Source organism: Microtus pennsylvanicus, chromosome 5 (assembly GCF_037038515.1).
Source record: "Microtus pennsylvanicus isolate mMicPen1 chromosome 5, mMicPen1.hap1, whole genome shotgun sequence".
Lineage (NCBI taxonomy): Eukaryota > Metazoa > Chordata > Mammalia > Rodentia > Cricetidae > Microtus > Microtus pennsylvanicus.
This window is the reverse complement of record NC_134583.1, coordinates 134,378,903-134,440,413: the sequence shown is the minus strand read 5'-3', so window position 1 is coordinate 134,440,413 and position 61,511 is coordinate 134,378,903. Positions and strand designations below refer to the sequence as shown.

Sequence of the window (61,511 nt, the reverse complement as noted above, 5' to 3'; positions counted from 1 at the left end):
GAATTCTATGCAAAATTAAAGGAATATATATTCTAGTCGTGCCTGGGCTGTAATTCCCTACAAAGGGAATGCTGAGCCAGTGACAAACAGGAAATGCCAAATGTCTTGATAATTCAGCTTTTACATATAATAAGCGAATCCAACAGCTTCTACTTTCTCTAGACCAATTGTCACCGTCCCAGAATATCTGTTGTCCCTACAAAATGGGTACTGATGTCTGTGTCCTGGACAACCTGATGGACCTTGCTCATTACTTTTGATGTAAAGATGTTTTCTTCTGCCACCACACCCCTTAGGTACCTGGACTCTTTGCAGATCTGGGTTCCATCTGGATGGCTCTTCTTACCTGTCATAGGAAAGGTGAGACAACAGTTAGCCTCCAGATGTGGCCGCAGTGACTAACTCCATCCGGAGTCAAGACAGGCCCCACCAACTCTGGCTTCTGTCTTTTCTGTCTGCAGTCTATGTATGGAGTCCTGAGGTCAACCTCAGGTGACATCTTGTTTTTGAGACAGGGTCTCTCATTGGCCTGGAGTTCACCTGACTGGCCAGTAGGCCGCAGGAATCTTCCTGTGTCTGCCTCACCCACTGATATGACAAACATGCGCTGTCATATCTACTTTTCAGTGTGGAGTGAAGTCAGGTCCTCATGCTTAAACAGCAAAGCCCTTACTGACTGAGCCAGTCTCTCCAACACCATCTCCCCAGCTCCTCCAATTCTTTGTTAACGTGTTCCCCCATTGTATCCAAAGGTGATGGTAGCCACAGAGCCTGTGCTTATCCAATTGGTGATCTACGAAGAAGCTGTGAAAAAGAATACAAGGGCAGTCCTCCCTGTGAGAGACTACAAGGGCAGTCCTCCCTGTGAGAAAGACTGCAAGAGCAGTCCTCCCTGTGAGAGACTACAAGGGCAGTCCTCCCTGTGAGAGATTACAAGGGCAGTCCTCCCTGTGAGAGATTACAAGGACAGTCCTCCCTGTGAGAGATTACAAGGACAGTCCTCCCTGTGAGAGACTACAAGGGCAGTCCTCCCTGTGAGAGACTACAAGGGCAGTCCTCCCTGTGAGAGACTACAAGGGCAGTCCTCCCTGTGAGAGACTACAAGGGCAGTCCTCCCTGTGAGAGATTACAAGGGCAGTCCTCCCTGTGAGAAAGACTACAAAGGAAGTCCTCCCTGTGAGAGACTACAAGGGCAGTCCTCCCTGTGAGAGACTACAAGGGCAGTCCTCCCTGTGAGAGACTACAAGGGCAGTCCTCCCTGTGAGAGACTACAAGGGCAGTCCTCCCTGTGAGAAAGACTACAAGGGAAGTCCTCTCTGTGAGAAAGACTGCAAGAGCAGTCCTCCCTGTGAGAGACTACAAGGGCAGTCCTCCCTGTGAGAGACTACAAGGGCAGTCCTCCCTGTGAGAGACTACAAGGGCAGTCCTCCCTGTGAGAGACTACAAGGGCAGTCCTCCCTGTGAGAGACTACAAGGGTAGTCCTCCCTGTGAGAGACTACAAGGGCAGTCCTCCCTTGAGAGATTACAAGGGCAGTCCTCCCTGTGAGGAAGACTACAAGGGAAGTCCTCCCTGTGAGAGACTACAAGGGCAGTCCTCCCTGTGAGAGACTACAAGGGCAGTCCTCCCTGTGAGAGACTACAAGGGCAGTCCTCCCTGTGAGAGACTACAAGGGCAGTCCTCCCTGTGAGAGACTACAAGGGCAGTCCTCCCTGTGAGATTCTACAAGGGCAGTCCTCCCTGTGAGAGACTACAAGGGCAGTCCTCCCTGTGAGAGATTACAAGGACAGTCCTCCCTGTGAGAGATTACAAGGGCAGTCCTCCCTGTGAGAGATTACAAGGACAGTCCTCCCTGTCCCCACCACATGTGACTGTAGAAGGAGAGCCCCAGGGAGGCAGATTAGAGACACCAGAGCAGCACAGAGGCAGCGGATCCTGGGTCAGATAGCACTGAGAGGCAGTGTGGGTTGAGAAGCCGCCATGATAAGCCTTCTTCACATCTCAGGGTTGCTTTCTTCAAAGAGAACCTCATGATCAAGGCCCAGAGACCCCTCTTCTTCAAGTGCCTCTGCTAACCGTGCAGCCATTCCCAAGATTTCCTGATGCTGAGGCCCAGGACTGACCCACGGAAGCTGACTCTAACCAGATTTGTCTATCATCCATGACCATCTAGTGCAGTGGTCCTCAACCTGTGGGTCATGACCCCTTTTAGGGAGTTGCTTATCAGATATCCTGCACATTGGGTATTTCTATTGCAATTCATAACAGTAGCAAGATTACAGTTATGAAGCGGCAACAAAAATAATTTTATGGTTGGTGGTCACCACAATGTGAGGAACTGCATAGAGGGTCGCAGCACTAGGAAAGCTGAGGACCACTGGTTAGGGGACCGAGAGGTCGAAGGGACGTCCACAGGGTGAGGGCTGTCTGTGACCTACCTCTACCTTGAATTAGTAACACCTCAAAATGGGAGGCTCTGAAAAAGGAGGCACCAGGCAATCTGGGGCCGCAGGGAAGAAGGCTGAGGACTATTTGCACATCTGTCCTGGTGTGACCGTGTGACCACTCCTTTCCTGACCTTTGCCCTTGGTTATATCATCAGCCACTCAAGTCAGAGCCATTGAAGACCACCGTGCGTTTCTGGACTCTTCTATCCCCCCCCCCTGCTGCCCGGGGAAAGGGTTTCCCTTCTGGAGGGGTCCTGAGCAAAAGCAGAGGTGATTCTCTTACTGCCTCTCTGGGGCATCTCCTTGGATACACTGGAGAACCGGCAGCCTTTGCCCTCACCTGGTGTGATGGACGAATTCCACTGGATGGAATACCAAGCAGGAGAGGCCAAAGGCCTTTGTTCCCTTGAAGAACAGCTCTTTACAAGAACTCAAAGATACTTTGCCCTTCATTCCAAAGGCACAAATAATTAAAAATTAAAATATGCATTTTCAAATTGCCCTTGAGAATTTTATGCCCAACGCATGAATTTCTGGCCACATTTGTAATCCCAGCACTTGAAAAATAGAGGCAGGAAGATCATAAGCTCAAGATAGCCTCGGCTACAGGATGAGTTTTAGGTTGGCCAAGGCTAATTTGAAATCCTATTTAAAAACAAAACAAAACAAAAACCTCCCTGGGCTTCTTTTCAATGTCAGAGTGCCGTTGCCAGAAGTGATTAGGAATAAGCTCTTACAGGACACCCTTTCCTCCGGCCTCCATGCGTGTGGGACACAGACATCCACGCATGCAGCGTTTGCAGCGTTTAGCCCAGTGAGAAATGGTGCACAGAACCTGGATCCTGGAGCTTTGCAGAGGAGGTCAGTTGTGAGCAACATATTTTAAAGCTCAAAAGTGTTTGGAAGTTGTTCTTCGGGGGAAAAAAAGTTTTGTTTTTCCTGACAAAATACGTAATTGTTTTTAAAGGCCTTATAGTCTGCAAAGGGGAGGGATAAAATCTTCCCAATAGCGTTAGTAAGAACATCTTGTTACTTTACACTTTGTACAGGATCCATGCTTAATCCTTCCCCAGCACCAGACCTCCAAGTGGAGTCAGGAAGAGTGGCAGCGGCGCCCTGGGCACTGAGCACAGAAGGTACCTACGCATTTGCATATTTTATGATTTAGGGTCTCAGAACTAGCCTGCTCTAGAGGGGGTATTTCATTAATGGAAACCTCCCTTTGAGAGAGGAAGCCTGAGGTGAAGTGCATCTCGTTCCCCAGGGCGGAAAAGACAAGCCCACTCCGGCCCCTACGCATGTCTCTTCAATTTAGCACTTTGATCTCCTTCAGGAAGATCTCCCATTTGTTCCCCAACCTGTTTACTGTCATGTCGGTTGGGATTTCATAAGTGTGATGCCAAGAGGTCCCCTTTTCCTCAGGATCTGCTACCTAAGAAGACTATAAAGAAAAACCCTAAAATATCAAGACCGCTCAACTGGAAAATGTCCAATTTTCCAATTTGTAGTTGCTCAGTTGTGAAAAAACTCCCAGATCACCAGATCTTGAGACTCTAAACTCACAGTTCAGCAAGCAGTACTCACCAGGCTGGGGCAGTTCTCAGTTCCGCTCTGAACTCCTCCGGTTTACTCTGAGCCTGGCCCGAGGGCGAGGATTAAGTACCGGCTCTGTTAGAAGCAGCAGGAAGTTCTCAAGCCTTGGGGAGATCTTACTTTTGTCCCAAGCAGGAATGGAAGCTGGTGCTTGGGGAAGTCTTGGCCTTTCGTTCTTCTTGTGGCTTGGAACAGAATCGCAGCTGATGTTACAGGTATCTGGGGGCGGGGGAAGCAAACAAATTTGAAAAATTCCTGCAAGACTTTGGACCATAGTAACAATGACTCAATGCCAACCTAGCCTTGACCTTCTGCAGTGTCTACTGCTTCCCACCCTGCCGTATCTCAGAGACACATCTTCCTTAGGAAGGAATGCTTTGTCCCCAACGAGGAAACAAAAGCTTGGCTTCTCTAATACAGCTGTTCCTTCACGGGCTCTCCAGGAAGACTGGCTCGTTCATGCTTGATGGAGCAGTTTCATTGATGCAGTGAGGGGCTAGGCATGGTGGCCAGCACGCGGCCTCTTCCAAGCAAGAAGCTGACACAAACGGTTGCCATTTGACAAGGGCAGAGGTATTGGCCAGCTGAGGGGCTTGTGTGTATTTTAATTCATAGTTCAGAAAGTGAGAGGTGGCGGAGTGTGAACAAGTTATCTTGTTACACCTTTAGAGATGAAAGTACAGTCTTGGATCTTTGGCACCCTCACAGAGGTAGATCAGTTCCTGCCCACTTTGGCACGTATTCACGTTGTAGTCTTTCAGACTTCAGACTTTGTTCTTCATTGGAAAAAATACGATGGATAATCCTTTCGTTTTCCCTTTGAGACAAGGTCTCATTGTTTCTGAGGCCAGCTTGGAACTCACTAGGTAGTCAAGGCTGGAGTCTGATCCAAGCCTTCTGAGATGGGGATTGTAGGAATATGTACAACCATGCCCAGCTTTGGGATAGGTAATTCTGGCTTCACAGATTCTTTCCTAAGAAAATAAGACTTCAGATCTAAAAACCAGCACAGTGCTGCGTAGCCTCCAGCCAAAGTTCTTTGTTGTTTAACTTCTGCACCCATGAAGGGTGTGGCTCCCCCTGGTTCCTTATTTGGCCGCTCTTCTGGGCTCCAGGCACACAGAAGCATTCAATTTGTGCACCTGCTGCACAGAACTCGCTTTGCTTGTTTTAGGAGAAACCATTTCTTGAAATGTATTTCCTGATAGAAAGTCAGCCTTGAACCTGCACACCCTCTGTGGCACCACAGCAGGTCTTTGTCCAGTCCTGCTAGTTAGTGCCCTAAGCAGTTCCTCTCTGGTCTCCACTGGGAAGCACAGAGCTTCTGAGAGTCTGTCACCCAAGCAAGACCTAACCAAAGGGAAAGAGGAAATTGCTTTACGGTATGTACTCCTTCACCACAATAAATTAGACAGCAGGCCCATAAACTTTCCATCTTCTGTGTTCCAATCTTTGTCCCTAATTCTCCAAAAACCTGACACAATTTTTCAGGGAAGGGGCTTAGCATATCCAACAGGTGCCTGAGAAAGCTACTTATACTGTAGATACAACCTATGAACCGAAATGATATCTGCTCTGGCATCAAATACTAACCTTGTGAGGCGTCCGTACACATGCCATGAGACACAGCATGCTTTTCCTTATTAATCATCGCCAACAGCACGGGCAAGGCTGTCAGCCAAATATCTTCGCAAGCAAACAATTTCTCTAAAATTTCAGACAACCAATTTGCTAATTTCATGATGGGCCTCTGTCATGAGATCACTCTTCAATTTCCTGTTCCTCCTTCACCAAAACAGCTCTGGAGGGTGCACTATATGACAACACCTAGTGTTTATTGGGGATTTTTTAGCTCACTTAAAATATCATTCAATCACAACAATTTTGTAGGGTAGGAATGATGACCCCATAATTTAAAAAAGAGGAAACTATAATTGAGGAATGAAATATCTTGCTAAAGGGCGTACAGCCAGGGACAGAAATGAAGCTCTTGTCTATGCTGACCCTGTGGCTGGTATGTCCTCCTTTGTACTCTGTAATCCATGAGACCTAAATTGGGACCGGCTGCTCTGGGCTCTCAGCTTGCTCTGATGCCGACCGGCAAGAGTAACTGGACTGGTTGCCAGCTCCATGGTTCTCATGATCTCATTCCTGTTCTTGTTCAAAGCAAGGGCTCATCAGTGTACAGGCTGGCCATCCACATGGTGTAAGCCCATTGTCTGTGTGGACAGGACATCCATGTCGATGCCACCAGGAAGTGGTGACATCAGTCACACTGCAGGCAATCTTTACCGTGTCTCTTTTTGGGGACAAATAATTAAAAGAAGCAAGAAAAGTCTCTACACACAAAACAGTAATAATGAGGGCGTCCTACAGGCTTTGTAGAAAATGACACCAGGGCAGAAATTCATCTCCTGCCCCATCTGATGTCCAATTCACCCTGTCTCTGTGAAGACAAAGAACTTGGTAATCTGAAGCATTTTTATGATTTTAGTGAGTTCCAGCACTGGACTGATGGATGGGCAATGTGGATCATCCATCATCATCATCATTATTATTACTATTATTATTATTGCAGCAGTAGAAATCACAGTGGCCTCTTATTTGTCAGGCATCATGAAGGATGTCTGGGTGAAGGGGTCCAAAGCCAGTCTGATGACTTGGTGATATTCTAACACTGGCTTTGTGGCTCTGATTGTTTCAGACATGGTTGTTTGCCATACTTACCACATTCTCACAAGAAAGCATCCAAGCCCCAGGGAAGAGATGTAGGGGGACAAGAATCCCTGGTAAGTCCTTTCTAATCAGGAAGGGACAGTTTTACTACAATGCCTCAGGAAGATTCCCCATTGCATTTGATTGGACTGGTCACGGCACCTCACGGCCAGTCTCAGAACCAAGAGGAGATGGAGTCTCTTTGGCTTGGACTGGTTATGGTTCTTTCCACTGTCACGGGAATGAAGTCAGGGCTCAGCCAGGCAGGCAGGGATGGCAGCTGTGCACCAGCCTGGCCTCCTCTCTGGGAAGGACTGCCGAAGAGAAGCCTGTCCCTTGATCTCCATGCACTGGCCTTCCTGGTCTTCCATGCTGTCCCCACCCTCTAGCTTACTCTCCCTAAACTCCTCCCCTGGCTAACTCCTGCTCATCCTCCAGATCTTGCTGGTGCCTTGCTTCTCAGGGACCTCCCCCCCCTCTTTTTCTCTCTCCTTCCCCCTTCCCTCTCCCCTCCCCTCCTCTTCCCTCTCTCCCCTCCCTTCTTCATCCTCTCCTCTCCTCTCCTTCCCTCTCCTCTCCTCCCCCCTCTCAGGACACCATCTGGCCCTGTGTACCCTTTGGGGGCACATTTCACTACTCCTCATTTTGCGTTGTCTGCTCATTTAATCCATGACTGGCTCATCCTCCACAAGACTGTGCGATCCAGTGAGATAAACACTGTGTTTCTGCCAACGGATCTCCCCACAGAGAGCTGTCGTGTCTCTCACAGTCTGCTCATGGTGGTGTGCCTGCTCTATGGCAGTGACTGTGTTACGGATACACAAACCCTGGAAAGATGAGCATCTTTGAAGTCATCTTTGGGCCAGGGAGACCAAGGAGCTAGTGCCACACTGACAGCATCCACCTTTCTGTTCCTTCCTCCCTCCAAGGTCACCTTGAAATGGCCTACCTCTGTGTGACCCTTAAAAGCTTTCAGCCTCTGTTTTTCAGCTGCACCTCCCTAGCTTTGCTGTCCTTCCTACCACCTCACGATAAACCAATCGTCTCTTCACCCTCTCTGCAGCCTCAAGACCTTCGGCCTTCCTCATTCCTTTGGCATGTCAGCTATGCTGACTGACCTCTTCTAGCTGAAACTGCCATTTCCTCTCCTCCTGCAAAAGCTGATGAACTAGGCTGGGCTTTGCGCGAGTAGACAGCTGAAGGGATGGAGTGAGTGAGTGAGCAGCAGCCCCTGGCACTGGCCAGCCCCTGGCTGGTCACACATAGCAGCCTCAATGACAGACTGCTCAAAAAGGCAATGGCAGTGGCCACCCTCACTGAAGCCTTCTTTACTTGGTTTCTAGGTTGCTCTCATCCGGGTCTTATCTACACTGGTCAGTTTCCTTGGTTCCATCCTACTTATTTCTCTGTTCACATTTCAGAACCCTCGGGGATCCTTCAGAGATGTCCTGCCTCTGCCTTTCCCAATGCTAGAAGCACTGTAGGTCCATGGAGGTTCACAACCGTTAAGAATCAAGACACAGATTTGTCTTATGTGTGACGATCTTCGGTTCTGGAGCAGATATGGGAAAGTCATGGAGGGTGGGTGGGTAGGTGCCTCCATTCTGGGCTAGCATCTGCTAGGGAGGTACCACTGAGTTAGGTGTATTGACAAGTGAGTGCTCAGATGATGACCCATGGAATCAAAGGGGTATAAAGAGGGAAGACATAAAGAGACACATGGATAAAGGAAATGGGAATGGGCTCCTTGGAGTGGGAGTCCTGGTAAGGTCAGAGACTGATGGTCCAAGCTGGCTGGAAGAGGGGTGGTTCTTAGAAAGAACAAGTTTGAGTAATCTTAAAAATAGAGTGACATGCCCGGCAGGGTGGTAGACTGTGTGCAAGGCCCTGGACTCACTTGTGCCCCCAAAGTAGAGCAGCTGCAGGACTCAAGCCATTGAACTGAGCAGTACAGAGAAGATCAGTGACAATGAGATCAAGGAACTGAGGACTAAGTTGTTTCATCCTCCACGTGGGTATCCAGATAATGGAACAACATCCTTTTGAAGTTTCCAAAAAGAGGGTTTTTTTTTCTTGTTTGTTCTATAATATGATTGTGAATGGAGCCTTGGCTGTGGCCTATAAAGGTTTTAGAAACAGAAAAACATAATAAAGGCAACAATTTCCTCCCCCTTAAACACACACACACACACACACACACACACACACACACACACACACACACTTTTATATTGGATTCATTGGTAAAAGCAAAGACACAGACGCCAAAGAGGACTTTTAGATCCATATAGTGCTGAAGTCATGTTTATCTTTATTTCAAAATGACATTTGGGTCCACATAGCAGGGAGGATGGAGATCGGCAATAAAGGGCAAATCAAAGATTCCAGACTCAAGAGACAGTATGGCAGTGAAGCTAGGAGGGAGAAGGGAGGTTTGGAGACAAGATAGGAGGGAGGAGGGATGCTAGGAGGGAGGAGGGATGCTAGGAGACAGGATAGTAGGGAGGAGGGATGCAAAGAGGGAGGAGGAATGTTAGGAAGAAGGAGGGAGGTTAGGAGGGAGGAGGGATGCTAGGAGGTAGGATAAGAGGGAGGAGAAAAGTCAGGAGAGAGGAGGGAGAAGGGAGGAGGGATGCTAGGCGGCTTCCTCCTTTTACTCCCTTTCTTTCTCCTGTCCTAAATGTTAATCCTGTCATTGTGGCTGTCCATGAGCTGTGGGGTCTTGCTGGACAGGGAAAGTGGCTGCAGTTCTCAGTACAGAAGATGAAGGGAGAGAGGAGGAGGCCCCAGGAGCAGTGGTCCCCACACAGAAACCTACCTTCCACTGCCCTTTAGATTGTCCAGGATGTAAAATGACTTCTGGTCTCTGTGAGTCAATGATGGGGCTTTCCTGCTGCTTGTGGTGTGAGTGGCCCAATTTTCAACTTCAAACATAATAGAACTGACTGGCCATCCATTTCCTGAACCATAGAAGAGAAAGTGGGCTGTAGATAAATTTATATGAATCGTAAATTCAAGGAATGAGATAAACCCCATATAATAAGATTATACTCCAATTGGTATTGTGCTTTTGTTATTGCCCTTTTGTATTGGGAAATGTGGTTTTTTCTTCAATGTTTTAATCTCTTTCAAGCTCTGCTCTAGCCTGCTTTCTATTGCTACAATAAACACCACGAAGGAAAGGGTATATTTCAGCTCACAGGTCACAACCCATTATTGAGGGAAGTGCAGACAGGAAGTCAAACGAGATCTGAAGCAGAAGCCACAGGGAAATGTGGCCAAACTACCTCTCATACACAATAGCTCAGGCCCACCTGTCTAGGGATGGTACCACCTATAGTGGACTGGTCCCTCCTCCATCAATGGAACAAGGAAGATGCCCACAGGCCAGTCTGATAGAGGCAGTTTCTCCATTGAGGGTCCCTCTTCCCAAGTATGTCGGGTTGACAACCAAAATTAGCCATCACAATCTCCTATTTCAGTTGATTATATTAAAAGGGGGAATATTTAATTTCAATGTTTATTGGTATGAATTGGATAGCAGGCACTGTGGGAATAGAGAAAGAGATACACTAGTGTGAAAATAACCAGGGTGTCTGTCAGGATCCCTTGGCTCGAGTGGACATGGGGAGACTAAGGGTTATTTACAGAGATGTCCGTTGGGTTAAGGGAGCCAGTCAGGCATGGTGAAATGCCAGGGCCCACTATCTGCAAGCCTTTACCATATCTAGGCCTGGTGAAATCAGAAGGAGGGAAGGGTTACCAGACTGTGAGGAGATTTGTAGCCATGGAAGAGAGACCACACTGCAGCTGCAGAGGCCCTGGGATGGCCAACATCACTGCCAAAACCATGACCAGAACAGACAAAGTGGAGGAAGTGGGGATGGGAAGAGATGGGGAGATGTCAGCAAAGGAGAAAAGAAGAGGAGAGAGCCAGCAACATGATATCAGAGAGAAGCAATGTTTAGGGAGGTCAACCATGTCCTCTGTCATTCGACTGGGATGCATCTCCTGGATTTGGCGAGGTGAAGGTCCTCATGATTTTAGAAGACCTGCTTGTGAAAGGGTGCTGAGCCAAAAGTCTGACTGGCTGATGTGGGATTCCCCTCTGTATTCTATGATTATGTTTGGTTACCATTGGTTATTAAAGAAGCTGTTTCGGCCAATGGCTCAGTAGAGTAAAGCCAGGCGGGAAATCCAAACAGAGATATGGAGTGTAGCTGCCAAAGGAGAAAGACGTCAGTTGGCAGCCAGAAGCTTACTGGAAGGTCACAGCCTTGTGGTGATTCACAGGTTAATAGAAATGGGTTAATTCAACATGTAAGAGTTAGCTAGAGCTTTCCTCTTGTGGCCATCGCTGGATCGCAGCTGCCAAAATGAAGTTCAATCCCTTTGTGACCTCTGAAAGGAGCAAGAACCACAAACGGGATTTCAATGCACCTTCTCACATTCAGAGGAAGATCATGTCTTCCCCCCTTTCCAAAGAGCTGAGACAGAAGTACAGTGTTTGCTCAATGCCCATTCGAAAGGATGACGAAGTTCAGGTTGTCCGGGGACACTACAAAGGCCAGCAGATTGGCAAAGTGGTCCAAGTGTACAGGAAGAAATACGTCATCTACATTGAACGGGTGCAGCGGGAAAAGGCTAATGGCACAACTGTCCACGTGGGCATCCACCCCAGCAAGGTAGTGATCACCAGGCTAAAGCTGGACAAAGACCGAAAGAAGATCCTGGAAAGGAAAGCCAAGTCTCGACAAGTAGGAAAGGAGAAGGGCAAATACAAGGAAGAAACGATTGAGAAGATGCAGGAGTAGGGGCGTCTCATACAGTTTTCATTAAAGACTGCTTGAGTAGTAAAAAAAAAAAAAGAGTTAGCTAGAAATATGCATAAGCTATTGGCAAAACAGTGTTGTAATTAATATAGTTTCTGTGTGATTATTCGGGTCTGAGCGACCAGAAAACAAATGAGCAGTCTCCTACTACAATCGGCATGGATGAAAAGAGGCAAGATCATCTACTTGCTGAGAGCCATGCTGGGGGCAAGGGATAGCGGAGTGGTTCTGGAGGGTCACACGAAGAGATCTGGAGGGGATATGGTCTGGGGGAGACGAGTGCTGGAGTTAGTCCATCCAGAATTGAGAGCTGGGGTGTTTATACACTGCCTCCTGCCAGCCATCAGGAAGACAGCGATTCACTGGCACAGGTAGCTTCTCAGCTTTGGAGGCCATGGGCATTCCCTGGCAAAACCAGTGGTCAAAGAGCACTGACTGATACGACTGGCTGTCTCGTCACCACGGACGACTGCAGAAAGGAGTTTTAATGGGCACATGGGTACCCTGCACTCAGAGTTTTGAAGATAAGAAAATCAGTGTAACAGGAGCTTAATATTCTACACTCAACCAAGGTTTCAAGGATGAAGAAGACAGAATTTATAATAGGCTAAATAATGGTTCCACACAACAATCTCCAGAACTCAGGAATATGGTACTGTGTATGGCCAAAAGCGAATTCAAAAACATAAACTGAGGGTCTAGAGATGGGAGGAGGGGCCGGACTGACTCAGCTAGACACCATAGACACGGGTAAGGAAGACATTGCAGGAGACTGAAGACTGAGTGGCTAGCAGCCAGGGAATGTAAGCATCCTCTAGAATATGGAAAGGGGCCGAGATTCTTCTTTGGACTCTGTTGGAACCCACCCTGCATATGACTTGGTTTTATACATCTGATGTTCATAACCGAGAGCACATCTGTGTCATTTTAACTCACTAAGTTTGGCAGTTCAGTCGGACACTGTTATGGGGGGGGAGTGGATGCAAAATGGGCTAATGGAAGAACCTACCACAGAAACTACTGAGTACCTCAAACTTTTGCAACTTGCAGAAATACTGATTTTCACTCTGTGCACCCTTACTTCCCACAGACACGATAGAGGCAGCAGGAACCATTCCACCTACCTGTATGGTCACATACCTAGGAGAACTCTTCTGTGGGATGGACATTGCAGACAACCCTTGACTCTCCATGGTGATGATGGCCTTATGGATACACACCCGCACACACTGTGTTGAGCACATTAACTCTGCAAGGCTTTATACATCAGTCATACTCCAATATGAAGGAGGAAGAGAGACAAAGCACCAATCTGAGTGATGACCGCCCCTCCCGTAGGCGCTCCGCTCTGATCCACTCCATCCTCACCCGAGCCATTCATTCCCCCAGCAGCCTCCCACCAGGATTTCTGCCTCAACATTTTAGCCCCTTGATGTTTGCCCGAGAGTCTTCTGCAGCACCACACCAGATCGACACCCCCTGCTCAGGCCTCTCTAAGGGTTTCTCATTCATCCCAGTGGCACCCAGGGTGCTCACGTGGCTGAAAGGCCAGCAGTCCGTCAACATTCCTTTCATCATTATTCCTGGAACCCTGGTTTTCTCGCTGTTTCTCACATAGGCTTGGTGGGAGGGGCCACAAGGTCTCTGCTCCGCCTCCCTTCTCCACCCCACCCCACTAGATGTTAATCTCCTTAGAGAAGACTTTCCCAGTCATTCTTGCCCAACCTCTCACTTTGTTGTTTATGGACTCCATATCTTATTGATCTTGCTACTTAATACTTCCTGGTACACAGAATTGTGTTAACTATCAGTGCTCTAGACCAAAACATGAGTTCTTCTAGGAGTAAAGACTGTTTTATTTTCTGCTATATCCCCAGTAATGGAAGAGCACTTTACACACCATTGAAGGAACACTTGATCAAATGTACAGACAGGTCACTATAAATACGGTCATTTCAAGTGCCATCGATAGCTAAGGACGAGTGGCGAGCCTCACAGAGCTGTGGTCCTGCTAAGAGGACAGTTGGGTAAGTTTTCATGTCCCTCCCCAAATCTCCTGAAAGAGAAATTGGCCTTCAGCCCCCACAAGCCTCATCAAGCCGACTGTGATTTCGTTGAAAGTAAACCCCTCCAACACAACAATGCTCAGTCACAAACTGGTTTTCCCTGAACCCTCAAATGAGAGTGAACTTTGCTCCCATTGGCTGCTTGGCTGCAGGGACATGGCCCACGGTGCCAGCATTCCTTACCTTGTGCTAATTACCTGTAGTCCATACCCAGGTCTGTTTTTAGAGTGGCCAGGCTGCTTCGTGCTAGGTTTTCCTCATAGGACTGACAAAACACCTGAGGAAAACAACTTAGGGGTAACCCTGGGTCACAGTGTGGGGGTGGGGCAGTCTGTATGGGGGAAGGAAGGGGCGGGGCAGTCTGTTATTGGGGGAAGGATGGGGGTGGGGTGTAGGCTATCATTGGGGGCAGGAGCATAAGGCATCTGGCTCTATTGTGTCCAGCCATTGCTTAGGCAGTTAACTTCTCCGACTGACCAGGTGTGGAATGGCACTGCTCACATTAAGGGCATTGTCTGTTCACCTTGATTAATCTAGTCTGGAAAATCCCTTGTGGCTATGCCCAGAGGAGTGGCTTCTTGCTGGTTTTGGCTCTTGTCAAGCTGACCATCACACCTAGGTTTATATTTTTATAAAATTAGAATATAATTACATCATTTTCCCCTTTCCCTTTTCTCATCCTAGCTTCTCCCACACACTTCCTGCTTTAGATCAAATAGCCTCTGTGCCCGTTCCTTCAACTGTTGTCTACAGCCTGTGTGTGTTTGTGATTTCAGGGCTGACCACTAGGAACTTTCCCTGCATTCCCCCTCCTCTCACCGTCCCTTATTTGTCTGTCGTTCTTGTGGGGTGGAGTCCCCACAAGATTTATCCTTTCCATGTATGCTGTCTACTGGCTTCACTCTTGTTCAGGCAGCCATGCTGGTGACACTCCACGGGTGTAGCCTCCCTGATATTTCTAGGAGACACAGTCCCAGGAGACATCCCGCTCCGCTGGCTCTCAGGATGCTCCTGCCCTCTCTTCCTGATGCTCCCTGAGCTTTAGGTGCAGGAGCTGGGATTTCTTATAAACAAACAAACAAGCCGATTGAGGATGTTCACTTTAACAAATTTCCTCTGCCCCCTTGCTTTTCCTATCTCCATTTATTCAGACTCCCTAGAGGGTGAGACCCTCCTTAGGTTCCAGCTTTCTACCTAGTCAACTCACCCTTCCCCATTTCTCCCCAGGTGTCCACCTCCACCTGCAGGGATTGAACACAGACTCCTGAGCCCAGCCTCACTCTGGGATGAAGTGATCAATACCACAGAGGCTATAGTGTTGCTAAGGTGTCCGAGGTGGGGAACCGTCATATTTGGTCCCTCTCCTTGTGGTCTATAGAAGCCTAGACAGGCTCATCCATCTCCTGAGCTCCACAAGGATTTGTCTTTTTGTTGTGGGAGGTCCTTCTGTCTATGTGTTGCTTTTATTGGCTAATGAATAAAGAAACTGGCTTGGCCTATAGCATGGGAAAAAGAGAGGCAGAGAGAGAGAAGTCATGGAGCCACTGCTGGAGAGCAGAGCTAGGTGGGGAGAACTGAACTGAACGCGGGGAGAAAGAAGGGCAGAGTCAGAGAGAAGCCATTGAGTCCTGCCAGAACCAAACAGAACTTTAGCTAGTAAGCCACAGCCATGTGGCGATACACAGATGAATAGAAATGGGTTAAATTAATATGTAAGAGTTAGCCAATAAGAAGCTAGAGCTAATGGACCAAGCCGTGATTTAATTAATGCAGTTTCTGTGTGATTATTTCAGGAGGCCGGGAACCAACAAACAGGTCTTCCTCCAACATCTTCTGCTTTAGATGAGTCAGTATTTTCTCAAAAACACCCACCAAAAGAAATGGGTCCTTAATAATTGTATATGTTTATGGAGTCTGAAAAACTTTTTTTTCCCTGCAAGTTATTACCCTGGCTTCTCCCAACAAACTCACAAGACAACGATGCTAGAACAACGTTCTGCAGCATTAGTTCCAGGGCTACCAGATTTAGCTAAACAAATACAGAAACAAAACAGTAACAAAAGTAATTTTAAAAAACCACACCAAAGTAGGAGGGGCATGAAACGTTCCATCCAATATTTGGTGAGTACTTACACCAAAATAAAATTTTATCTACAATTTGTAAATGGAGGCTGTGTATTGGTTTTCTGGTTGCCCAGTTCCAAATAATCACATAGAAACTATATTCATTACAACACGGTTTGGCCAATAGCTTAGGCATATTCCTAGCTAGCTCTTACATCTTAAATTAACCCATTTCTATTCATCTATGTATCACCACGAGGCTGTGGCCTACCAGTAAAGTTCAGGTGTCAGTCTCCTTCGGCAGCTACATGGCATCTCCCTGACTCCACCTACTTTCTCTCTATAGCTCTTCCAGCCTGGCCATATTCTGCCCTTCCATAGGCCAAAGCAACTTTATTCATTAACCAGTAATAGCAACACATATACAGAAGGACATCCCACATCAAAAATTCAGATGTATTTGGTGCTGCCCTAACAGAAAGAGCTTCTCCAAAGACGATGAAGTTGTTTTGGAAACAAATCTTGCAATGGGATTATGCATCCACAGGAGACTATGGGAAGCAAAGGGAGATGCAAAGAAATGCAGAGAACTCCATGAGCATCATGAAGCAGTGAACGATGGTGGGGAGAACCAAACGCAAGGGGCATCCATCTGAGGCTGGACAGGCAGTTGCCAGGCTGGAGTGTAAGGTGTGAGTCCTCTATGCAAAGTCGTGGTTCCAGTTCTCTGGGACAGTTCCTGATTTCAGAAACACACACACGGGCCTCCAGATATGTGCACGTTGTTGTCTTGACAACAATCTGATTTTGACAAAAGCGACACCATGTGGACTATTGATGACATTTTCTCTAGGCACTCTGGGAATTCTAGAGGTGGTCTCCTCTTACACAGCTCAGGTGAGTGATATATGCCCTTGTCTTGCCTCTAGAGCCCTCCTTTCCTGTGCATAGACAATCATTATCCTTAGAAAGTACCTTGCGTACATCAAAATCCCATCTGTAGCCCTTACCCTCACCCCCTTTTCTAAGAACCTTTCTGCGTCACACGTTATCATAGGGTCAGGCATAAAAACATTGGCTGCTTCCTGTAGTCTATGCATTGTGCTATGTGCTTGGTCTTACTTCACCCTTGGAGAGAAACAGTAAACAGAACGATTCCTATCTAAGATGGAGAACAGGTTTGGAATGGTTGAGAGTCCTATGGGTTGTCTAATATGGGAGCAGTGGAGTTGGGATTTGAAGCTGAGGTAGTCTGACACCATATGGCTTTTCTCGGCTTGTATACTAGGAGAAAAGGGGGTGACACTAACAGCTTCATCTCTGCACTAGTCCAGCCTTGTGCTTTGCTCAGCTTGGCTTTCTGAAGCTCCTGGGCCTTGTAACAACCACTGAGTAGACCTTCTCCATTCCATGTGGGTGGCTCGGGAGATTAAATGTGTTATCAATACAGCAATCCTTAAGATGTACACATATTCTTGGAAACCTTATTTTTAGCCATGAAAAAGAGTGTCACCACAAAGCTTTTGAAGAAAGACATTGCGATCATTGCCAGTATGCTAAACTCTAAATTAACCCAGGCACAGTGTTCTTTAAACACATTTGCTGAAGCTGAGGGGCAAATAATTTATAGTTGATTCTGGGTAACGGGCCATCACTGCGTACCGAGAAGCTGTTTTCTGTGACCCATATCCTTTTCAGCATAAGCTGCTCTTTGTGCCTTGTGTAAACATTTGTGAAATTCATGCATGCTCAAGGAGAAGGCTGGCGTCCTCATGCCAACCAAAATCCCAACCAGCAGCCCAAAAGCAAAAGAATTTGTTTGCTCCATCTTGCCAGTACTTACGGTAGCTGGGGAGCAGGGTAGTCTGCAGGAGCCGTTCCCAAGAGTCTAAGAACAGCTCTATACCCCCAGAAGAAATGCTTGAGAATCGTTTGTTCCCTTCCCTACTTAACATCAATCTAGTTAATATTAATTGTGAAAGGCATTGCAGAAAAAATAAATTCCTTTAAAAACATCAGTAATGGGGCTGAAGAGCTGGTTCAGTGGTTAAGAGTAGCTACTGCTCTAGCAGGAATGTTTGGTTTCCCGTACCCATGCTGGGTGTCTTCTAACTGCTTTTAACTCCAGTTCCAGAGGACCCAACACCCTCTTAAATGCACGTTTCCCTACTACATACACATAATTAAAAATGAAAATACTCAAATGTCAGTATGCATTGTGGAGATGAGTGGCCCCTCTTGTCTAGCAGTAACTGTCAAGGGGATTTATTCCAGAGACAAGAGAGGCCGGTGTCCCTGGGGTAACCTGTTGAAGGCTGCTGGTTTGTGTCTCTCTTACACTTCACAGCCTTCCACAGTAAGTTGCCTTGAGTTTAAAATTCCTAGGTAGACTCCCAAACTTCCTGGGCAAGGGCACCCCAGCCCTGAGTGCATTAATCTCCGGAATCCTTTGCCAGTCAATGTGGAGAGAGGGTACCGTCTAGTTACCTTCCTTGATGTTGTATAAGCACACCTGAGGTGCAACTGAAGCCAGCAAAGGTTTGGTCAGCTCATGCTCAGGATCTTAATCCACCAGGGAAGAAAAAGCAGTGGACTTCACAGCAGCACGAACACACAGCAGGTCCTGTCATCTTGACACCTCAGAAAACACACAGCTGGAGTCAGCATCTTACCTTAAAGGTCAGCTCCTAATGCCCCTGCTGCTAGCTTGACTGCATGCAGCCTTCTGAAGCAGCTCCACTTGCTGGAGACCAGGGGTCCAAACGCAAGAGTCTGTGTGGACATTGCACATTCAAACTGCAACCCAACAGACAGACAGACAGGTCGCAAACAGCCAATACTCCGGGTGCTTCGATCGTCCTTTCTGGCTGTTTAACTTAGGCCTTGCTGAGACTGGTGCAGATGTTCAAGGGAGCCCTTTAGAAACCATAGGAAGTCTGCTTCCTCGGAGTGTGAATCGGAAATTCTAGCAGCAGTGGTTAAACAAAGATTCCTGGTTTTCATCTGAGACCTTCGGAACTGCAGCAGGAGCACAGCAGGCTAAGGAACTGCTTCGAAAGTCTTCTATGAAGGTTCAGATACCCCAAAGTTTGGGAATCACTAAAGGAGCCATCTATCTGCAGCCCCAACCTCCTCCACCCTCACGTTCCCTCCAGTTTTGCTGGCGGCTAGAATGGAAAGTATTTCTTCTTAGCAACCTGCCTCTGCCCCAGGCAGAGGGGCAGCCTCCATTTGTATCTAGAGCTGCGTAGACACAACTTCCTAGTTAGTTAGTTCAGTTGGTGTTTGCTTATCTTTTCTGGGGTGAGAATTATTTCTTGGTCACATTTGAAGCGCACAACATAACACAACATTTGGCAATGACTTGGGTTAAATATCCACTCCACCGTTCGGTCCCTGCAATCCTGGAAGACTTCAGTTTGACAACACAGGTTAGAAAACACGAACAAACAAAAGGTCTGGGGGCAGGAAGTGCAAGTGTGTGGTCTATTCTTGATTCCCACATCATCAGGATTTCCTGCCACCATCACCTCCATATCACATCTTCATGTCACCGCCATCTTGGATGTCTACTATTTATTGATCTTTATGCAAGCATCTCCCAAGCCCTCCACTCTCATCGTCTTCTTTCATCTTCATGTTCCCTTCCTAGGTGGATGAGGAAATGGAGGGATCACATGAGTATCATGCGACCAAATGGCCCAGATGGAAGCAGATCTTAGATCAAACTCAGTCTAATTTTTAAGCATCTCAATGTTTTCTTGCTTTAAAAAAGGTGACGATTTGTTGACTGAGATATGTCTTAAACAACTGAAGCGAAAACTAACAAACGTAGGCCAAACCCATCCTGTCATTGACACTTCCTTCTCCTGTGCCCCCATCAGCCTCACGCTATTTGCTCAGGCCAGCCCATCAAAATTCAAGAAGTCGTCAGTCTTGTGTGCCTGAGGCTACCACCCTTCCAAATTTATACTCCACAGGCACTGTATGGCTTTAAATGCTTCAATAATTTTACTGAAAACCGTGGTGGCGTATTTATAAAACATAAACTAAAACTAATGCCAAAGGCAGCCCACCTCATTGGGCCACTGGATTTTCAGATGTTGGTCTCATGTTATAGAGGGCTCTTCACGCATGGATCTACAAGCTAATGGAGCTTCCCTGTTCACATCAATGTGAGGTGTTGGCTGGGAATCTCCAAGTATGTCTTTGGTGTGTCTGTGTTTATGATTTACAAATCCAAATGAATGACTTAATATCTAATGCCAAGCTTCTGAGGTCTATCAGGAAAGCGATCTGTGACCCAAGGGCACATGAACAAGGAGAGAGAATACATCTCTGGCGTAGGTCGCAACGGCAGGATGGGAGGTGGGCGTGGAGGAACAAGCTTCCAGGCTTCAATGCGCAACAGTTCTTGCCTACATGTTTAGACATGCGCTACAACACTTCCTTTCTATTTAGGAAGACATCTGGACGTCTGCAGTTCACATCTGCAGACACGCCGAAAGCATCCAGGTGAACCCACTGTAACATGCAGCAAATGCTTTGGAATGGAGACAGGTGTAAGACATGAAACGCTTATAGTATACAGGCCGTGGGGGCGGGGTGCTATGGCTTCCGTGTGACTTCTGCTCCTATGCTGGAAGCCTAATTCCCAAACTGACATTCTAGCCGTATTTGGAGGTGGGGACCTTGGGTGGTTGATCAGTCACTTTTCTCATCGCTGTGCTAACATACCAAACAGAAGCAATTGAAGAAAGCATGACGGTTGGTTCTGCCAACGAACACAATGTAGAGTCACCGAGAAAAGAGTCTCAGTGTGGGGTGTCTTGAAGAGATTGGCTGCGTCTGTTAGGGGGTTGCCTTCTTTCTGTTAATTATGGTGGGATGACTTCCCCACTGTGGGCAGACTACTAGATAAAGAGTGAGGAAACCCCCGTTGAGTATGGGCACGCATCAATTCACTGCTTTCTGTGGTTGACTGTGGATCTGTGACTAGTTGCTTCAGGTTTTTGTAGCCTTGACTTCCACACAATGATGGTCTGTACCCTGAGACTACGAGCCAGATGAACCTTTCTTCCGTAAGGGACTTTAGCCTGTGTGTGTTTTCACAGCAAGAGGAAATTAAACAAAAGGACTAATTTTGGCTCACAGTTTGAAGGTACACAGTCTATCATGGTAGAGAAGGCATGGAGGCAGGACCTGGTATGGCCAGTACATCACATCAGCATTCAGAAAGTCAAGAGAGAAAACTGTTCCTCAGCCAGCTTGCTCTTTTGTTCCTTCAAGTCCACAGGACAATTTCAAATCCAGTTAGGCTGACATTGAAGATATCACTGGAGGCCCATATTTATTCACGGATCTTGGCACCCTGGGGGTCATCCTGGAACTAGTTCTCCCATGGATACTTACATGAAGCATGATTAATAAAAACTCAGAGAGAGAAACTGGGGTTCAACCTGAAGGTCAGAAAAGCAAAACAGCCAGTCACTGGCTCTTACCTCGACCTCAGTCCAAAATGGTGATCTTAACTCCAAGAATGAGACTGTGACTGAGAGCTGTCTCCTCCTGTCTTATTCCTCTCTAAGGTGGGATTAAAGGTGTGCACCACTACTGCCTGGTTTCTGTGGAAACTAGTGTGACTACTGGGATTAAAGGTGTGTGTCACCACTGACTTGTCTGTAAGGCTGGCCAGTGTGGCTGTTTTACTTTTCTGATCCTCAGGCAAGTTTTATTTATGAAAATACAGGTGAAATGCCGCTACACTTGTAACTGTGGGAACCAAGATGAGCTGCTGCTGCAAACTGATGGCTACCACAGCTGCTTACCTAGCACAGCTGCTCGCCTAGCACAGCTGCTCGCCTAGCACAGCTGCCCACCTACCACAGCTGCTTGCCTAGCACAGCTGCCCACCTAGCACAGCTGCTCGCCTAGCACAGCTGCGCTCGCTTAGCACAGCTGCCCACCTACCACAGCTGCCCACCTACCACAGCTGCTCACCTAGCACAGCTGCCCGCTAGCACAGCTGCCCACCTACCACAGCTGCTTGCCTAGCACAGCTGCTCGCCTAGCACAGCTGCCCGCCTAGCACAGCTGCTTGCCTAGCACAGCTGCCCACCTACCACAGCTGCTTGCCTAGCACAGCTGCCCGCCTACCACAGCTGCCCGCCTACCACAGCTGCTTGCCTAGCACAGCTGCCCACCTACCACAGCTGCTCGCCTAGCACAGCTGCTCGCCTAGCACAGCTGCCCGCCTAGCACAGCTGCCCGCCTACCACAGCTGCTTGCCTAGCACAGCTGCCCACCTACCACAGCTGCTCGCCTAGCACAGCTGCTCGCCTAGCACAGCTGCCCGCCTACCACAGCTGCTCGCCTAGCACAGCTGCTCGCCTAGCACAGCTGCCCGCCTAGCACAACTGCCCGCCTAGCACAGCTGCTCGCCTAGCACAGCTGCCCACCTACCACAGCTGCTCGCCTAGCACAGCTGCCCGCCTAGCACAGCTGCCCACCTACCACAGCTGCCCGCCTACCACAGCTGCTTGCCTAGCACAGCTGCCCGCCTACCACAGCTGCTCGCCTAGCACAGCTGCTCGCCTAGCACAGCTGCCCGCCTACCACAGCTGCCCGCCTAGCACAGCTGCTCGCCTAGCACAGCTGCCCGCCTAGCACAGCTGCCCGCCTAGCACAGCTGCTCGCCTAGCACAGCTGCCCGCCTAGCACAGCTGCCCGCCTAGCACAGCTGCTCGCCTAGCACAGCTGCCCGCCTAGCACAGCTGCCCGCCTAGCACAGCTGCTCGCCTAGCACAGCTGCCCACCTACCACAGCTGCTCACCTAGCACAGCTGCTCGCCTAGCACAGCTGCCCACCTACCACAGCTGCTCACCTACTACAGCTGCTCGCCTAGCACAGCTGCCCGCCTAGCACAGCTGCCCACCTACCACAGCTGCTCACCTAGCACAGCTGCCCACCTACCACAGCTGCTCACCTAGCACAGCTGCTCGCCTAGCACAGCTGCCCGCCTAGCACAGCTGCCCACCTACCACAGCTGCCCACCTACCACAGCTGCCCACCTACCACAGTTGCCCGCCTAGCACAGCTGCCCACCTGCCACAGCTGCTTGCCTAGCACAGCTGCCCACCTACCACAGCTGCTCGCCTACCACAGCTGCTCACCTAGCCCACTCATTTTGGGAAAGGTCCCAAAGAGGAAGAATCGGAGGGAGGGGTGTGCACCCAGGATACAAGCAGGCAACGGTCACGGGCAAGCCTGCCGATGAAATACGGCAGGCGATGAGCTGCAAGAGACTGAAGGTCAGTCAGAGCCTGTGACCTTCCAGGAGATGCCACAGGCTTTCTCACAGAGAGGAGTTCATCTGCCTAAGGTTTTAAATGGCACATGCACAAATCCCACTACTTTATCTTGAAATCTGTTTTAAGCAATTCATAAACATAACGGGCTTATGATGGTTTACAGAAATGTGCTCAGGAATAGAGCTGAGGACAATCTGTGAATGTATAAATAGCCAACTGCTTAAATAGGCTGATGGCACCCTGAGGAAGAACAGGCAGAAATCCAGTTCTGCGTGCATGGTGCCCACAGACGCCACTCAGAACACCGCCTCCCTCCTAACACCGCACACGGCAAACTCAAGTGATGAAGACACAGGGCTCTCCTGCAAGGGAAGCTGGGTTCTCCAGACCAATGAGAACTGGGAAGGACTGCTCCCAGCAGGTAAAGATGCTTGCTGGAAAAGCCTGGCATCTGGAGTTTGATCCTTGGAAGCCAGATAAGGTGGAAGGAGAGAACGGACCCCACAGAGCAATCCTCTGGCTGCCACATGCACACCATGGCATGTGCACGACTCCCACACTAACAAAAAAAAGTGCAGCCATAGAGTTATGAATGAACCCGGGCCCACGTGGGAGAGGATATCTCATCTTGATAAGCAAACTGTCTCTATGAGCACCCAAGAATGAGGATGCTTTCTTAACAGGGTTTAAGGAGTTGAAAGTACAGGTTGTAGATCCCTGAGCTAAAGCTAAAGCTGGAATCGGAAGTGTTTCAGATTTTAGAATTTTAGGTTTGGGATTATTTGGATAGATTTTATTAGCTAGGGATCCTTAATCCCTGCGATCTCAAATCCCAGACTTTTTGAGTACATGAAACCATTTTGCAATATTTTAGATACTACACACTCAACCTGCAGTAGCCACTGTTTGTAACCTACATAAGCAGGGGTCACTCTTCTCTTGCTATGATAAACAATACCGTGACCAAAAGCAACTCAAGAAGGAAGGGTTCATTTTACCTTCTGGTTTGTGTGGGGCAGTGCTATAAACCCCCAAAGCTGGCTCCCTGCGGCATACTTCTTTTAGGAAGGCTCTGTCTGCTAAAGGCTCCCCGCCCTCCCCTACCAGCACCAGGAACTGGGCACCAGGTGTTGAACACTACACGAATCTCTGGAGTCGTCTTTCATTCAAACCACAGCATTTGGAAAGATAGAACAAACTATCTCTAGCTGCCTCTAAGAACCAAGAGATGCTTCTGCAATGAAAAGGAGAAAGTCCGCACTAGAAGTGGACAAGAATGGACACTGAAGCCCAAAGTGGTAACGGATTAAACATCACTTATGTGCCTGTGGAGAGTGAACTAGAGATCCAATCGATGCAGAGAATCTAGATACTGAATAATGTGCAAGAGAAGTGAGCTTGGTGGTTGTGGTGCCTAATGAAACACGGGGATCCCCGAGTGACTCCACTTGAGAGAGCACTGGCCCCATTTCTCACCATTTGATTTAGCTCACTCATGAGCACAATTACAGATGTATAATTTCATTTTAGAAATGAATCTGGTTGTCAATAATTTGCAAAAAGAAGGCTTTACTTCATTAAAATCAATAAATAATCAAAGCTTAGCCCTTGGGATCATTTCTTCCCCTTTGGCAGAACTTATAAAATCAATGGCTAGGCCGATATGAACAGTTCATACACTTGGATGCCTTTATTTCTACACTAGCCCACTTTGCTTACAACAACCTGTAGACTCTGGTAGCTGGAGGGTCATAGTCTCTACTTCAACTGTGACCATCTGGTGTAGTTTTGATGGCAGGGACCAGGGACAAGTTCTACAAGTTGGTCTTAAACAATTTGCTTTGTGGGTAAGGCTACTTTTACAACACTGATTCCTCCCAACCCCAAATTAATAGGAGGTAGTCCATCCCAAACGCTTTTACAGGTTAATTATCCCTTTTTATGAAATGATTTGACTTCTAGGCGACTGCACACTTTTTGTGCTCTAGTTTCAGAATAAATGTTTGTACTTTGTATGGAGACCAAGTCAGCAGGGTCATCTTCTCCATTTCCTAACTACAACTACTACTACGTCCTCTTCTTCCTCCTCCTCCCCCTCCTCTTCTTCTTTTCTTCTTCCTCTTACTCTTCCTCCTCTTCTTCTTCCTCCTCCTCGTCTTCTTTTTTAATTTTCTCTAATTTCTCTGCCCGAAATAACTTCAAGAAAAAAGCAGTCAGGGCCAGTTAGGAGTTACTAAACCACATTTTAATTAATAAATAGGAACATTTGTTAACACTTATTAGATGGAAAAAACAGAAATGTATAACGAACAAATTCTTAAGAAAACGGCGCCTTGAAAAGAAAGCGCTAAGACCTTTGCCCTAAGCTTCATTCGTAGAATCAGAGGCAACAAAAAATTATTCTAAAAAAACAAAAAAACCACCTTGGACTATTTGAAAGAATCTCAGATGCATCTGAAATACGAAAACATTATTTTGCATATGCAGTAGAAACAGATTGTTCTTCAGCACCTGTGTGGATGGTCTGGAGAGCGATGAACAGGTAAACTGCTCTGCATACAGGGGGATTGATTAGCTAAGCTCACATATGGGCCACGGTCACACCCACTCCCTGGCTCAATGCCCTGCATCTCAGGGACCTCGGTCCCTGGGGGCCTCACTAGCTGCTTGCAGGTTCCTTGGAATGGTGAGGCGCTGGTGAGGACAGGAGGACAAGCCTGGGGAGGCCTGGGGATATCTCAGCATCGGAATCAGCTCCGGCTCGGTTTCTATCTCAGACAGTGGCTTTGTCCTTGGCAGGGCTCCATGTACCACAACCCTCCGCGGTCCTGGCTCTTAGGAGGCAGTGCTAACCCAGTTCTTACTGATGACCAGGGAACCAGCCTCCTCTTGGGGCCTCAGGCACACACGAGGTAGATTGCTACTGCTTGGCTCTTTTTCTTAATCACCCTCTTAAGTGAATTTCCCATTGGAGCACCTAGAATAGCTGGTTTTCTAGACTGAGTCTTGCATCCTAGAATATGAACTGTTTTTTCACTTCCCTGGGAAGGTCTGCATAAGAATCTGTCCTAGCCAACTCTACACAACAGCCACGTTTTCCAGGAGAGGTCGATGAATATCGTAGCTGTATTTGTTTGTCAAGAACTGAAATTCTCTTGGCCAAGCTTGACTAAGATGTTGGCTTTCCATTAATGCCACCACCACTGAGTTTTCTCTAGAGGTCATTTTCATAGCATTTCATCACTCAATGTGATGACCAGGTAAAAGAAATATGAACAAGAAATTAAACTTAAAAGGAAAGTACAAAATTATCCAATGAACAAAATTATTAAACAAAAAAAGTCTAGAAACCTAGAATATCAGACATTACCAGAAGATTTCCTCCCTGCTAAATCAACATACTCTCCTGAAATTAAATCTCTTTAACATTTCTGAACATTTGAGAGCATCCAAATGATTAGAAAATTGCACTGGACTCATCAGTGAGTGGCGGCTGGTCCTCAGCAGGAAGGGATGCTCAAGGGCCTGCTGAAGAAGAGCTCCTTGGTGAGCATGGAGACCATACAGGGGATCTGCTTCTTCTCGTTGAAGCGGGGATCATCACTCTGGGACTCGAAGTGCCTGGCCACCATGTCATTCACCCTGGTCAGTATCTGCATGATCTCCAGCTTTTTGCCATGCTCGTTCAGCATGGAGCAGAGGGCCTGCACAAACCAGGAGCCTTTTCCTGGGTTCCTCCATGAGTAATAGCCTTCAGCCAGAGAGGGAGAGGAAAAGAGAGAGAGGGAGAGAGAGAGAGGATCCATTAGTCAACCCTGCTAGCTGTGCCACCTACTGGGAAGAATGGACTCTCAGCCCAGTGGGACCTAGGTGTTTGGAGACCATCTCCCTCCCTCCTGCAGCAAAGTCACCAATGCACAGGCTGTGTGGAAAGCAAACATCTTGGGTGTGAAGTACAGACGCCATCTTGGGACTTTTTCCTCATATTTCTTTATCAGGGCAGAGTTCAAGCTGCTTGGCTGCGCACACAGCCCACAGTAGGCTCCTGTGTGTACTTTCCATGTTCTGACGCATGCTGAGCTATAAACCGAACTGTGCACTGTGAACATGTAAACTTTGTTTACATGCTGAGGTCCCAGCCTCCAGCGTGATAGCCTTCATGGAACTGAGTTAACAAGGTCAGGAGGGTAGGCCCCTGGCCCAGTAAGGTTAGAGTCTTTATGAGAAGATATGACGGAGCGCTTCCTCTTGTGTTTTCTCTGCCATATGAGGAAGAAGGAAGGCCATTTACAAAGCAGGAAGAGTCCTCCTCTGAGACCGGTTGGTCGTGAAATAGGTGTCTGCTGACACATCTATGACCCGTTCGGTCTCGTGTCTGGCAAGTACACTGGGCATTTGACCTAGAACAGAAGGGTGACTGAACTCAGAAGTCAGTGATGGCAGTAACACGGAGGAAAGCCTTCCTTGTTGGCCCTGGAGGAGTCTGCCCTCTTCCTCCAGTCCCTCAAGACTTGCTCTAAGCCTCTCCAACTCCACACTGGGTTTGTTCACAATGATGCCTACCAATCCTCGCACTGCCAATCTCCCAAGAGAAGGAGGACCAACATGCTTTCTCTTACAGTGTTTAAAAGTGTGACGTCACCATCTTCACAGAAGCCACCCGTAGAGCCTGCCAGATACACCGACTTATTTACTGTAACGAACACCATGCCTTTGCAAATTCCTACACAGCAAGGGTCTGTGCCCAACAAAGAAAAGGCTTGTACCGAACAGACGTGGGGAAACACAGGGCTTGGTAAATAACAAGAAGCCACACTCATTCAGGGCATCGTGGGGTACCTGCCCTGACCACAGCATAAATGATCCTGGTCTGAGACACGATACAGAGCATCTGGGTACTGAAATTTGACCCTGGACACATTTTTGAGGCTCACCCAAGTTCAATTAATTTTTCAACTGCTAAAGCAACAATGACTTTCTCCATTACCTACACAATTATTATAAGGATGACGGGGGAGATGCTTTATAATTATTCAAAATGACATAATTTTTATCATAACGTAGCTACTTATATGTACTTATTGCTTGTTGTTAAAGTCTTGCTATTATTATTAATCCTAGTAAGGAACACAAAGGGACAGGAATCCACTTTCCTGGGGAGAGGAAGGAATTCTCTGGTAGGCAGAAGAATGGTTCTCAGAGATGGACACACCTAACTCTGGAACCCGTGACTAGGTTTCCCTACATGATTAAAAGGGCTTTTCAGATGTCATTAAAACAATTGACTGGAAATGGAAAAACAATTCTGGGTTGCCCAGGCAGACCCAGTCGCAGAGAGAGGAGGAAGGTTGAGGGGAAAGAGTGTGTTCGTGGGGTCGGTAGAGAAGACGGGAGTGGGGTGGTGGGGGGGAGGGACAGAGCTGGGCAGAGAGACCTGAGGTGTTTGGCCTTTGAAGAGAGAGGTCACAAACCAAGGGATAGAGGAGGTTCTAACATGCTGAGAAAAAGAGGAAACAGATCTCCCCCTGAGCTTTCAGCGGAGAGGCAGCCCTGCCGACTCACTTTGGGGCTCTGACCTCTAGAACACCCAGATAATGTGTTTATGTGGCTCGAGTCATTTTATCCGGGAAAGACTGGGCATCTGCTATCCTACACGCCTGGGCATGAGAGGAAGTGCTCCAGACATCAGAACATCTGTGTGGGTTTGACTGGTTGAACAATGTTTTTTTCCCTTCTTTTTTTTGGGTGTGTAGTATGTATACGTGAATGTGTATGTGCTTGTGTGCACCTGTGTGCAGGCACCTGTGTGCAGGCACCTGTGTGCAGGCACCTGTGTCCATGCTGGGTGTTTTCCACTATCGATCCCCACTTTATTATTTGGGACAGAATCTGTCACTGGATTTGGAGATTGCCAACTCAGCTAGAGTGGCAGGCTAGTGTGCCTCCAGGGTACTCTGTCTGCATACCCAGGGCTGGGGTTCCAGCACACATTGCTATGTCTGGTTTTTATATGGGTGCTGGGGATTCAGTCCTGGGTCCTCATGCTTGAACTGCGAGCAGCTGAGCCCGCGCCCCATTTCTGACAAGCAAGTGTGACATCTGATATGCTTCCGAGTCCAAATTTCCGAGCAGGATACTGATTCAGTTCCAAATTTCCAAACATTTTGGGTTAGGGTTGCTTAAACCATAACGAATTACTGTGGGAGACTAATATAGCTCTCATGCCTTGATGTCCATAGAGGACCGTGGATTGGTAAGGCCAGCAGACAGTGGACGGGGTACCTGGAACTGTGGAGTAAGCGAAGAGAAAGTCAGCTTCCACCGGGATCTTGTGCTTGGGATTGGCATCTGTTTCGGTTTCATTGATAGACCCGGAGTCGGCCTGAACCCCGTCGTCCAGCTTTGTCCCTCGGCATGCCTACAGCATATCAAAGGAGAGATCACACCAGGGCTGGAACTGAAACTGCGGGTACGGCTCCCTGCCGTGCCCTAGGAGCTCAACAGCCAGCTGATGAAGAGATAGCCACGCGGCCTGAGTCAAATCACAAAGCGAAGCTCAGCAACCCCTTCCAGAAATGAAGCAAGTGCCCGTGCCAACCCTTTCCGGGCAGAAAGCCCAGCTTCAGTTTGCACACCGCACAGAAACACACCACCCCCGGCACTATGTCACTGCTCCCCATCCCCAAATCACCTGGATGAAGAAGAGTTTGGGCTTTTCCAGCAGGGTTTTGCACCGATCGCCCCTAAAATGATCCGTCAGATCCTTTATCGGCGTTTTATCATCTTTCCCGTAAATTAGATTCTCTTCTCCGTGGCTGAGCAGGACGCAGGCGAAGCAGGCTGAGTTGCTGTGGTCCTCCTCGGAGGCTGCAGGGAAGCAATGTCAATACAGAAGGCACTAGGGCTGGGGCTCCAGAAACAACTGACTGTTTAGGGCCAGGGAAGAGCACAGTATCCCCTTCTCAAAGGACCGGGCTGGGTCAACTCCCTGAAGAGACTTGGAACTGCTGGGGAGAATTCTAGAATTTCTCTTAGACAGAACCCAAGCACGGAAATAGCTATTAAAGGACCCTGGGGAGCAGAGGAACAGGCGGCACTGTGGGCTGATTCTGGGGTGCCGGAAAGATTAGTTAACCTCCATTTTCTTGTCTGTCTATAAAAAAGAGGTGGTTATCAAATGAGTTCCTATTTCTTGGGCACAGGGTCTCACTGTGTAGCTCTGGCTGGCATGGAACCTGCTATGTAGACCAGGCTGGTCTTGAATTCAGCCTGCCTCTGCTTCCTGAGTTCTGGGATAAAAAGTCTGTTCCACCACATCCAGCTACAGTTACTATTTTAAAATTGAGATACATAAGAAGCATCATGAAAGTATTTGTTAAAGAAAGGAAAACGTTAGGCCAAGTAAAATAAGCCAGTCATAAAAAGGACAAATGCTGTAGGATTTCTATAGGTGAGATACCAAAATAGAAAGGAGAGTATCAGTGGCTGGCGGGGGCGGGGAGAAAATGGCACATGCTTAATTGGCAGGTTGCTTTGGTTATGGAAGATGAAATGAATCCTAAATGTGACTGCTTAACTCCACTGAACCGCTCTCTTTAAAATGATTAAAGCAGTGACTTTGTATTACACATAATTTGTTACAATAGGAAACAATATATATATATGTATATATATATATATATATATGTATGTATCTGAAGGACTCTAAGTCAGCGTACCACAGACACACACATACATCCATGTCTACTGCTGCACTAGTCACAGTAGCCAGGGGACAGAACTAGCCCAGCAACAGAAAGCACGTAAGGAAAACGTGGCCCATAAGCACAATAGAGTTTTGTACAATCGTAAAGAAAGCTGAAATCATGACGTCTACAGGAAAACAGATTGAAGCAGAAATCACTGCGTTAAGTGAAATTAGCTAGGCTCAAATGCAAAGACCCCGTGTTTTCTCTGGTGTGTGGAACCTAGCTTTGAAAGCATGTAAACACGTATGTGTGAGCTTACATATGTATGTAGGTTATAAAACTAGAAAGGGGATCATGAGGGGAGTGGAGACGTTAATGGGGAAGGGTCAAGGGAATACATGGGCTAAGAAGGCAGGAAGGGGGGGAGGCACTGGAGCAGAGGGGGGAGTCGAATGAGAACAAAGCTGAACACCCGTGACATCCATTGCTCTGCATGCTAAACTAGAAAGTTAACAGAAAAAATAGCAGATGGCCATCAATCCAGGAATCAGGAAAGAAGTCACGGAGCACACAGCTGACTGGCTTCAGCTATGGCCACGACACTAACAACCTACTAGCTAATCCCAAATTTGCCATGGGGAAAAAAAGATTTAGAATTGCAGGGATATCGCCTCTGTGCTGGCACTTACCCAGGTACTTTAGGTGAGTCATGCATATTTTTTAGGATTTATTTTATATGCAATTGAGTACAGGTGCCTGCAGAGGCCAGACAAGGGCTGGAGTAATAGGTGGCTGTGAGCCATCCAACACAGGTGCTCAGACACAAATCCAGGCCCTCTGCAAGAGCAGTATACACTCTTAATCACCGAGCGACTCTCTGGCCCCAAGTAGTCAACTCACAGGAAAATAAGAAAGGCTACATAAAATATTTCTTTTCCAGATATGTAGTTAAGAACCGCTGAGCCCTCTGCTGCCGTAGGTCCGTCTACTGAACAGGTATGATTCCAGGTTCAGAACATGCACCTGCCCCAAGTGTGAGAGTGCCCCAATGGTGTCCTTCCCACGGCTTGTGCGGCAGGACATCTATGAACCTGGGCTCAACGCCAAGTGGGAAACTCACCTAACACATGATCCTTCTAGGACTGACTCTGTAACTCTACATGGTCCATGAGCATGAACTTGGCAGATGTCAATGCTATGTCACAGTGTTAAAAGGCCTGGTGCAGAGTAAACACATCTCTCCTAGAGATGGGCACAGCGCTTGAAGTCTGATCTGGCACCTAACTTAGTCTCTTTCTCTCTCACCCTTTCCAAAGTCCACCCACACAATTACAATGTGGCATATCTACACCCAACATTCCAGAGCCCAGATCCGGTTCCTCCCGGCACAGCGGGTAGGACGGGCAAGGGTAGCTTGCACTCACCTTTTCTAAGCAGATCTTGCATCTTTGCACAAGAGCAATCATTGTAGACGACTACATCAAAACCCAGGCTTCGGAAGCACTTGAAGAGGGCCTCTGCGTCTTTGTCCGTCCCATTCCGGACATCCATACCTGTGGGGGTGAAGCAAGGAGTGGGGGTGAGCAATGCCGGGGGTGAAGCAAGGAGTGGGGGTGGGCAATGCCGGGGGTGAAGCAAGGAGTGGGGGTGGGCAATGCCGGGGGTGAAGCAAGGAGTGGGGGTGGGCAATGCCGAGGGCAGGTTCCCGTCAGGTCAGGTGCAGCATGCGGCTCCAACACCAGGTGCTGAAGCAGAAAACACCTTCCAACATCACATCTTCACTGCCCTGCTGGCACTAGAAGCAAACTCAAGAGGCGGGACTCAGCCTCCACTCCACAGGCGCTTCCTCATGGTAAGCGAAACCACATGGGTCTTGGGATGGCCAGTACTGGCTGCCGATGTCATGTGATCTAGCCTCACCCAATTAAACAGTCCATTTTATGACAGCAATAGGAAAAGAAACCAAGACAGTCTCCTTGATTCTTAGCTATAGCACACGGCAGTCCTTCAAGTCGGAAAATTCTCTGCACCCCTCTCTCCTGGATATGGACAACCGACCGCCGGCAGAGGGCTTAGCACAGCGCTCTCTGATGAATGTCTCTGGTGCCAGGTGAGAAAGTGGGAGGATGAGGAGAGGCTGGCCGGTCCCCGACACTCACCTGTTGTTATGTCAAAGTTCTTGTTGTTTATGATGATGCATTTTCCCATCTTCTCAAAATTCATGTTGTACTCGTAAGCGGGCTCTCGGACCCGGGTGGTATTGACTGGGCATGGAGAGACATTTTTCTCCTTTTTCTTCTTTAACCTTGGGTTAGAGAAAGCCAGTTAGAGGCTATGGAAGCAGTCTGGGCAGTTGTGTGGTCAGGGAGGCCTTGCTTTGTGAAGAGAAGACCCACGGTGACAGACAGTGCTGTTTAAGTGTCACGTTTCAACGGAGTAAGGAGAATGCAGCTCCCAGAGTGGCCAGCGTGGAACACGGATGGCTCAGCACCTGCCATGAACTCGTGAGGCCCGTGGGGACCTAGTGGGGCGTTCACTGGGTACCAAACTTACACAAACCTCACAGCAGAATAACTGCCCTGGGTCAGGCAACGGTTTACTAGAAGACAGGGTTACCCTGTTTATTACGTCCCAGACAGCAAACAGCCCACAGTCCCGTTTACAGTGAGTGGCTAAACTGAGCAATGTTCCTGCAACAGGGACAGCAGGAAGCACGAACGGAAGTCACAAACAGACACAGCAAAGAGCCAATACACAAAGGGCCGCACCGATTTAAGCACCTCCTACTGAGCCTGGAGAGCTTTTGAAACCAGAGGACCGTAAAGACCTCCAGGGATGCCAACGCTATTTACTTACTTTAAAAATGTGGCTGTGAAGGTGGTACAGGCATGATGCCAAGTGCCTTCCCTCTACTCCTTTCCAACTTTTTTTTTTTGACAGTCTCTCCAGGAATGCGGAGCTCGCTGTTTTAGCTAAACTGTCTCGACCCCCAACTAGTACTTGGGGTACAGACACCTGCTGGGATGACACAGCCGAAGGAGTCCAACAATGCTGTCTCATGCCACAGATGCAGAGAATTTAGTAGTCGCTCAGAGCTGCTGCTGAAGACGTGGGGATTCCTAGAGAGCTGCCGCTCCCCAGTCCACCCTGGGAGCCTGAGAACCCTGGTCCCAGGATCCGCAAAGGAATCTGCAGCAGCAAACAGCACAAAGCATCTCCGCAGTGAGAGAGAGGGACAAAGGAGCAAGGGTGAGCGATCTCACCTCTGCATCCTTTTTACACCGGTGCTATAAGATGCTGCCCTTCAGAGCTGGGGTGAGGCTTCTCACTTCACTGATGGCAATCAAGACAGCTCTTCACAGAAGCGTGGTGATCAGTGATTTCTCAGGGGCTGCACACTGACATTCAAAACCACCCACCCACCGCTGCAGAAGGGAAATAGGGTGGGTTTTCCTGAGTGTAAGCTAAGCGAGGTTCTGTGCGTTCAAGGACATGCCACAGGGGCAGGAGTAGAATTCATGTTCCCACTGCCACCTTCTCAGTGGTCCTACAGACGGTGTTCCCCGTGTGAACTAAAATACAGATGCAGGGTTCCCTACCCCAGGAACTTTCTGGTGTTCAGATGTGCAGGGGATAGGTAAGGGGTCCGATGCCCGTTTATAGGTATCACTAACAATAACTAACATTTGTCAGTACCCATGGAGTTTGCTAAAACTCCCGGCTGCATCTCCTCCCTGAACCTTCAGTCAACTCATAAGGAGGGCAGATACCACCTTGATTCCAGTTCTAGACAAATGACGGAGGCTGGAGGGGCTAGCTGGCTGGCCTGGGGAAGAGCGAGCACACGGGCATGCCAAGGCTTGGGGAAGAGCGAGCACACGGGCATGCCAAGGCTTGGGGTAGAGCGAGCACACGGGCATGCCAAGGCTTGGGGAAGAGTGAGCACACGGGGGCATGCCAAGGCTTGGGGAAGAGTGAGCACACGGGCATGCCAAGGCTTGGGGAAGAGCGAGCACACGGGCATGCCAAGGCTTGGGGAAGAGTGAGCACACGGGGGCATGCCAAGGCTTGGGGAAGAGTGAGCACACGGGCATGCCAAGGCTTGGGGAAGAGCGAGCACACGGGCATGCCAAGGCTTGGGGAAGAGCAAGCACACGGGCATGCCAAGTGTGTGGCCTTCAGGTTTGTTACTCATTGGACAATGGTGACCCTCAGATGGAGGGAAAGCACTGACAGGCTTCGAGATAAAGCAACTGACGAGTTACCTGTTCTCAGAGATCATGGATGATCTCTAGGCCCCAGGATTCACACAGTGGTGTGCAGGGGACCCTTGGACAGAGTCCACTAATTCCAGCTCCCGGCCCCACTGCTCGGTCAGCAGCTGGCTTGGGAAAATGGAAATGAGGAGGTTTGATTTTCTCAGTGGTAAACACAGCCCATGTTGAAGAGGATAAGGTGCCTGAAAGAGCTTTGAAACCTACCAAGTTCAAAACACACACAGCCTTCCCTTCCTTGTTAGCACCTGCAACCCACAGGCCAGGCGCTTCAAGGGGTCAGTGCACAGTCCCAAGGTCATTGTCAAGGTCAAGTTCTGCCCTGGCTGGGTTGTGACTCCCCACGGAACAGCCTCCTGGTGTGCACTTTCTCTAGTAAGGCCCTCTAGGAGCAAACACTGCCTTTGATATTGAAATCTAGGGCAGTACTCACGCGCCTCTCAACTTCCAGTTGGGGGAAGTTGCTGTGTAATTTGCGGTTTTTCTTAAACTGGTCCCCTAACTCAGTTACCTCCTCAACAAAGGCAGCCCTGGGACTGGCTTTATACAGCATTTTCTGTGACTGCTTGGAAAAGACCAGAATGGGAAGAAAATGAGAAAAGTTTAAGGCAGCATAGGAATCTTAGCATATTAACCTTATTTTAGGGCACAATTCCTGCACCCTAGAGTAAACAGAAGTCCATCTCGGACTGTAGCAGGACACCCTGCAGGCTGGAGAGCACGGCTTGTTCAGGACAACCTGAAAAGGCACACTTGAAGAGCACAGTTCTATTTCTATCTTCTTTGGCAAGGATTTCTATGTTGAGGGGCTAGCGGGATGGTTCAGCAGATAAAGGGCTACCCGAGTTCAATCCCTGGACTCCACGTGGTGGGAAGGAAAAAGCTGACTCCAGGAATTTATTCTCTGATCTCCACACGCAGACCACAGCATGAGCATGCATGTACACACACATGCACAGGATGCAGAGGTGACCCCTCACCCTCATCATACACTGTACATACAATGTACATACAAATGTAATGTAAAGACCCCAACAATTTTTAGGACAATAGTCATGTCTCAAACATGCTGTGGCTCTTATATTTTATTTGTCATTAGTTCATCCCTAGTAACGTGCAAAACAAAGCCAGCAAGCATCGTTTGTGAGGATAAGGGGTTGGAGAGAACGTTACATGGGAAATCAAAGGCCTGTGCTTCCGTAAAAATAGAACCTGGAACATTACCTCATTATTTGAAAAGGTAGCTATTAACTTATTTGCTTAAAAAACAAGGAACAAGACTGGGGAACAGGGACACACACTGTAAAGACAATAATGAATGGTTACAAAAAGTACCTAAAAATTGAATTGCAAATCATATACAGTTCTTATCCCTGGGCAGATACCCCAGAAGGGTGGTAGGAACAATTTCCCTCCCAAACCTGCCCCAAATTGAACTCCTCAACACTTTAAACTCACAATTATTTGTGTGTGTGTGTGTGTGTGTGTGTGCATGCGTGCACTCTATGTGTTTCTCAAGGACTGAACTCAGGTCATCAGGCTTGGTGACAAACACCTTCACCTACTGGTCCACTTCATCAGTTATGAAATTCTACTTTTCAAAATGAAGCCAAATCTCCTCCTCTTGCTGTTTTGGGTCAGTCCACATTAATGGTTCCTTGTAACTCAAACAACCTTTAAACAACTTAAACAACCTTTAAACACCAGCTCTGCCCTGACCACAGATGTATACCATCGAATTTACCTTCTTAAGAAGGGCCGGCTTCTTAAGGACAAGCAGACTCTGGGATCAGCTTAGAGCACAGAACACAGAAACAGTGAAAAGGAGGAAGGGACTGTTTGAGAAGGCATAGAGAATGAACCAGGAAAAAAGGGAGGGGCAGCCAGGGCTCAGTGCACACAGTGACATCTGCATGGACAAGTGTGAGACAATCTCCTGTCATCGAAGAGCTCAGCAGCTTGGGGCACCCTTTTCTCTGGGTTTCTCTCCTTTTAACGCCCATTATACCTTAGAAACTGTGGGGGTAGCTGCCATATTGGTACACATTAATCGCTCAGCCTATCCCTCGACCTTTTAATGATGGTCACAGAGGCAGTACAAATGGCAAAATGAGAATTTTCAATGGCCATGTTTCAACATGTGACCTGAGAAGCCCAAAGGATGAGCTGGCCAAGAGAGGGCAGAGCAAAGGCAGAGGAAAGATGAGCAAAGTTGAAGAGAGTGGGAAGGTGTTGAGGAATATTTATCTGTGCTGTAAAGATGTGTCTCTGTCTAAAGTGCCCTACAATTGGCTCAATAAAAAGCTGAATGACCAATAGCGAGGCCCAAGGATATAAGTGAAAATTCTTTTCATATGGCATGGAAAAAGGTTTGGTTATACAGTCCAAATGGACTTAAAAAGTTAACATATGCCTTTTATCTGCTCAAACATAGAAAAAAATTATCTTTCAAAAAAATCATCTTTAGCTGACTTGTGCACTCCACACATTTCATACTTGTTACCTTTAAACGTTTGTGTGTTTTCAAATAAAGACAAATAGCCCAGGTGATCCAGCCTCTCAGAATGCCTCTGTCGCAGTTTCCTCAAAATTCTGCATCCAGAACAACATCAAAGCTGCTAGCTGAGATGGTCCAGCCTCACCCACTACTTCACATAAGCCCTGCGCTGTCCCATCACACAGAGTTTGGATAACAAGAAATAGTTAGATTTCCCAGGACATGATTGTTATCCCAACTTTCTCAGGGTCCCCTAAAGATGTTATTAAGACAAAGTTACTGTTATTTTTGTTTTAACATATTGTATGTATGTTTCTACTCTTGTTTAAGGTATTGTGCCTATGTAGCTCATTTTAAAACATAGCGTAAAGTTCTAGTCATTAAAGACTATTATTAAAAACTGTTTAGAATAATTAAGAAATGTAGGTTAGTAGTCATCTATAACAAACTTAGTCATGTAGGTATGTTTTCAAGGTCAAAGTGAGATATATTTTAGATAGATGATGTTCTTCAAATACTTCAGAGACCTACAGAATATGGCATTTAATATGGTTTAATAACATAAGGCTTTTCATGACAGTGAGACAATCTGCTCCTGGCAGCACCAATGTACTTCAAAAAAGGATGGTGGGCACTGATAAAACTCTGTAGGGTTAAGCCCAGCCTTAGGGGGCGTGTCCACCTCGGGCTAATGTTTACCTATAAATCTCCCGGGCGGGCGTGCGCCCAGCTGCCCCTTCTGCTCCTGTTCTCCACGGGAACCGTGGTACTATAAGTCTCTTTCCCCATTAAAGCTGTATATATTTTTTACAATCTGTCTGCATTCATTTATGCTGCTACAAAACTCCAAATGGAGTTTGCCTTCAATGTGGCAAAGTTAGCTGCTGGGGCAAGAAATTGCCCTTGCCTTAACTCCAGACAATGTGCTATACAAATTGGTCAAGCAGGACACAAAAGGCAATTGCTGAACTTCAGCAAGACAAGGTAGGTCAGTCCTTCAATTCCTGCCTCACAGAAAAGTCTGTTGTATATTCTAGGCTGAAGATGGAAGCCCCAACATTGCAGAGGAGCTTTGGGTGACTGTCCAGGCAGCCAGATGTTTCTGTCATTTCTATTGTTTTGGACGTTGCTTGCTCTGCACTTCCTATTTACTCAGCTAGTACGATATTCTTCTCAGATCTTTGATAGGATTGAAGATTAGACAGTTATAGCTGTATTTTCCTTGTTACTAAATTCAGAAAAGCAACTTACATAAGAGATATAAAGTTTATAAGGCTGAGAAACATAAACGCTTAAGTTGTTTATCTAAGAAAATGTTTTAAGATTTAAAACACATTTTTAAAAAGTGGTTTAGGTAGAAAACTTTGAACTCACTAAGGTAGAATAGATAATACAGTACTTTCTTCGAATTTGCTAAATATAAATGGATTTAGGAAATAAAAAATATATTTAGCAAATAATGACCAGGAGGCTGTAGAGATGATCAGTAATTAAGGGTACTTGCTCTTCTGGAGGACCCAACTTTGGTCTCCAATACCTAAGTCAGGTAGCTCACAATCATCTGTAACTTCCTTTCCAGGGATCTGATGCCCTCTTCTGGACTACACAGGCACCGGTACACATGCACAATCACACAGACACATACATACACATAAATAAAAACAAAAAGATAACTTAAAAGGATGAATCAGGTCTCAACAGGCAGCACGAAACCCCATTCCAGGTTTCCCAAAGGGCCCTGTGTTTTCATTTCTGGCTGCAGATTCTGTTTGGTGCCCTCATTCACGCTCAGGTCTGCAGTGAGCTTACAAGAACCATGGAAGCCATAGTGGGCTCAGGCCCACCCTGAAGGCTCAGGGCACAGCATCTCCCAATCAGACGCCTTGCTCCTTACTGGCCTCTAGAGTGCTCTCCTGCACTCTTCTTCCAAGTGAGTTTTAAACAACTAAGAACAAACAAAAGAAAAATCCATTTTGTCCCTGCCTAGAGCTATCCCATGGGTTCCTGCTGCTGAGAAAGATGCCAACATTCTGGCCACCATCACGTGTATGGTCAAGCCACATCCTACCTCACTCTTTCTTTCTCCCAATCATACCACTCTAGAAAACCACGAACTTGTCCAGCCTGTGCCTACCACAGGCCCTTGCCATTGGTCTTTCCTCTGCCGGGCATATCACGGTGCCATAGCTCCTTCATGTCAGTAGGGTTGCCAACCCCTCTTCTTCTGGGTCTCGGGCCTTCGGGAGTGGGCTGGACAGAAACCTCAGTCAACAAATGGTGCCAACGTAGACAGCTAAATTCACTTAAAACATGAGAGTGTTTGAGAAGCAATTCTAGATGCAAAAGAACAGAGTTAAGCACGGCTTCTTGGTAGCAGCATTTTCTCAGGTGGACTCTGTTTGCTAGAGGTAAGCATGTCTCATTTAAGAGAGGCTTCCTGATTTGGCATTAGCTGTAAAAATCTTGCAGCTCTTTTAAGAGGCCCCACCACCAAACACTTAAATGGTGTTGATGAATAGCCAATAGCATGCTTCTTGGTAGCAGGGACTTTGAAACACCATGGAGTTGTAGCAATAAACATGACTCCAATCAGAACCTCTGCCATGAGGCTAGACTCTTAGAAAGCTAAGGAATGGGATGGATCCAGTTGTCAAAGCCATAGCTTTATTCCTAGCCATATCAGTTAGCAAATTAAAGACTCATGTGGTCAGAAAAGGTGAGATACAGTAAAGATAGATTCAAAGAATGGAATGAAGAAAGCCTCTAAATGGTTTACAGTGTGTTTAAAAATATGTGTAGGTTTGGGAGAGAAAAGAAAAAGGATAAAGTCCTTAAAAGAGGGAGAGGGGAGGGGGGGTTGGGTGTGGTGGCACATACCTTTAATCCCCTTTAATCCCAACACTTGGTAGGCAGAGGCAGGCAGATTTCTGTGAGTTCAAGGACAGCCTGGTCTACAGAGTGAGTTCCAGGACAGCCAAAGATACACAGAGAAAACTTGTCTCAAAAAGCCAAAAATTAAAATCAAAAATAAAAGAAATAAAGTTTAAAATAAAGCCACATAAAGATGGAAAATATACAGTCTGGATACTGTATGTTATTGTGTAGTTTTTGAATTGTTTGATGGCTGAGGAAAGAACAAAAGCTGCTAAAAGACATTTGATTACAAATACTGCTGGATTAATCCAACATATATATTTAAAAAATGGCTTGACTTCAAATTTTAAGTCAAAAAATATGTTACTTTAGAGAAGAGTTTTGTTTCTACAGGAAATGAGAGGCTGTGGATTCATTCTGGGTTAAAAAAAAATGAGGTTTGATCTAGGAAGACCTTCTGAGAAATCTCCAATAGGAGCGGATGGCCCAGATGTCCGAGTTCTACATCCACAACAGATTCAAGGTTGCTGGCTGAGATGATCAAGCCTCACAGAATACTCCAGTCAGGACTTCATCATAATATTAAATTTTCTTTAAGTCCCCATAAGATTATCAGTGCCCCCAATCAGCAGGAACTAGCCTGGAAAACTACACCCACACCCCCCCCCAAATGGATTATGGATGTTTGCTTTTGTTTAGAATGTTGGTTGCAAGTTGTTATGGATAATGGTCAGGAAAAAAAAGCTAAACAAAGGAGATCTGATTCAGAGTTCTTGTTTTGGAAAAAGGGGGGGGGGTGCTGTGGGACAACAGTCTTGTACTTTGTAAAGATTTGTCACTTGTATTTTAATAAAATGCTGATTGGCCAGTAGTCAGGTAGGAAGTGTAGGTGGGGAAACCAGAACAGGAGAATTCTGGGAAGAGGAAAGGCTCAGTCTGCAGTTGTCACCCAGACACAGAGGAAGCAAGATGAGAACACCAAACTGACAAAGGTACCAAGTCACATGGCTAACACAGACAAGAATAATGGGCCAATTTAAGATCTAAGAACTAATTAATAAGAAGCCTGAGCTAATAGGCCAACCAGTTTATAATGAATGTAGGCTTCTGTGTGTTTCTTTGGGACTGAACAGCTGCAGGACAGGGAAGGACAGAAACCTCTGTCAACACCATAGCTCCTTCAGGTCATTAGGGCTACCAACCCCTCTTCTACCCACCGTTCTGGGTCTCATCTGTTTTAGTGTGTGCATCACACATCACCTGACCTCAATTACAGAGTCACCATCTGCCCTGCTAGAGGGAAAATGCATTTCTCTCTCTCTCCTCCCCCACCTGACCTCCCTCTCTGGACTCTTATCTCCACGTGTTGTTCCCTTGGCTGGTCCTGAACTCCTGCGCTCTTCATAGCACTTGGCTGAGGGTAAACCTATGAAGTCAGGACTCGGGCTAACTGCCTAGTACCTCCAGTTTGGCTGGGTGAGCACCCTGGTCACCTGTGGGCCAGCTAGGCACTTGAGGTGAGCTGAGGGAGGTATGTTGTCTAAAAAGCAAGAGAAATTTTTGGTATGTTGTTTAAGACAGAAAAGAGATTCTGGTAAAAAAAAATGTATATACAGAAATGGGCCTTATCTAGTTCCCTGTGTATGTTTTCAAAGTCAAACTTAAAGCAGGTAGGGAACAACTGATAGTCCATCACCACAGGGCTCTCATGACAGATCTTCGAGGGGCCGCAAGACGCCCCACTAATTTGGCCAAGGTAAGAGAGGTTCTTCAGGGCTGGTTGAACTACCATCTGTGTTTCTTGAGTGCTTAAAGGAGGCTTACAGGCGTTATCTTCCCTTTGACCCAACCTCTGAGGGTCAGCGGTAGCTATGGCCTTCATAGGACAGTCAGCATCAGATATTAAGAAAAATTACAGCAGTTAAAAGGGTTGCAGGATTATATCTTGCAGGATTTGGTTAAGGAGCCAGAGAAAGTGTTTCATAAGTGAGAGACTGAGGAATAAAAATTTTATATATAAAAGAGAGAGAGAGGGGTGGGAGGCAGAAAAAAGAGAGGACCAAAGGGATCATAGACAAGAAAGAAATTTGATAGAATTTTGGCCACAGTGGTAGAAGAGAAAGGGAAGACAGGACCTAGGCAGATAGAACCTGGGCAACAGAAGACCAAAGATGAGTGAAGACAGGCAGAGACACCCCTTAGACAAAGACCAATGTGCTTATTGCAAAGAAAAAGGATATTGGGCAAGAGAATGCCCAAAGAAGAAAGGAAGGGCCTCTAAGGTACTGGCCCTAGAAGAAGATGATTAGAGGGGACGGGGCTCGGATGCCCTCCCCCGTGCCTAGGGTAACCCTGACTGTGGAGGGAACCCCTATGGATTTTCTAGTGGACATAGGGGTTGAGCCCTCTGTGCTGAAACAACCATTGGGGAAGCTAAAGAATACAAAGACTATAGTAACTGGAGCAACTGGACAGAAACAGTATCTGTGGACCACCTTACGAACTGTAGATTTGGGGAGAGGACAAGTGACTCATTCCTTCCTGGTTATCCCTGAGTGTCCCTTTATTAGAAAGAGACTTGTTAACAAAGTTGAAGGCCAAGATCAGCTTTACTCAAACCAGGCCGGAGGGTGATTAAAGCCTTTTGTTGACTGAACCAGTGACCTTCACCCCCCCTGCTACCCTACTGCCTGAGACTGACGGCACCTCACCTACCCATCACTGCGCTGACTTTTGGCAGAAGAAGCTGGTACCTGAAATGTTCTGAAGGATCAGCTTTGGCCCAAGAGTCGGAGCTGGTATAGGGACGGCAGCAGTTTCGTGGCTGAAGACCTTTATTTGCCCGCCTAAAGGCCCTTGAAATGGTGAGACGCCAGATCTGGAAACAACTAAAAGAAGTATGTACGCTGAAGACTCACAGTACCAAGGAGAGGACGACGTTTTTTATTTTTTTTTTTTTTGGTTTTTCGAGACAGGGTTTCTCTGTGGTTTTGGAGCCTGTCCTGGAACTAGCTCTTGTAGACCAGGCTGGTCTTGAACTCACAAAGATCCGCCTGCCTCTGCCTCCCAAGTGCTGGGATTAAAGGCGTGCGCCACCAACGCCCGGCGAGGACGACATTTTTATCTGGCGGCATCGAGTTGGGAATCTTGAGCCTCGTTGGAAAGGGCCATATTGATACTCTTGACGAATTGCAGTTTCAGGGGCTTTTAACACCACCACCAGTCGAGATGTTTGTGTTTGGGGGACAAATTATAGGCTGACTCTTACTGAGGTTACAGGTATAGGGTCAAGCGTGGGAAGTCCACCGGCTGTCTACAAACATTTGTGTAATGAGACTCTTAAGAGCCCTAAGACTCCTGACACCGGGTACTTGGTTCCTGGTTTAGATAAATGGTGGGCTTATAATACAGGCCTTGCATGTCGACATCGATCTTTAATGATACCAAAGACTACTGTGTGCTTGTACAACTGGTACCAAGGGTCTTTTATCATCCAGCTAACATGCTTAAAGATGAGTTTGACAAGCACCAAACTCGCTTTCGACAAGAACCTATTTCTCTGACACTAGCAGTAATCCTGGGCCTTGGGGTAGCTGCCGGTGTTGGGACAGGTACCGCTGCCCTAATACGGGCCCCTCAGTACTTTAATGAATTAAGAATAGCCATGGATGAAGATTTGAGGGCTCTAGAACAATCTATTTCCAAACTTGAAGAGTCATTAACTTCCCTCTCAGAAGTGGTCTTACAGAATAGAAGGGGATTAGATATGTTATTCTTAAAAGACGGAGGATTATACACTACTCTCAGAGAGAAATGTTGTTTCTATGTGGACCATTCAGGAGTAATTAAAGACTCCATGAGTAAACTTAGAGAAAGGTTAGACAAAAGACAAAGAGACAGAGAAGCACATCAGGGAGGGTTTGAGAGCTGGTTTAATAGATCTCCTTGGATGATTACTCTGATATCTTCCTTTATGGGACCATTCCTAATTTTGCTTCTGCTACTGATTATAGGTCCATGTATATTAAATAAACTAATTACCTTCATTAAAGAAAAATAAGTGCTGTTCAGATTTTGATGTTATGCCACCAATACAGCGCTTTACAAAGTCAAGAAGATACTGAAATTTAGTTCTATGATTAGAACTAGGTACTAGAAGAAGTGGGGAGATGAAAGACCTGGATAAATCCAGACCCCTCTAGCAGGAAAAATCTAGCCAAAAATCTAGGTTCAATGACTCTGTTTCAGGAACTAGCTGAAGATAAAGTTAGATTATAATCTTGAGAATAATCTTGAGAAACAGGGAGTTACCCCCTTGTGATTATCACTGGTATTTTCAGAATTTTCAATGACGCCCTCCTTTGGATTACTGGGTTGTGGTTTCTTCCCTTAAAAACCCCTTCTCCTAGTTACTGAAGGCCAACTCCTCCCGAGTGGGTTATGAGTCTCAGCCCCAGTGCACTGGTTCCTGACCTGTCAATAAACCTCGGGTGATTACAGCAAGGACGGTTTCTTGTGAGTTACTGGGGGGAGGGGTCGTGTTAACCCGATACTTGAGTAAGAGTTTCCCCAAACCTGGGGTCTTTTAAGGGTTTCTCTGTGTAGCTCTGGCTGTCCTAGAACTCACTCTGTAGACAAGGCTGTCCTGGAACTCACAGAGATCCACCTGCCTCTGCTTCACAAGTGCTGGGATCAAAAGCGAGAGTCGCCATTGCCCAGCTGGTTTTCTTTTTTCTAGACACAGATTTACACAGGTGCTGGGGACTCAAACTCAGGTCCCCAGGCTTGAGCAGCAGGCACTTTACCCACCGCCGTAGGTTGCTGGCTGAGAATTTTCTAAGCCAGCTTTTATCACTTCCCATTCCAGGCCTATCACACCCATTCCCACCCACCCCCACCCCCACATCCTTCTCACCTCTTCCTTCACCTTTCTTAATTCTCTGCTGCTAAAGTCTAACCTTTATCTTGGCTCTTTTTACATGCAGAAGACCCCCCCCCCCCAGGAAACCCAGGATTCTTGTTTGGAGGCTGTCATATTTAAGTACAAAATCCAGGATAAAACAGACTAGTGAATCAAAAGTCCTAAATCCTCTTAAAAGCTTGAGTGTTCCACAATTGGCTGCAGATTAAAAAAAAAAAAATCAAAACAAATCTGGGCACTAAATCACTGTGCTTTGGCCAGACAATCGAGATCACAGCAGACAAGATCCTGGTACAACGACTACAGTGTGCCAAAGGACGTGCTGATGCCATGGGATGGACAAATCACACGGGACACACGCACATGCACACACGCACATGCACACGCACACACACATGCACACACTCACAGCTGCCTAACCAGCCTTCCATCTTGGTGCTAACACAGACCCCAGATAGCCCCAGTGCTCTTCCAGGAGCAGATAACACCGGCACTGATTACCGGGAAGCCACCGGATTATCCAGGCTTCTCAAGCAGAAAGCCATTTCTCACTGTGTCAGATTCCAGTGTGAGGCCAACTCAGTCATTTCCATGAGTTAAAAAAAAAAAAAAAAGAAAAGACAACACAACCCCTGCAGGTTACTTCTATAAAAGGGGCTGCATGCAGGAGCTTTAGCAACTATTACCAGATGACATTATGGGATCCAAACAGTATTCTGCTTGCTCGACTAGGGATGGAGAAACCTCAGAGCACAGCGGACTTTTACAATCCACTCTGGGTGCCAGTATAATTTTCCCCATCACTGGAGTAGATAAATACAGGTTTTATCCTCTTACACATCCCCTGAGCTGCTCAAAATGTGAATTATGCCTTTCTACATTTGGAAGGAAATATAAGTACACAAACCCCTGCCTATCTATTTTCTAAAGTGCTTCCCTGAATCGGGCAGTCGCCCAGTCCTGCAGACGTCCCTCGGCACACGGTAAACACAGCACCAGGCACAGAGAGCTCCCTGCTGCTGTTGTATTTGGAACTGGGGCTCTGGCTTTTGTTACCGCTTTGTCTAAATATTTTGGGGATGATTCATTCATGGTTTGAACATTCCAACAGAGGGCATCCCCACAGTCTTTTCCCCACACCACAGTAGAGGCAGGCCAGAGTGCCGAAAGGGGGGAGCAGAGAGGTACCTGGTATCCCCGTCAGGAAGCTGTCCCCTCTGCAGCAGCACCAGGGTTCCCTGTGAGACTACCGGGAGTGAGTTGCCGCCTTCTCGGTAGTAGTAAAAACTCAACATGCTTGGAGCTCAGCTGGCGACAGGAGCCTGGCACAGGCTAAAGCCCTGAGGGCCCGGGACTGAATCAGCAGCTGGAGTTTTCCATAGGACATTCAAGCTGGGGCTGGGAAGGTCACACTGGCCTCTGGCTTCTCTGCTGACAGGCAAAAATGGCCAGCCTCCACACTGAGGCCCCCACCCCATCCCGGGGACAGCTCCCTATGGACAGAGTGACAAGTACTGAATTCAAAGAGTGGGATACATGTTGGGGGGACCCAGACTTCCACGAACATGCAGCCAGCAGACCATCTTCCAGAATGAAAACTGAGTACGATGCGAATGGCTGAACAAAGGGCCGAGTGTCAACAGACTACAGCATGCCCGCGCAAGCGTGTTCACACACGCACGACAGCCTGCCCACCCCGGCACCAGTCTACAACAGGCTGTGAACAACACAGTCTGCAAAACTAGATAGGGTTGTAAATGTGCAAGAGTAGGAGGTGAGCTCCTGGGGAACCCAACAGTCCAGGCTCACAAGGTTGGATTTTCCTTCTAAAGGAAGTCAGGGGAGGTTAAAATTAACAAACACTTCCAGGGCTTTACAAAGTCCCTTCATTCTCAGAGGAGGCAGGTGGCCATGACCTCGCATGAGGGAGTGGTCCAGAAGCCATCAGCATCCCAGCGTCAGCCTTTCAAATGCAACTGGGAAAAGGCAGACCTATAAGGACCCAAAGGCACAGCTTCCCCAGGGCTTGGCCCAGGGCTGCAAACACGGCCTGGGGACCAGTTGAGGGTGGTGGTCACATTGTCCCTGTGGCTCCCCGCCCTCCTGAGCTGTGAACAAGACACTCAGCTCTTTACAACTTTCTCTCACTTTGCAAAATACAGATGCAAGGTAGCAAGGTGAGCTTCCAAGAGTACGAAGGGAAGAACACCTCCCTTTTCTCCAAACGTGAGCCTCCGCTTGTCTCTCTCTGACTAAAGGATGGGAAGACAGACCACCGACAGTAAATTATCAAAAGATTTAAGGGGAAAAAAAATCATTCAGGGAAGAAATAAATACACAGGGTTCTCTTCAATTAGCACAGGTAAGTGGAGCAGAAGACAGCAAGGTGGGCAGAGGACTGAAGGCCCCCCACCTCGTGTGTGTGTGTGTGTGTGTGTGTGTGTGTGTGTGTGTGTGTAGGCCAGAGACCAACTTACAAGTTCTCTCCTTCCACCACGTGGGGCTCATGGCATCTGACGCCAGTCCTCTGGGTCGACAGGAAATGCCTTCATGTGCTGCGCTGTAACTCCAGCCTCCAATCCTGACCTCCTAATCTACACTTTTCACCTCCCGCTGGGCAACGCATACACTCCCTACCAGGACCCTGCTAGGCAGATGCTGGCGAGTGTGGGGTTCAGCCCTGCGGTACTACATTCGTTTATTTCAGAGGGGACGGGTTGTTCTTTCTCTGATTAGTGGTGTGTAAGTTTCCATCCCCGTGTGGATGTGTCCTGTTCCTGCCCAGACACACGTGTCCATGGAAGTTATTAACAGGTGGAAGGACCTTCCAGAGGTGACCACGCAGTTCTCTAGGGTCTGACCGTGGGAGCAGTACAAGGCCCTTACACACGAGGGTGATGCTGGCATCCTGTGCTTGGCCTTCCTATCCCTTGACCATGGACCTAAAGAAACCTGCTCTGTACGAATTACCCCATCCCGGGCATTCTGTGATAGTCAAAGGGAACAGACGAAGGCAATATGAAACCTGATTATTTATACTTCCTTTTCCTATTTCCTTATATTGTCTCCCACAGACGAGAGCGAAGCTAAAGTCCCTGGGTGAGCGCCGCATGCGTAGGAGCTATAGCCCCATACTCTGGACTCTAGGACCCAGCACTTTGTGGCTCAGGGCTCCTGAAAGGTGCCCTTGGATCTCTTTTCTAGTGGGTCATTGCCTGCCCACTGCAGCAGCTGTCCACACACTGTCCCTTAGCTGGGGACACAGAGAAAGAGCAATGAGCATGAAAAAACCATTTGCTGTGCTGTGGGGGGACCGGTGTAGTCGGCAGCTGTGGGTGGCACGTGACGTCTGGCTGGAGGCATTGCACCCCAGGTTAGACCTGTGTCTCCACTGTAGTCCTGCTGGGCGACAATGATCTTGTTTTCCTTGTCCATAGACAAATCACCCCATCAGGAAGTTTCCTTCTAGAGTCTACTATTACTTCCTCACCAGGTACGTTTGGGAATTTAAGAAGCTGCGTTGCCTTATTAAATTCTCAATCCAGTGAGTAGGAAGGGTAAGAAGAAATGGGGACTAAGGTGACCGCACGGTTTTCATGTCCCTCAGTCAGTGAGTAGGAGACCAGGCCAGGATCTGAACGCAGGCTGTCGATCCCACTGAACCTCCGCCAGCAGTTGCATGAGATCTTTGAGCTGCCAGTTCAGCACCCAATTGTTACTACCTTAAAGCAAAACTTGAATGCAGGTACCCAGTATTCTGGAGCTCAATGGAAAGGTTTTTAAGCTGGAAACTAAAAGCTGTGGATATAATTTAATGTTCCTATCTTTTAGGATGCTCATTCCTGGCCTCTTTGGGTCAGTGGGTGCCCCTGCCTTCACGGGAGCATGCTCCAGCTTGATTCAGCAGTCTCTGGGACATCTTTGGACGCAGTTTGGCGTTTTTTTTTTTTTTTTTTTTTTTTTTTTTTTTTTTTTTTTTGTCTTTTAACTCCCAAGCATCGTTCCCTCTGAACTTCCCTCCTTTTCCCCTGAGTGATCTTTCTTATAATTACACAAGGAACACATTTTAAAATAGGGAACTGTTTCTATATAACACACACTAGTAGAGAAACCCAAACTCCAGGCTGGAAAAAAATCATTATAACCAGGTGGTATTATTAAATACTCCGCGGGGGATGAAGGCTGAAAGCCATGTGACTTGATCCTGCAGAAAGGGAGTTTATCAGATTCCGAGGCAGCTTCTGCCCCTGCCCTCTTTCACAGAGAGCTAGACGGGCACAGGGGCCTCGTCAGGGACACGTGAGGCCCGGAGAAGCCTAGGGGACTGACTCGGTGTGCAGTCTGTTAGCTACTTGGCTGTGTTCTGTTTAACTCTGCCTCATGTGGGCCTCGGGCAAGCTTTGGACTTTGCAGGTGACATGCGGGAAAACAATGTTTTCCAGGATATGAGGCTGCTCTAAGGTCTGGACCACCCGAGACTTTCAGTACTCAGGCCTCTCCAGGGGCTTCCATACTTTTCCAAGCAGACCCTGTCACTGCCATGGCCTGACCATTTCCATCTTGCCTGGCCTCCAGCGCCCCCTGGCGATTCCCTGAAAACTAAAATCTCAGTTCCTCTGTCCTTCCCCAGCCTGTCCTAGCTCCTAGCCCACAGCTCAGCAATTAGGATTCTATTTTCTGTGGCTATGCCCAAGCATTTTACAAAAACTTAACTCATGGCCCTCAGAGACTACACGACTCACACAGACGGCAGCTGGTTGGCTCTAGCCACTTAGCAGTCACTGTGGTCCATATTTAATGTGGATCGTCATACTGATTTCTTCTGGAGAGCTTAAGAGCCATGCTTTATAAGTCTTAAAACTATATTTTGTGTTTTTCCTTTTGTGCTTTTCTGTGTTTCATAAATGTTTTTCAATAATCAGAAATACAGAAAAACATTTTAATATATAAACTTTAAGTAAAGGGCAGTTCAGTTAATTCAGGGCCACTGACAGGGAAATAGAACAATGCGGTTCTGCCATCTAGTGGCCAGAATGCAAGAGAGCAAAAGGATGCGAAGGCCTTAACTTTGGGGCCAAAGTCCCATCCAGGCATTTGGAGCAAAGGAGGTTTCTCCCCTCAAACCGGCCCTGAGAATCTTTCCAGCCTTACAGGAAAGGTGAGTGGGTAATCCAGTTCTTAATTAGGGCAGCTGGGGTGGGGGGTGGGGGGCATAAAGCCTCCTAGAATATCCATGGATTAAGTGTAATTAATATCAATATCAAATGACATGCCAGACGTAGACTCAAGAAAGCCAGGGCCCTGAGCACGGGTGGCACCAGTTTCACCCAAGGAGCCGGTCATTCTGGTACCCGCTGTTCCTAGAACCCGAATTCTGCCCTTTAAGCCATGCTCCTCACCAACTAACATCGGCAGCCCCCACCTTGCCCTGCAGGACTCCCGAGAGCAGCCTTTCATCACTGGGAATTATCCCTCGAACACACGGCTGCTGAGCAGGAAGCCTCCCCTTCTTGGACCTGCCTAACCGACAGAGTCCCTACTATGCAGACCACTTCCATGCACGCACACACATAGCACAAACCTCCTTTGCTGAATGCCCCCTCCCCCTATGTAGGTGGAGACGGCAGGTGGGAATTAGGCCCACACGGCTGAGGGGTGATGGGTACAGCAACGAAGAAAACATACCGCATAATTGATGAGATGATGTTGGTACGGTCTGGCTTAGCATCAACTGAGTCTTCACTGGAAGAATCTACATTTTCCAGTTCCGCAACACAGTTCTGGTCATCTGCCATCTAGGAGGAAAAAATCAAATCAGAGAAATAGATGTCAAAAGGCACCATGGCTTTGTGATGTGTGCGCTCATGTGTGTGCAAGTGAACACGTGTGTGTGCCTGTGCATGTGGAAGCCACAGGTCATTCCCTAGGCACTGTCCCCCTTGTTTTCTCAGACATCTCCCTCACTGGCCTGGGTCTCCCCTGTTAGGGCAGGCTGGCTGGCCAGTGAACCCCAAAGATCCACCATCCTCTGTCTCCCAAGTGCTGGGCTTAGAAGTGTGTACCACGGCTCCTGACTTTCTTTGTGGGTTTCAGGAACTGAATTTTGATGTGGGATTCCCCCTCTGTATACTGTGAATATCACTGGTTAATAAGGAACTGCCTTGGGCCTATAATAGAGCTATAGGGGAACAGAGCTAGGAGGGGAAAACTAAACTGAATGCCGGGAGAAAGGAGGCAGAGCCAGGGAAAAGCCATAGAGCCTCTGCTGGAGATAGATGGGCTAAAACTTTACTGGGAGGCCATGACTTCGTGGTGATGCACGGATTGATGGAAATGGGTTAAATTAAGATGTAAGAGTTAGCCAATAAAAAGCTAGAGCTAATGGGCCAAGCAGTGATTTAAATAATACAGTTTCTGTGTGATTATTTCAGGTCTGAACTGCCGGTGGGCTGGGAAACAAACAAGCGGCCCCCATCAACAGAATTTAGGTCTTTACACACGAGCAGCAGGCACTCTGTCAACTGTCGCCCTCTGTTTTTTGGTGTTTTCAAATGGCACCCTAGGTGGCACAGTTCTTAATGAATGAAACCTAGCACTGGGCAGTCTTGCATGTTTAGGCTTTACAGTTCTTGTGCCATCAATGCAGCAATGTAGTAAAAACACCAGTACCAACTACACGGCAGGCAGGCCTCCTCCCAGTGGCTGAGCACCCAAAGCCCTTGACCTCGGAACTTACACTCCAGCACCCGTGGCTCTGCTAAACATCTGGGGTGTACAGCAAACTGTGTCAAGCCTGTCACGGTTTGTAACAATCAGAAAGGCCCCCAAAGTCCTGGCAGGCCACAGGATGTCAAACTTCACTGTAGGTGGCTTTCCACGGTCAACCCAAGCAGCTTTCCATCAAACAGTTTTCCTGCTCCAGAATCTTCACGTGGCTGGAGGGATGGCTCATCAGTTGAGAGCACAGCTCCTCTTCCAGAGGACCCAGGTTCAATTCCCAGCACCCACATGGCAGCTCAAACTGTCTGTAACTATTTCAGGGGACCCACCGTCCTCACACAGATGTGCATGTAGGCAAAACACCAATGAATGCAAAATAAAAATAAATTATTTTTTATTTTTTTAAATTATTTTTTTTAATATAAATTATTTTTTAAAAAGACTCTTGAAGAGGCCTAAGGAGACAGCTCAGTGGCAGGGTGCAGAGGGAGGACGTGATTGAGCCCAGCAGAGCGGCATGTACTTGGAACCCCAGTCCCAGGGATGCAGGCATGTGGCTTAGCTGGATCAGTAGTTCCAGGCCAATGAGAGAAGACCCTGTCTGCAAAAAAGTGAAAAAGAAAGACAGGTAGACTCCTGACGAATGACACCTGAGGTTGACCTTTGGCTGATATTCACACATACACAGCACACACACACATCTTCAGGTGATTCTCACTATTTAAAAGCTCAGCTTTTCTCTCATCTCCCTGGATCTCAAGGCCCCTCACCACCTAGGGCAGGTGTCAGGAGACTGGCTTGCTTGTTTACATGAGTAAGTCCTACTCATTCTCTGCCTGTTCTGCCTCTTTGAGCAGACACAAAAATATTTACTACCTGGCTGTTTACCCGATGCTCACTGCCTACTTGGCTCTCGTGTTTGTCATTTGTTTGTGCTAATTGCTTGGCTCCCGCAGAACAATATAAACTCATTGTGGCCGAGGCGTCTGGTACACAGACGGTGCTTATGAAATAAATATTAATTGGGTGGAAGGGCTGGAAGAAATGAACACCCCCATGGGAAGAGAACTAGCTAAACAGATGCAGCTGGTCCAAGGAGCGCCCATATTGGAATCCTTGTTCACAAACCAAATCCTGTTTCATTCTGCATGAAAAGATCAGGGGCTCGCCTTCAGTGAGCCAAGAAAACCGGCAAACTGCAGATTTTATCTGGTCTCAGACCATCAGGGATGGCCTAAGGATGTCTTCACCTGGTTGGAAAAGAAGGTGTTTATATAAAGAAGCAGGTTACATCTGTTTTATAGAACACCTTGAGTCCCAGGACGTGACAATGAATGGCATCTGGAGATGGAATCCAGCCTAGAGAGGGTGTCAGAGAGGCCAAGCAACAGCTCTGTGGAGTCTAGCTCTGAAGTGTCATTGGGAAGTTACTTTCCAGAAAATAAGAGAGACAGGAGGAGACAGAGAGAAAAGGGAGGGAAGGGAAGAGAGGGAGAAGACAGGATGAGAGGAGAGGCTTGGCTTGCGGGCAGTGGAGGAGGAACTGAGTCAGAAAGAATCATGGACACAACCACAGTGGCCAGCAGAAATCAGATGGACACACACAACCACGGTGGCCAGCAGAAATCAGATGGACACACACAACCACAGTGGCCAGCAGAAATCAGATGGACACACACAACCACAGTGGCCAGCAGAAATCAGATGGACACACACAACCACGGTGGCCAGCAGAAATCAGATGGACACACACAACCACGGTGGCCAGCAGAAATCAGATGGACACACGCAACCACAGTGGCCAGCAGAAATCAGATGGACACACACAACCATAGTGGCCAGCAGAAATCAGATGGACACACACAACCACGGTGGCCAGCAGAAATCAGATGGACACACACAACCACGGTGGCCAGCAGAAATCAGATGGACACACCACAGTGGCCAGCAGAAATCAGATGGACACACACAACCACAGTGGCCAGCAGAAATCAGATGGACACACACAACCACGGTGGCCAGCAGAAATCAGATGGACACACACAACCACGGTGGCCAGCAGAAATCAGATGGACACACACAACCACGGTGGCCAGCAGAAATCAGATGGACACACCACAGTGGCCAGCAGAAATCAGATGGACACCGTCTGTCTCACTCTGCACATCACAAGCCTCCCCACTACAGTGACCAATGGCTTTCTGGTCAGGACACAGATCTTTCAGATCAGGACACCAAATGTTTCTTAAGAGATTATGCCATCAGAGGAGATAAGCAGAGGCCGGACATTCGAGAGACACCCAGCAGTTTCCGGTCCGTCTTCACCACACTTAAAGCTTAGTCTTCAGCAAGGCACGTGCTTGAATATCTTCAAAATAAAGCAGTCAAATCTTTGTTAAGACCTACCAGAAAAAGACTATCCTCAAATATGGGTTTAAGCCTTGACTCTTTTGCCAAATTTAATCTTAAAGGTTAAACCCAAGATCCATAAAAACAGAGAAAGAGGGAGGTGTTGAAGGAGAGGCAGCTTGTTTGTTTCCTGGCCGCCCAGACTCCAGAAATAATCACACAGAAACTGTATTATTTAAATCACTGCTTGGCCCATTAGCTCTAGCATCTTATTGGCTAACTCTTACATATTAATTTAACCCATTAATCTGTGCATCACCACGAGGTCATGGCCTACCAGCAAAGTTTAAGTGCATCTGTCTCTGGAAGCAGCTTCATGGCTTCCCTTGACTCTGCCTCTTTTCTCCCAGCATTTTTCCCCACCTACCTCTATTCCCTGTGTAGGCCCAAGACAGTTTCTTTATTAACCAATGGTATTCACATCATACAGAGGGGAATCCCACATAGGGACATAGGGAGGAGTATGGAAGGGAGAAGGAGAGAGAGAGAGAGAGAGAGAGAGAGAGAGAGAGAGAGAGAGAGAGAGGGAGGGAGAGAGAGAGAGAATGTCCTTGTGACTACAGAAGAGTAGGTTCCAGCTCTCATCCTGCCCTAGAAGTGACAACTTTGGCCACTCCCCACAGACCAGAATACAGCCTGAAAGTGTAGGTGTCTATGGGGATCCAGCACCAAGAGATCAAATTCTCAGGTGTACATAGCAGAGAATCTAAGAGGGCAGTTTCTGTTCCCTCCCTAGAAGGATGGAGCAAAACAAGACATTTTAACAGCAATGGAAGGATGAAGAAAATGTATTATCTGTTAAAATGCTAACACCTGAAACAAGAAGAAGGAAGCCACGAGACTGAATAGTAAACACTAACTCAGTAAAAAAAAAATGCACAAGACGTGGTTGGTTTGGATCTGGTGTGTCCCCTCCCCCAAAGCTCCCTAGCACTACTGCCAGGAAGCCCTGCATCCCAAAGTGAGGCCCCAGGAGAAGCCCTCCAGTCACTCATGGGTCCTCAGGGGAAACAGAGACCCACCCACTTCCTCTTCCTTTTTAAAGCCATGAAGCGAATACCCCACTGTTATGACTTCAAAATGGAATGCTCCCTCCAAGACTCATGTGTTGAATGAGGGCTTGGTCCTCAGCTGGTGGGGAGATGGAAGCTTCCGGAGGTGGGGCCTTGCTGGAGGAACTAGATCACTGGGACTGTTTCTTTAAAGGGTAGTGTGTGCATGGACCCTCCCTGTCACCTTCTCCTTACTTTCCGGCTGCCTCAAAGAGAGCAGCTTTACTGAAGTAGCAATCCTCTTCCATGTGCTCCACCTCATGTGGACTGAGCCTTCTGAACCAAGGGACAAAAACCACTCTAAAGCAGTGGTTCTCCACCTGTGAGTCACAACCTCAGATGTTTACACTATGACTCATAACAGTAGCAAAATTACAGTTGTGAAGTAGCAACGGAATAATCGTATGGTTGGGGAGGGGTCACCACATGAGAGACTATATTAAAGGATCACAGCATTAGGAAGACTGAGAACCACTGCTCTAAAGGGAGGCTCTCTTTAAGCTGTCCTCTGAGGTATTGGTCACTGAGGGAAAACTGACCAATATGTGTCAGGATGTGTTATATAGGCACAGGTCTCAGAGCCACAGGCCCAGTTAACCATGGGCTGGAGCCTCCGGAGTGGAGAGTAAGCTGACCACGAACAACAGAAAGCTGAGAAACTCAGGCTTGAAGACATAAGAAGGGACCCACTCCTAGCTGAGAAGCTACTGACTGCTAGACAGGGGGAGTCAGTTTTCCTTAGATACCCTGACTGTGGCCTCACACCAATGTGCAAATGGTCAGCACTAATTGGATTCAGCCGGAGACTCCCTTCTGCCATGTCTTCTTCGTGATGCCTACACCACTTTCTGTTGGAGGCCTGTGGTGGTTTGAATGAAAATGGCCCCCACAGGCTCAGAGGGAGTGGCATAATGAGGTGTGGTCTTGTTAGAGTGGGTGTGGCCTTCTTGGAGGAAGTATGTCAAGGGGCATGGACTTTGAGGTTTTGAGTACTCAAGCCAGGCCCAGTGTCTCACTCTATTCCTGCTGCCTGCTGTCTCCTCTCCAGCACCATGTCAGACCACCCATGATGACAATGGACTACACCTCTGAACTATAAGCAGGGCCCCAATTAAATGCTTTCCTTGGCTGCAGCACGGTCTTCTCACAGCCACAGAACACTGACTAAGACAAGACCTAAAGCATTTCCTTGGCTGCCAGGGAGTGACCAACTTTACCCCATCATGCACTCTCGATGGCAGGATGCTCTGCCCTGCCACAGGCCCATAGCAACAGGGCAAGCAGACCAGACGCCGAGATGCCCAAAACCATTAGCTAAAACACATCTTAAAGGGAGGAATCTAAGTTGTCAGCCTCTCTGCTGACAACCTACGTCAGCAGCAGTGGACCTGACTCTTGATCTGTAAGGCTAAGTACTCAGTAGCTTCTTTATTCCCAGGGTGAGGCCAGCTCTTGATTTTGACTCCTGGTCTGACCCTCAGGCCCTCCCAGAAAGCCATCCCACCTTGGTTCTATGCCCGAGGGGTGTCCTAGCCTTACTTTTGTGTACCTGTCCTCTTTCCAGGGGCTGCAAAGAGCAATCACCACAGGGACATTGCGCGCCCACTGTCAAGAGACAAAGATCTCTTTAAACAACTTAAAATGTGTGATGTTTGTTGTTACGGTTTGGGTGTAGTTGGTCCCTCAGCGGCTCCTGCGGTGTGAGGCTTGTCCCCTACATAATGCTTAAAGATGGTGAGACTTAAGAGATGGGATCCAGCAGGAAGCCACCAGAGCACTCACTACTCATGGATGCTCTTATGGGACCCCATGTTAGTTCTCAAGAGGTTGCTTGAAGCACAATTAATAAAAGCTCAGTGACAGATATTGGGGTTCAAGCTGAAGATCCAAAAAGCAACACAGGCAGCCACTGGCTCTTACCTAGACCTCAGCCTGAAATGGCGATCCTGCCTCCAGGAATCTCAGAATGAGTCTGTGTCTGAGAACTGTCTCCTCCTGTTTTATAATCCTCTCTAGGGCTGGGAATAAAGGTGTGCACCACTGGGATTAAAGGCATGCACCACCCAGTTTCTATGGCACCTAGCATGGCTACTAGGATTAAAGGTGTGTGTTACCACTGCCTGCTCTGTAAGGCTGACCAGCGGGGTTGTTTTACTCTCTGATCTTCAGGCAAGCTTTATTATTAGAAAATACAAATGAAATGCTTTAAAAAAAGAATACGTCCGGCCACTCCCCAGCTACTCCAAATTCCTGTCTTACGATGTGGTAGCTCCTACTTGCAAGCCCTTTGGTTGCTGGGATGCCATCTGCCCTAAGTGCTCTCCCAGACCCAAATGTGCTGCTGGCTAGCTTTTTATTGTCTCAATGTGACCTATCTAGAGTCACCAGGAAAAGGAAATCTCTCTCCAGGAGCAGCCCAGATTAGACTGGCCCAGGGCCATCTCGGTGTGTGGGCGTGTGTGTGTGTGGGCGTGTGTGTGTGTGTGTGTGGGGGGGGGGGGGTCTGTCTTGCCTGGAAGGCCCAGCCCACTGTGGGTGGTACCATCCCTAGGCTGCTGGGTCTGGACTGTGTAGGAAAGCTAGCTGAATGAGTAAGCAGTTTCCCGCCTCCAGGTTCCCGCCCAGATATCCTCACCAACGGACTGTGACCAGGAACAGTTAGATGAAATACACCTTTTCCTACCTAAGCTGCTTTTGGTCATGGTGTTTATCCCAGCAGCAGAAAGCAGACTGGACACGCGGAGGTGGGTCAGGATACTGAGGAAACAGGCTTCTTTCCCGAGCACATTCTTCCCTAAGTGCTCCAAGTCCAGAGCAGCCACCCTCCACACCAGTGTCACCAGAGGTTCACCTGGCGAGGTAACCAGACTTTTTGCCCACATCCTGCCTAAGGCTGCACGGTGGCAGATTATAAAGTTAGGCCTTAACAGTATGGAAGGGGGTGTAAGGTCAGGTTGACCAAACTCTGAAGGAAGAATAAGGCTGTAAACAGAAAATCCGGGCCTCACAGTAAATCCAGTTCAAGATAAGGTCTCGAAAAGTACTTCAGGAACATCACGTACATCTACAAGCAAACTTCCTTCCCCATAAACCGCAAAGCCCAAGGGGTAAACGTCGGGTGTCCCCTAGAGCCCCACTGCTCAGTGTCCACCTTCAAAGTCCCTACAAGAGCTCTGATGCAAGGATCCGCCCCCCCCCCCCCCCGAGTACTTTTAGCCTTGGTCAAAGACCTGTGCGCTCTAACTCCCTCCTTCCCTGAGCACAAGTCAGCCAGGACTGCCCAAGATTCTCACTGAACAGAAGAGGCAGGCGCTTAAGCAGCCCTGCTGGTCTGACCAGGTAGTCCTCCCGAGGCCAAGCAAGACAGTCTCTACTGCCCTACACAAGTTCTTCCTTCCACGTTACATCCGGGATGGAACCGGATGTGGCGAAACCCCCGGCTAGGAAGCCCAGGGAGAACCAAGCTGAGGAAAGCCAACGATGGAGGGGCGTGCAGAGCCCCAGCCTCAGCGCCAGCCTGCCTAGACGCCATGCTCTGCGAGCTTACGGGAGGGAGGGGAACCCGGGCCGGGACGCACGGGTGTTGGAAGCTAGCGGAAGAGGGGTGGGAAAGCCACGACGGGGGCCCAAGTTACCGTTCCCACGGTGGCCGGCGGGAGCCCACGGCTGCGTCCGATCCTGGGGAGGGCCTAGGACAGCTTTACGGAAAGCGAAAGTAAAAGTCCAGGAGCTCGAGGGGGAGGAGCGGGAGGGACAGAAGCAGGCCGGGCGGGGCTGTGCGCACCACTCGGGGAAAGCGGGCCACGCGCGGGAGAGCGCGCCCACCACGGGAAAGCCCTTTCCAGGCCCGGGCGCGCAGGCTGCCTCGGCTCGCCGCCTGGTTTGGGTTCGCTCTGTGAGGTTCGGGCAACCCTCTCCGCGGCACGAAGCGAGCCGGTAGAGTTCTCTCTACAGAACTGGCCGGCCGCGGACTCTAAGGAGCTGCCCGCCAGACAAGTGATCCCCAGAGAATACCCTCCGCAAATCTGCCGCGTGCTCAGAAAAACTGTGTGCATGGTCCAGTTCTCCGCAAAGCCCCCCAGGAGAGGGGCCCAGCGAGTTGGAGCCATTTCCCCCTCCCCTCCCTGTCTCACCTGCGCTACTTCTGCAAAGTTCCCAGCACTCACCCTGGAGCGCGCAAGTTTGCAAACCGGTTGAAGTCAATGATCCCGCTGCCGCGCAGTCCCTGACGAAGCGCAGATGGTCGAAGTGCAGATTGACCCAAAGATTTGACGTCCCCTCAATGGCGGGGCTCCTGTTTCCTCATTTTCTCTTTAACGCAATCAGCTCTACAGGATACCGTGCACCAACTGTAGCTTTGGTCAGGTGTCTTTTCAGAAGTTGCTTGGGAGGGGACGCTAAGGGCAGTAACTTTGTCTTTAAGCAAGTCTCCGCCTCCTAACTCTGGCTTGCATGGATACTGCACCAAAATCATTCGTGTGTGCTGCCCTGTTCCAGGCACTATGAGGAAGCAGCGTTTCCACAGGTCCTCCTTCATGTCACCTCCAACGTGCGCGCACACGCCCCCCCCCCCCCCCCCACACCCTGGGCTTCCAAGTCCTCTGCTCAGCGGTCCTAAGAACCGCTAATTAACTACATTCACACTGAAGCAATGGCAGTTTTAGGCATACCAGAGATCCTTGCTTCTAGAACCTGCAAGTCTCTTGAATCACCAGGGCTTTCTTCTTCTTCTTCTTGAGCCTGAGTTTCAGCACTATGTCTAAAATCTTAGCAGATATGGGCACTTCCTGGACGTCAAGAAAGACTCACCCCAGTCAAGTGTGAGGGAATAATTAAAACCAAAAGTTCTTAATATGAATGAAGAATTCCATTAAGTGAAGCTACATTCTGATTTATCCAGGGTGTAAACCTAGACTTTCCAGGTTAGCTCTGAAGTGTGGAAGGGACTTTAACAGTCCATCTGAGCTCATTCAGTAGTGAGGCTTTGAGTTGCCCATATTCAAGCTTGCATGAAGGAGCCAGGTTTGTGGACTATTGTTGTGATAAGCAAAAATGTGCTACATTGCTGCAGAATATGACTTTGACTATGTGAAGGTGTGTTACATTTGTTTATGCTACATTGTTAACGGTGTAATGATGTATGTTTAATTAGGCAAAGATGTGTTGCTTTTGTTTCACCTTGTCTTCCTAAGGTACCTAATAGCTCTAATAAAAGCTGAGTGACCAATAGCTAGGAAGCAGAGGGATAGGTAGTGCTGGCAGGCAGACAGACTAAGGAGGATAAATCTAGACTCAGGAGAGAGAGAAGGAGGAGGAGAGAACAAGGGAGAAAGAGAGGGACACTCCTGGGGTCAGAAATCAGGCACAAGAAGCAGGAAAATAGGACAGGAAGGAAGGAAGGAAGGAAGGAGGGAGGGAGGGAGGGAGAGAGGGAGGGAGGGAGGGAGGGAAGGAGGGAGGGAGGAAGGAAGGAGGGAAGGAGGAAGGAAGGAGGGAGGGAGGGAGGAAGGAAGGAGGGAAGGAGGGAGGAAGGAAGGAGGGAGGAAGGAAGGAGGAAGGAAGGAAGGAGGAAGGAAGGAGGGAGGAAGGAAGGAAGGAGGAAGGAAGGAGGGAAGGAGGAAGGAAGGAGGGAAGGAGGGAAGGAGGAAGGAGGGAAGGAAGGAAGGAGGGGAGGAGGAAGGAAGGAGGGAAGGAGGAAGGAAGGAGGGAAGGAGGGAAGGAGGAAGGAAGGAGGGAGGGAGGGAAGGAGGAAGGGAGGAAGGAAGGAAGGAGGGAAGGAGGAAGGAAGGAGGGAAGGAGGAAGGAAGGAGGGAAGGAGGAAGGAAGGAGGGAAGGAGGAAGGAAGGAAGGAGGGAAGGTAAGAAGCCCTGAGGCAAGGCATGAGCTAAGCTAAGTCAGAACATTCATAACTAATAAATTATGCAAATATTCTGAACTAAAAGAGAAGCTGAAACCCCAAACACTTCTGGTCCCAAGCATTTTGGTTAAGGGTTGTGGTCACCCTGAGGATCAACCTCATGCCAACTGTCTCCCCTCATTTCCCGCCTCCT

General features: G+C 48.0%; 2 protein-coding genes across 5 annotated transcripts; one reads left to right on the top strand and one right to left on the bottom strand.

Annotated features, from left to right (window-relative positions):
- The first annotated feature begins 11,129 nt into the window (after positions 1-11,129).
- LOC142851224 (large ribosomal subunit protein uL24-like) lies at positions 11,130-11,612 on the top strand. The gene has a single exon (XM_075975123.1). The coding sequence runs from the start codon at positions 11,131-11,133 to the stop codon at positions 11,566-11,568; it is 438 nt and encodes a 145-aa protein (XP_075831238.1). The 5' UTR covers position 11,130; the 3' UTR covers positions 11,569-11,612.
- Positions 11,613-25,249: 13,637 nt separating this feature from the next.
- Casp7 (caspase 7) lies at positions 25,250-59,814 on the bottom strand. 4 transcript variants are annotated; one of them, XM_075974497.1, is made up of 8 exons: positions 59,628-59,766; positions 50,966-51,075; positions 43,113-43,247; positions 32,874-33,019; positions 32,139-32,267; positions 29,718-29,893; positions 29,309-29,444; positions 25,250-26,777 (listed from the first exon to the last, which is right to left on the bottom strand). In XM_075974497.1, the coding sequence occupies exons 2-8, from the start codon at positions 51,073-51,075 to the stop codon at positions 26,527-26,529; spliced, it is 1,083 nt and encodes a 360-aa protein (XP_075830612.1). In that variant the 5' UTR covers positions 59,628-59,766; the 3' UTR covers positions 25,250-26,526. The 4 variants fall into 4 exon arrangements, with proteins under 4 accessions (XP_075830612.1, XP_075830610.1, XP_075830614.1 ...); XM_075974495.1 differs by lacking the exon at positions 59,628-59,766 and adding an exon at positions 59,097-59,185; XM_075974499.1 differs by lacking the exon at positions 43,113-43,247 and having other exon boundaries at positions 59,628-59,814.
- Between the last annotated feature and the right edge of the window lie 1,697 nt (positions 59,815-61,511).

What these genes read in the sequence shown, in the direction of transcription:
- LOC142851224 (XM_075975123.1), top strand. Translation starts at nt 11,131, where the DNA reads ATGAAGTTCAATCCCTTTGTGACCTCTGAAAGGAGCAAGAACCACAAA.
- Casp7 (XM_075974497.1), bottom strand. Translation starts at nt 51,075, where the DNA reads ATGGCAGATGACCAGAACTGTGTTGCGGAACTGGAAAATGTAGATTCT. An exon ending in ATCATCTCATCAATTATGCG is followed by an intron (nt 43,248 to 50,965) that starts GTATGTTTTCTT and finishes TACTTCTTTTAG; the next exon opens with TTGTTTCCAGATCTGGCGTC. An exon ending in GAACTTTGACATAACAACAG is followed by an intron (nt 32,268 to 32,873) that starts GTGAGTGTCGGG and finishes TCACCCCCACAG; the next exon opens with GTATGGATGTCCGGAATGGG.